This window comes from Phoenix dactylifera, unplaced genomic scaffold, assembly GCF_009389715.1.
Source record: "Phoenix dactylifera cultivar Barhee BC4 unplaced genomic scaffold, palm_55x_up_171113_PBpolish2nd_filt_p 000532F, whole genome shotgun sequence".
In the NCBI taxonomy this organism is placed as follows: Eukaryota; Viridiplantae; Streptophyta; class Magnoliopsida; order Arecales; family Arecaceae; genus Phoenix; species Phoenix dactylifera.
Window position 1 is genome coordinate 8,477 of NW_024067941.1, and position 60,948 is coordinate 69,424.

Sequence of the window (60,948 nt, forward strand, 5' to 3'; positions counted from 1 at the left end):
GGGATCAATTTTTATGAACAAACAGTATCTACATTCATTCTTGTTCACTAACCATTTGTTTTATGCTCCTATTTACTTTCTACTCATTTGAAGGGACTTAGAAGCATTTCTATTGGGGGGAATTAAACTAATAATCTTCAGTTCTCCGTCCTTGTCTGACATTTCATCTCTCTTCTCAGTGAACATCGAACACAATCTAGATCTAGTTAAGAAGTGGAAATACACTCCTATGATAACTTTTTCAAGTAGGTCAGTCACATCGGGTCCTCCTCTATTCCCTTCATGCTTTGATGATCTCATATTCTGATATCTTGCTTTTGATGAATTGCGACCTCTGCTCCCTTCATGCTTTGATGATCTTGTATTGTGATATCTTGCTTTTGATGAATTGCGACTTTATTCTTTTTCTACCATGCATTAATAAATTACTCTCAAAGTGGTAAAAAAAGATTAGAGAAGAAACTTGCATTGTCTATACAAAGTCGATACTGCTCATGATTCTGAAGATTCATGCTGTACAAGCACTTGCTTTGATAGTATGGTCTCAGTCCTACACATCCAAAGCCAACTTGTTTGGTAGAGAAACCTTGAAAATTCCTCTGAGCTATGATAACCCTACATTAGACTGCAGCTAGGGTAGAAGATCACATAACAATGAAAGCAATCAGAATATAATCTAATTGCTGGCAATTTCTTATTGAATGACTTAAACTGAGGAAGCGAGTTTTTAGTTTTCTGTTCCGTGAATCTCATCTCCTAGAAACTTTATGCTATAAATACACAATTTAGTCATAGGCACTGGGTGGATATATCAACTACAAAATAACTAATTACTCAATCACACTGTTTTTTTCTCAAAGATGTTCTGCAATTTTCAGTTTGTATCTTTCTGGGCATGTCTGATGATGAGTAGTTTGAAAGGAGTGGTGCAACAATGGTTCTCTTAAAACATTAGAAACCAAATGCATAGAAAACATTTGTATAATTTATATTTGAGACAATTAATTAATGAAGAGGTATTGGGTGGATATAACTACCACCATGTTATCAATTATAAGGGGTTGTTTTGTTGACAAGTTTTACTAAAGCAAGTTTATAAAAAATTCAAAGTGAATATGTTTCACTGAAAATGTTGTTTGGTTTTTTTTCCATAAAACTTGTTTTGCCAAAACTAGCGAGCTATAAAACCTAAAAATGCGTAAGGAAAAACAGGTCACCTCATGTTTTTCATAAAAGATGTTTTCCAGAGGTCTGTTTTGGAAAAACCCATCCTGTAAAGTGGGTCAAGCTAAATTTAATGAAGTCTCTTTGCAATGCCACTTGAAATTAATTTTGCAATAAACACTATTTTTCTGAAGATGTGCTGTGTTTTTCAGTTTGTCTTTCTTGGAATGTCTTATGATTGGTAGCCTGAAGTGCACATGGTTTCGGGTTCAATAATGGGTAAATGATTCTCTTAAAAAAAATTAGAAATCAAATACATAGAATCATTTGTACATTCATTTTTAATCCAATCTATTAATGAATATCTGCTATCTGGTGGTTCTATTTCAAGCAATACACAAAAAAAGGATTAATATGGGACAAAACAAACTAGATATAGCTTGATAGTGATATGTTAAAGTCATGGAAAAGGAAACTTGATATGAGAAGAATCCCAAAATGTGAACTAGCATTCACAAGAGTGAGATTTTGGAGATGGCTTTTACTCTCCAGGTTGAATAATCTGGCTATTAAGGAGTTAATAATGTAACATACAATGAATAACCTGCAACATGCATGGATTCTTTCATTTTCTTTGTTCTCTTAATATACTTATGACAGGTCTTATTGATCTTGGTTTGCATGTTAAATCATATATAGCTAGTTCTCCAAACCAAACTGCTGTGATAAAATATGTGCATAGGAGTTAAAGTTGGAAGGTTTCAATCTGTACCCGGTGCTATTTTCTGTCCAATATAATGTATTGTTTAAAACATTGCTTTAAGAATATCAATGGAGTACAACTGTGTGATGCAAGCGCAGCGTGATGTTTCATTGTAATTGGTAGTTTAAAGATGTAATGTTACTGAGCTAGTGTTTTGCTTCTTAATGACAAGTTACTCGTTAAGTGCATTCATTTGATTTCTGTATAATTTCAATTGTTTTGTTTGATTAGGTTGTCCCTCTAGATAAGCTGTAAGCTTTTTATGCTGAAGTCTAGGGTTTGCATTCCGATGCTTCATTCTCCTCTGATGGCCCCTTCTGCTCTCTGTCTTGATAGGAAATATCAGGTTGTAAGATGATTTTTTTTTTTTTTTTTTTGCTTTGGTTCCTTTTGGTGTTTACTGCTATCTGGTAATTGTCCGGAAGATACCATGTCATGCCATCTTTCTAATGATTAAGGTATCATTTATCGTATCAAAGCCAATCAAGGCGAGCATGATATGGAATGCTGCTTCATGCTTTGCTGGTACTGTCAATCTTTTTGTCTTTCAGAGACATATGACTCTACTAAAACACATTAAACCATGGTATGATGTTTTTCAATTTTTTTTTTTAAATAGCTATGTTACAATGATTATGGAATCATTTGTTGTATCCAAACCAGTCCACCAGCTTGATATGGCATACACATCATACTTTGCTAGTACTGGTAATCTGTATTGGAGAGAAATGTTACTCTAGTAAAGATGCTAAACCATGTTATGATGTACTTCAGCTTGACCACGTTATGATATATTTTAGCGAAACCACTTTTATGAAGCATTTGAGCTTTTCTAAGCTAGCTGCTTATTGTTAAGGGACCTAAGGGACCATCCTGTTGTTTTTCCAGTGGTTGAAGAGCCATTCCCTGTGCCTGTAGCTGTCAGGAGCTAGCATCATCTGGTTACCCTGTCTCACTGTGCTAGTATTGGTCACAAAAATTGCTAAACTACACTATGATATGTTGATTTTTTTCTTCTGAAGGAATTACGTTTGGTTATTCTATGATGACACACATGTTATGAATGTTCGAACAATATCTTCATTCTTGACAAATCTAGCTTCTTAACTTATTAAGGATGAAATGTGATTGCTGACAAGTAGGTGTTAATTATATATATTACACTAGTTGGAAACGATAATCCACTAGTTGATTCGAATCAGCATCGCTAATGAAGTTTAAAGGAGTGGAGGTTTAAAAGTGAATGGCAAGAGACCATATCCACCTAAATGATTTCTCCAACTTTGAATAGGTTTGGCTGTATTTTTATTTAGTCTGTTCACATACAGAGCCTTGGGGGCCTATATCGGAGTAGTCTATTATCGGATTAGCTACTACGCATTACCTCAAGTTCTTCTCTCTTGCTTTCTTGATCTCGGGGAAGGGGAGAACGAGCATCATGACCCTATGTAGCAGTTGGAGATTGGTGAAATACCAGGGGCAGAACAGATGGAAACTCCCTGCTGCGCCACCATTAAAGGAAAGGAGGTCAGGAAACAGCAAGAGGAGCGCAACAGAGGGCATTAGAAAGGTACCAAGATATCAGGGGAGGAGGAGGGTGGCATCTGGGGAGGAGGTTTGAGTAGGGCAAAGAAGTGCACATCAAGATAGCTGCAACATTGCTGAGTCTCATAATTCGTGAGTCAGTGATCCCTACGTCAAAATAATAGCCGACTTTAGCCTTTGGCTGAAGCTGTAGCATATCGGTTCGGTACCAGTATGTGGTATGAGAAGCGTAGGCATACCGACATAATAACAGAATAGTATCGGTATAGAATTTGGTATCGAGATGGTGTACCTTGGTGCAGCAGAAGGCATATTACTAGTAGCACATCTTGATTCTAGGCATGGTCAATGTGGATAAATCCCCATCAAATCCAACAAGCTAGAACTTGCCTTCACAGGAAGTACCAAAGTATAACCAAAACTTGCAAATTGAATTTGAATAAATGAATAAACATCCTACAACAATGTAATTTGTATACAATGTTCAAGGAAAATTAAAATGCATATGAAATGCCAAAAGTGAAAGGACATAAATCAAATTATAATTCTGGCAATCTAGGGTTTTGGCAGGGCAGACTAGGGATAGAGCTAACCTTGGATATTTTTTTAAAAAATTTTTTATTCATTGTGGCCGATCTAGAACTGGAACGAAGCTATACCATTGCATTTACCAGTCGAGTCTGTGCCCTAGTAGCACATCAAGATGACACAGGGGAAGAAGGAGGCATCTAGGTAGGAGATTTGAGGAGGCTAAAGAAGTGCCTAGTCGCCTAATACATGGCAAAGTAACAACTAAGTAGCTGGCACATCAAAATAATGGCATACTTCAAGGTTTCTGATTTATTACCTGTGCACCGGAACAGGCCAACCTAGATGGTAATAGAAGGAAAAAAAAAATGGACACACACATGAACTTGCCATAACAGCTGATGCCCTTGGGATGCAGGAATGGATGGAAGTGCAACCATATTTTGGTTGGGCACATCATCAAGCTTTGGGGTTCGAGTGAAGCGATAAAGGATAGAAGAAAGTGCACTTCTTAGATGTTCTTTTGCAGGAAAGGCATGATAACTAGAAATTCATTTTAATTTAGACATGGTCAACATCCAGAAGACCCCATCAGAACAAATAGCAAAGAACATGCAATGAAATTGACATGAAAAGTACCAAACTAAAACCAAAAATCAATTCATGAACAAGAAGGGTGTGATAATCAACATGCAAATTTTTATTTGAAGATATACTCAATAAATGAGTGAAATACCCTATGACAATGTAATTAGCATACATTGTTCAAGAAAAATAAAATATTGTATGTAAAGTACCAAGTACCAAGAGCAAAGGCCTATTAACCTATTGTGGTCTCGGCAATCTAAGGTCCTGGTAAGTAGATCAGGGGCATACCTAGTATTTGGCTTCTTCTTTTTTAAGAAAGTGATATCCTGGAACTCGAATCTATGCCATTGCACTTATTGACAAAGTCTCCTTTGTTGAGTAATGAGGGTTTTTCAAAGAGGTTTGGGGAAATGTTGTCCCATTCTTAAACAATAATTATTCTGAGGCAACTATTTAATCAAATGATATTGAGCAACACTTGGCATGTAGACCCAATCTTGAGTAACAAACCACAACTTTGGTCTCAATGATAACAACTAAATATGAGGGTTGTTGATGCAGGCAAGCTGGCATGAGAACGTAGAATCTGCACAAGGAAACCTAAATATGAGACAACTGATGGGCTCATGCCAAACTCCTTAAGGTTCTTCGACCTCGCACCCCTTACCTCTTCGGGGAATGTTCAAAGCTTTCAATCTCACACCGTGTGCTTCTCACAAATCACAATCTCGCACCATGACAAGCAAAAAATCACTGCAAGCAAGATATTGAAAAAAACTTTAAAAACTTTATTGATGAATTAGTTGATATCAAAATGTACAACTACAACGAGAGATTTTTCTAAAGCTAATAGATTTTCCAAGTTCTTCTAGGATACAAATTTTCTAAATTTGTAAGTTAATAAATTTCCTAAGATAATATATTTCTAACTCCTACTAGCTTCTAACTCATCTAACATGAGTTTGTAGAAGAACGAAACATAATTTAGACAAAATAAAAGAAAAACCGTACTGTAAATTATGGACCACAAAATGACATTTTCATAATTTTATTGAAGAACATCAATACTAACATGTCTTTGATAAATCGTTAATAATTTCCGCATCTAACCTTTGTTTTAGGTGATTCAAAATGTTTTAGAAATCTATCTCGATACCAGACATCATGGAGTGCCTATAAATAAAAAATTTAATTGTATTAATATTTATGAAGCTTTCTTTTGGACTCACGTGCATTAAATTGCCTTTTCTAGCCCGAATGTAGGAGAATTTCAAAATACGGACTTTTAAGCTTTAATGATCTTCCATCATGTGGTCGCTATGATATGAGCTCTTAATAGAAATCTAATACCTAATTTGGATAGCTAGCAAATCTGGTGACCCCTAATTGTGTAAGTTGCGCTTGCTGCATTGTTAAACCCAGCACCTTAAGTCATTAAAATTTGTTGTTGGATCCATCAATCAAATGAAAAAATATGTTCATCCCTTGACAACTAACACTTCTTCGAAAATGACCTAGTGGCACAATAAGAAGACCAAGGGGAGGAGTAAGTAGGCATCTAGGTAGGAGGTTTGAGGGCAAAAAGTGCACATCAAAATAGCTGCACTATCGCATGTTCCTAATCATGACTAAGTAATGACTAAGTAGCATGTCAAAATAGTGACTAAATTCAAAATTGTCAATTCATTACTTTTGTTCCAGAATAAGCCAATCTAGCCACCATATTGACAACTAGGTAAAACGCACACAAATTGGTCATAACAACTAATGTTGCACTATGCCTTAGAGATGCAGGAATGGAAGTGCAACTATCTTTTGGGATGCCATATTATCAACATTAGGTGTTCCAAGTGAAGCTTCAGTAAGGATGGAGGGCTCTAGTAAGAGTGGAGAAAATAGTGCACTCCTTGGATGTTCCTTTGCAAGAAGGTTTGATGCTAGAAATACATTTTGATTCTTGACGTGGTCAACATGCAAAAACCCCATCAAAAGCTAACATGATTGAACATGCATAAAACCTACTATAACCAAAAATCAAATCATGAATAAGATAGGGTGCAATAGCTATAATGCAAATTAAATTTGAAGATATTGCCTAACAAAGTTGTGCTAAGCAGTATGAGATCAATGTCGGCTGATAAGGGTAAGGCGGTCCTTAGGGTTCCGTCTGAACCCTTCTTAGAAGGGAAGGTAATGGTGGAGAGGGCCAAAATGGACCTCGATCTAGCTAGTTTTCAAGGGGCTTCTTGCAAAGCCCTTCGGTGACTACGAATTGACAAGAGGGGCAAACCTCTCTCCACCCTGAATTTCTTCTAAGCAGCAAAGTCTGAAGGTGGTAGAACCAACATGCTCTTGGTCCTAGGTGGTTTAGGAGGGCCAGTGGTTTCAGTGACAGACCTCATCCGAACAAAGAGAATATCATCATGCTTGAGGCACATTTCTCCCAGGTGGTGTCCTTTTTTTTTGGTACTACGGTAGCTAACGTTAGCGTAGCGTGAGTTCTTCCCTCAGTGTGATGAGAAATAAGAATACAAAAAAGAAGGAGAGCAAGAACAAACCCTATCCATAAAACCTCTCTCGAGTGGTGAGCAACAAAGAAAGCGACCCAGTCTGCTGCCGTGTTCACCTCTCGAAATATATGGATGACCTGAAACGAGCTACAGCTAGCCACTAGGCTCTAGATATCCCTAAGTAGGGGGTGGCTATCGCCCTGTTGCCCGATATCACGAATCCACTCAGTCACCATAATCGAGTCTCCCTCCAGGATAATGCAGTATGCCCCTAGGATCCTCCTCGCATAGGTGACTCCCTCCCATGCTGCTCTGAGCTCCGCTCCAATGGCGGTCATGTCATAGGTGCTCCTCTTGCCTGCTGCAATCAACCTAGAGTCATGATCCTAGATCACAAACCCCGTCCCTCCTATGTCTCCTCTTGCTAGTGCGCTACCATCAAAGTTCATCTTGAGGTGGCCAGGGCTAGGGATTCCCAAGAAACAAGAGTCACTTGGGGCGCTGCATCAGCGAAATGGGACCCCAGATGTCTCTAGCCCACTTAGGCGACAGTGCCCGGGTGGCGACAATAATCTCCATCGCCTGACGGATGGCTCTATCCATCACAGTCCTCGGAGATACCCTCTCACCATCAAAGAAGAGAGCATTCCTGTCCAGTCAGATGTGATATGCCATATAAACACAGATGATGCCTCCATTCAGAGTCCCCAATCTTCCTGCTAGCATCCTCAGGTGGTCTAGCAGATCCCCGCCCGACTCCGCACCTCGCGGTAAGAAAAAAGTGCCCTCTGCCACACTTGCATGGCCTAGGGATACCCTAGAAGGGCATGGCTGATAGCCTCCTCCGTGTCCGTACAGTCCTCACACATCGGAGAAATCCTGACACATCTGCTTGCCAACACCCTCCAGGTCGGTAGGCAACCCCAAGCCACCTTTCAAATAAACAAAGCCACTCGAGGGTACACCCGCATCCTCCATATCCACCTGCCCTCAATCTGCCGTGGGGCCTCTCTGCCCATCATCAGACTCTGCAAATCCTTGAAACACACCCTTGCATACAAGTTAAATCGAAGCTCCAATTGGTAAAAATTAGACATTATTGGTAAGCTTCTTGGTAAAGAGTATTCTTTAGACTTACATCTAGAGAGATATGAGGGCCAAGTAGAATATGTAAGGAGATTTCCACATTATACCACTCTCTAGTGGCTTGTTGCTCTTCTCTCTTCCCTCAGAGGCAATGAAGACCCGAGTTCTAGCTCATGGACCTTGGTTCTTGCTTGGCTAGTTTCTAGCCATGGAAGGTTGGAGGACAACCTTCAGATTTAGAAGGGAACTGTCGAGATATGCTTCAATTTGGATCATGTTCCCAAACCTACCACTAGAAATGTGGGAGCGGATGATCTTAAAGATCATCTCTATAGCTGGTAAGGCCTTATTTTTAGATGAATGGATAGAGGACAACATGAGGTTGGGATTTACTAGAGCTTAGGTTTAGTTCGATCTCACCAAAACTGTGCCCTGATACTAGGATCCGAGTCAATGATGCAACTATGAAAATCTCCCCAAGATTTGCTATATCTGTGGGAAGATTAGGACAACAACGGAGGACTGTGGCTGCTCTATCAAAGGGGGCAACTCTAGGGACAAACCTGTGTTTGGTCCTTGGATACGAGCGACTTGGGTTTCTGCTACACAAGGGCCTTCAAAGAGGAGGCACTCTCCAATGCTGCCTCCTTTTGCTGCGCAACTTGCATTGGCTGTGGCGACCCTCCAAGAAGTCACCTCCAAAGTTTCTGGTGTCATCGGAGACATCAGCCTCCACCATGTCGGGCTTTAGGTTTGGGCTCTTAGCTACATTTGATGTCCTAGAATAGGTGCCTCCTTAACCAATGGAGATTACTTCGATGCTTCCTGAAGTGGTGCAGAAGGAAAAGAGAAAGCATTCACCAATGAAGGGGCAAGGTGCTGGTTTTGGAGGAGGATAGCAGCACCATATTTGTGCAGCAACTAGGGATATTATCTTCTATGTCCAAGTATGTTCTCAATTCACCTAAGAAGAAGGTTTGGAGGATGGTGTCGACCAACCCTGGTAGCTCCTTGGGTTATTAGAAGGAAGAGTTGATGCCACCAACACTAAAGATCAATGCGGCAGACAATACTCCTCAGCATTCCATAGATATTGCATCTTCTAACCACGTAAATCATGTTCAAAAATTAAAGTAGTAGCTGGCAAATTTTGAAGGTTGTCCTCTGTCATCCATCATTCATCCAATTCAAGGGATCTCTTTGAATGTGGAGGAGGGTCCTTCTTGGGGTGTTTGACATGAGAGTCAAAGGGCTTGGGGGGGGGGGGGGGGGCAAGTCTCCTTTGTTAAATATGCTAGGTTGTTAGTCTCCTTTGTTAAATATGCTAGGTTGTTGATTGTTTAATATTGTTTGGTTGCGTGTGCTTTTCTTGAGACTAGACTCTCAGAGGAGTCTATGCTTCATATTAAAAGGATGATGGGATCAATTTGGGACCTCTATATGGTATCGAGTGTTGAATTATCTGGAGGGATGAATGTTTCTTAGTGTAAAGAGTTAGGGAAGGTCAGTTTTTGTGCATTTAGACCGGCATGTGTGTTTTGGTATTATACCCCTAACCACTAACAAAGGCCTGTCTTAGGTGCTTTGAATAGTTTATATCAGCACTTATGGGGTGCAACAAAGAGTGGTGTGGGATCTGGTATTCCGAATTCTTACCTTTGGATTGCCGCTCCTTTTGATTGGGGATTTTAATGTTATTCTACATGCGAAAGGAAAAGGGGGAGGTAATCCTTTTAGGAGAGATTGGGATATCTTTGAGTTATGTGCCTCTCCGTATGGTAGATCTTATTGGTTTGGACTTTCAGAAGCCAAAATTCTCGAAGATTGGTGTAATAATCAGGTGGGTTTGGCTCTGAAGATTGGTTGGACCTTTATCTCGAATCTTGGGTTAGTTACCTCAGTAGATTTGCATTTGACCATTGCCCACTATTGATCTCCGCCATGCATTAGTGTCCAAGAAGTCATCATCCTTTCTGTTTTGAATGGTTTTGGCTGATGTGTGATGATATTCAGGAGGTGGTCATGGATGCATAGAGATGTGAGGGCCATTATTCCCTAGGGATCTCATTGTCCAAATTGTTATGCAATGTTAAACATAAAGTTGGTCAATGGAACAAGAAGGTTGGGAATATCTTGAAAGAGGAGCAACTCCTAATGCAAATATTCTCAAACTTCAAGAGATGGAGGCACAGCAAGGTTGTTCAATGCATGACCAATACACGCTTTTATTGTCTCACCAATGGGCATATCACAAAAATCTTTGCATGTAGGAATTATTTTGGAGACAAAAATGAAGAGTGCTATGGCTCAAGGCAGGGGATGCTAACATCCAATTTTTTCATAAATCAACAGTGTTGCAGTGGCAGAGAAATCGAATCATGGCCTTGCAGAGGCAAGAGACAGAATTGAGAGTGATGAGGGAATTAAGGCCTTTACCACTTCAATTACTGAGGATGAGATAGAGGTGGTTCTTCGCAGTATGCACCCAAACAAGGCACCAGGCCAACCATTCTTCTTTCATGAGTTTTTGGCATATTAAAAAAAAAGGAGAGGTAGTTGATGCTATAAAATATTTCTTTAAGTATGCTTCTGTGCCCTCATCTAGGAAACAAACCTATGTAGCGTTATTTCCTAAGAAATCTAATCCTTCACATGTCATGGATTTTCGGCCTATTAGCCTATGTAATACTAGGCATAAAATTGTAGCAAAAATCCTTTCAATTGGCTGAAGCTTGTTCTTTCTTCTTTAATTTCTTCAACTTAGAGTGCTTTTGTACAGGGGCGGAATAATATTGATAATATTCTTCTGGCTCAAGAGATAATGCATTCTTTAATGAAGGCACCTTGTGAAGAGGTGGATGGAGGAGAAGAATATTGTAGTATTTTTCACTAAAGAATGAAGAGGACTTTTCTCTATATTAGATTTCTTCAATTCTCTTCATTACAAAATGACTCAAATAACAACCCTTTATAAAGAGGATTTTACAACCCTTCAAGTAACCCTATACAAAATACGAAGAGTCATATTTATGAATGACACTTCGGTTTCATTCATGAAGAGGAATTCTAAGTAACTTTCATAGATAAGATAAAAGGTTTTCTTTGGAAACACAAATGTCTTAAATAATATCTCTTGAATCAATGCACAATTAAGTTTATCTATTTCCAACACCCCCCTTTAAACTTAATTGTCTTCCATCCTTCATACCAAGCAAATCTTTGAATTTGTTGAAGAGATCAACTCCAAGTGGTTTAGTAAAAATGTCCGCAACTTGATCATGAGTCTTCACATAAATAAGCTCCACATCTTTGTTCTTCACATACTCTCGGATTGAGTGAAAACGAACATCTATATGTTTGCTCCTTTGATGATAAACTGGATTCTTTCCTAAAGCAATTGCCGACTTGCTATCAATGTAAATTTGTGTAGCTTCATTTTGATCAATATTAATCTCTTTTAGCAAGCTCCTTAGCCATATTGCATGACTAACACATGAAGATGCCGCAACATATTCTGCTTCACAAGTTGAGAGAGTAACAATTGCTTGCTTCTTAGACATCCATGAGAATGCCATATTACCCATAAAAAATACAAATCCGGAAGTACTTTTTCGGTCATCCAAGTCTCCACCCCAATCACTATCAGAATAGCCTTCAAGTTGAAAATTATTAGAATAAAAATAGAATAAGCCAAGGCTTAGAGTACCTTGAACATAACGTAGGATTCTCTTTGCCGCCTTCCAATGAGATGATTTTGGTTCCTCCATGAACCGACTCACCAAACCAACGCCATATAGTATGTCCGGTCTTGTACATGTCAAGTATCTCAAACACCCTACCAAGCTTTTGTAGAGTGTAGGATCAATCACCTTGCCTTCATCATTCTTGGACAATTTTACACCACAATCCACTGGTGTGTTAATAGGATTGCAATCTTCCATCTTGAACCTTTTAATCACTTCCTTTGCATAGTGCTCTTGGGAAAGAAAAATTCCATCTTCTAATTGATTCACTTCCAAACCAAGAAAATAGGACATAAGTCCCATGTCGGTCATTTCGAACTCCTTTGCCATTGCTTGTTTGAATTCTTTGATCAATTGTATAGAATTGCCGGTGAAGATAAGATCATCAACATATAATGAGACAAGTAATTTGTTCCCATCCTTCTCTTTGATATAGAGAGCTTGTTCATAGGGGCATTGAACAAACCCATTTGCCTTGAAATAAGCATCAATTCTTGAATTCCAAGCTCTAGGTGCTTGCTTCAAACCGTAGAGCGCCCTTTTTAATTTCAACACTTTGTCTTCTTGTCCACTTCTGACATAACCTTTGGGTTGCTCAATGTACACTTCTTCATTCAAATAGCCATTAAGAAAGGCTGATTTGACATCAAGTTGAAAAATCTTCCATTTGTTTTGAGCCGCCAAAGAAATCACCAAGCGAATGGTCTCCATTCGAGCAGCGGGAGCAAAAACCTCCTCATAGTCAATTCCGGCCTTTTGCTTGTAGCCTTTAGCCACAAGTCGTGCTTTGTATTTCTCCACTTCACCTTGTGGATTTCTTTTGACTTTGTAAACCCACTTTACTCCAATTGGTTCAAGCCCACTTGGTAGAGAAGTAAGCTCCCATGTTTCATTTTTTTCTATGGCTTCTATCTCTTCATTCATGGCTTTCCTCCACTTCTTATCTTTGATAGCATCTTCAAAAGAAATTATTTCTTCATTAGCAAAAAGACAAATAAGATTTAAGGGAGTTGTCACCTCATATAAATCTTGAATGCTTCTTGTCTTTAATGGTGTTGAAACATCTTCAACCGATGAAGTAGGAGATGAAGGTGGTGTTGGAACTCTAATTTGCTCCTTGATCTGCTCTTCATCTTGTATCATCACCATGTTAGTGTTCCAATTCCAAACACCGTCTTCTTGAAACTCCACATCTCGGCTTACAATGACTTTCTTCTCCTTTGGTTCATAAAGTTTATAAGCTTTGGATCTTGCATTGTACCCGATGAAGATGCATGGTAAGCTTTTATCATCTAACTTGCTTCTCTTTTGATCCGGAATGTGTGCATAAGCTATGCACCCAAACACCTTCAAATGAGAGATATCAGGCTTGTATCCACTCCATGCTTCTTGTGGTGTTACTTCTTCCAAGTTCTTTGTGGGGCATCTATTAAGCAAATAGACCGCACAATTGACAGCCTCGCCCCAAAACTCCTTCGACAACTCCTTTGTTTTAAGCATGCTTCGGACCATGTCAAGTATAGTCCGATTTTTTCTTTCCGCGACGCCATTTTGTTGAGGTGAGTATGGAGCGGTCAAGGGCCTCCAAATGCCATGAGTTTTGCAAAAAGCTTCAAACTCCTTGGATGTGAATTCTCCTCCACGATCTGACCGCAACGCCTTGATAGTATAGCCACTTTGATTCTCCACCAAAGTTTTAAACTCCTTGAAAGCTTGAAATGCTTCTGACTTCTCCTTCAAGAGATACACCCATGTTTTCCTGCTGAAATCATCAATAAAAGTTAAAAAATAGCGACGACCTCCAAATGAGCTTGGAGTGATTGGCCCGCAAATGTCGGTGTGGATAAGTTGAAGTGGTGTTTTTGCTTTGTTGTGAGACTTCTTTGGAAAGCTCCTCCTTGAGTGTTTGCCAAGAACACACCCCTCACATATATTATTAAGGACATCAATATAAGGCAGCCCCTTCACCATTCTTTTACTTGAGAGAAGCTTTAGAGCACCGAAGTTTACATGTCCGAACCGCAAATGCCAAAGCCAAGATACATCCTTCATACATGCACTTAGACATTTGGCAACAATATGATTTATGTTTAATACAAACATGCGGTTATTTGACTTAGGAACATGAGCAATCAATTTATTTTGTTTCCTTAGATAGAAGCTTCCTTCCTTTAGTTGCATATCAAATCCTCTCTCCAAGAGTTGCCCAATACTAAGAATATTGGTTTTCATATCAGGCACATAATAGACATTGGAAATAAATTGTTGGCTTCCATCTTTGAGTTGAATAAGTATCTTACCAATGCCCTTCACCTTTACCTTGGAAGCATCTCCAAATGAGACATGGCCATTCACCGATTCATCAAGCTCCATGAAAATTTCTTTGTGCCCCGACATGTGGTTACTTGCACCGGAGTCTAAGTACCACATATTTTGATTGATAGCATCTCCTCCTTTTCGTGCTAGTAGAAGCACGTCATCTCCATCATCTTCCTTTTTGACATAATTGGCTTTCTCATGAACTTGACTAAATTTATTAGAGTAGCACTCAAAAGAATAATGCCCAAATTTGTTGCAATTGTAACATTGAACTTGACCCTTGTCATACCTTCGGCCTCTACCTCTTTGTCCTCTTCTTCCACGATTTTGGTTGCCTTCCTCAATATTGTTGTGGTCACCACGGCCTCTACCATGACCATAAGATCCACCTCGACCTCTACCATGAACACGTCCTCGGCCACGACCACGGCCTCTTTGGCTACTTTCGCCTCTTGACTCCTCCTTTTTGTTATTGATGGAGAGCTTGCTTTGTAGAACTTGCTCCAATGGCTCTTGTCTTCTCTTTAGTATTCTTTGCTCATGGGCTTGAAGTGAACCCATAAGCTCATCTACCGTCATAGTGTCCAAGTCTTTGGACTCTTCAATGGCCACCACAACATAATCAAATTTGTGGTCCAAGGATCGTAGGATTTTTTCCACAACCCGATTATCATCAAGTGTCTCACCGTTCCTCCTCAATTGGTTCACAACGGTCAACACCCTTGTGAAATAGTCCGACACAACTTCGGACTCCTTCATTTGCAAAGCTTCAAACTCGCCTCTCAAGCTTTGGAGGCGAACCTTCTTCACCTTTTCTACACCTTTGTAAGAATTTTGTAAAATCTCCCATGCTTGCTTGGAATTGGTAGCACTAGCAACCTTCTCAAAAGCGGCCTCATCTAGGCCTTGGTAGATGAAGTAGAGAGCCTTCTTGTCTTTCTTCAAAGTCTCTCGTTGTTGCGCCGTAAGAATATCTCTATCTTCGGCTTCTACATAGCCTCTTTCGACTATGTCCCAAATATCTTGAGATCCAAGCAACGCCTTCATTTGGATACTCCAATTCTCATAGTTGGTATTGGTAAGACGAGGAATGGAAAGCACTCCGGTAGCCATGATCTAGCTCTGATACCACTTTGAAGAGGTGGATGGAGGAGAAGAATATTGTAGTATTTTTCACTAAAGAATGAAGAGGACTTTTCTCTATATTAGATTTCTTCAATTCTCTTCATTACAAAATGACTCAAATAACAACCCTTTATAAAGAGGATTTTACAACCCTTCAAGTAACCCTATACAAAATACGAAGAGTCATATTTATGAATGACACTTCGGTTTCATTCATGAAGAGGAATTCTAAGTAACTTTCATAGATAAGATAAAAGGTTTTCTTTGGAAACACAAATGTCTTAAATAATATCTCTTGAATCAATGCACAATTAAGTTTATCTATTTCCAACACCTTGTACTTGGAGTTTAATGTCGATCAAGGTTGAAGTATTTGCTTAGAGTCCACTATTTTCACTTCCACCATAGATTTATCACATGGATCATAGCATGCATTTCGCATCCTCAATTTGCTTTTCTAATCAATGGCTCACCTACGGAGTAGTTTTCTTCGCTATGTGGTGTGCGGCAGGGTTGCCCATTGTCCCCTTATCTTTTTATTCTATGCTCAGGGATGTAATCTTCATCCTTGTAGGATGCTATTCAGATGCAGTGGCTTCAATCATATTACTCAGGACCACTAGGTCCAACTATCTCTCAAATTTTTTATGCAAATGACTGCTTATTGGTTACCCGAGCTACAATAAGAGATGCTGTAACCTTAAAATTATTTCTTGATGCTCACTGTTCTTCATCTGGACAGGCTATAAATGTTTCAAAGTCGCATATTATCTTTAGCCCTTCCATCCCATGCTCTATCAAGGGACAAATTCTGCAGCTGTTTCGCATGTCGTTGAAGAGGGGAGTCTGGAAATATTTAGGTGTCCCTTCATGATACCACCTTGTCGCCATATGATTTTAACCATATGATGGATAGAGTGGGGGCAAAAATAGCAGGGTGGAAATGGAAAACCTTTTCCTTTTTTTTTTTTAGGTAAATCGGTGTCTCACTATGCATTGCGAGTATGCTCCGAAGCATCAAAATATAAAATACGGACTAGGCCCTGCGGAATGGGGGTGGTGTCATCCTATAAAGAAGCCCCGGTATGATGTGCTGCAAAGGAGGCGACCTAGTCAGCTGCACTGTTCGCCTCCCGTAATATATATGCGATCCCAAATAAGTCGAGACCTTTTTCTTTGCGGGCCAGGCAACTTTTCTACAAACCGTATTATCTTCTTCTATTCCTTTATATGTCATGTTTTCTATTTATATTCCTCTCTCCATTCTTAGAACATTGGAAAAGGAGTTCTAGGCCTTTTTATGGAGAAAATCCTTCGGAACGGAGGGGAGAGCATCCTCTCTCTTGGTCTACAATTTAAGAGCCAAAAAGCCTTAAAGGCTGTAACAATCCAGGACCTCACCCAAAATTGCTAACCGAAAAATATTATTTGGGTTCCTTGATCCTATATAAGTACCCAAGATCTACCCAGCGAATAATCGATGTGGGATTAAACGCATGCCCGCACGGGTACTCACATACTCCCCCCGTTTAAGCCTTGACATCCTCGTTAGGCTAAGAATTCAAATCTATTCAAATCTAATCACAAACACCATGATCGGCTCATGGTTAGCCCCAATGAATCCGTGCTGCAGTGTTCCCTAGTTCACATAGATTATTAGCCGGGTCTGCTCTGATATCATTTGTAACAACCTAGGACCTTACCCAAAATTAATTACTAGCTGGAAAGTATTCTTTGGGTTTCTTGATCCAATATAAGTACCCAAGATCTACCCAGCGAATAACCGATGTGGGACTAAATACATATCCGCACGGGTCCTCACAGAGGCCGAGGACTTCATCCTCTGCAGTCAAGGCAGCAGGCTTTGCTCCGTAAGGTTGCAGCAAATTTGGTCTTGAAAGTTGCTTCCTAATACTTTATGGGCTCGGTTTAAAAAAATCTAAAGATAAATTCCCAGGTAGCTGGATCGGGTACCAAATCAGACCTTTTCCTTTGCGGGCCAGGCAACTTTTCTACAAACCGTATTATCTTCTTCTATTCCTTTATATGTCATGTCTTCTATTTATATTCCTCTCTCCATTCTTAGAACATTGGAAAAGGAGTTCTAGGCCTTTTTATGGAGAAAATCCTTCGGAACGGAGGGGAGAGCATCCTCTCTCTTGGTCTACAATTTAAGAGCCAAAAAGCCTTAAAGGCTGTAACAATCCAGGACCTCACCCAAAATTGCTAACCGAAAAATATTATTTGGGTTCCTTGATCCTATATAAGTACCCAAGATCTACCCAGTGAATAATCGATGTGGGATTAAACGCATGCCCGCACGGGTACTCACATACTCCCTCCGTTTAAGCCTTGACATCCTCGTCAGGCTAAGGATTCAAATCTATTCAAATCTAAATCACAAACACCATGATCGGCTCATGGTTAGCCCCAATGAATCCGTGCTGCAGTGTTCCCTAGTTCACATAGATTATTGGCCGGGTCTGCTCTGATGTCATTTGTAACAACCTAGGACCTTACCCAAAATTAATTACTAGCTGGAAAGTATTCTTTGGGTTTCTTGATCCAATATAAGTACCCAAGATCTACCCAGCGAATAACCGATGTGGGACTAAATACATATCCGCACGGGTCCTCACAGAGGCCGAGGACTTCATCCTCTGCAGTCAAGGCAGCAGGCTTTGCTCCGTAAGGTTGCAGCAAATTTGGTCTTGAAAGTTGCTTCCTAATACTTTATGGGCTCGGTTTAAAAAAATCTAAAGATAAATTCCCAGGTAGCTGGATCGGGTACCAAATCAGACCTTTTCCTTTGCGGGCCAGGCAACTTTTCTACAAACCGTATTATCTTCTTCTATTCCTTTATATGTCATGTCTTCTATTTATATTCCTCTCTCCATTCTTAGAACATTGGAAAAGGAGTTCTAGGCCTTTTTATGGAGAAAATCCTTCGGAACGGAGGGGAGAGCATCCTCTCTCTTGGTCTACAATTTAAGAGCCAAAAAGCCTTAAAGGCTGTAACAATCCAGGACCTCACCCAAAATTGCTAACCGAAAAATATTATTTGGGTTCCTTGATCCTATATAAGTACCCAAGATCTACCCAGCGAATAATCGATGTGGGATTAAACGCATGCCCGCACGGGTACTCACATACTCCCCCCGTTTAAGCCTTGACATCCTCGTCAGGCTAAGGATTCAAATCTATTCAAATCTAATCACAAACACCATGATCGGCTCATGGTTAGCCCCAATGAATCCGTGCTGCAGTGTTCCCTAGTTCACATAGATTATTGGCCGGGTCTGCTCTGATATCATTTGTAACAACCTAGGACCTTACCCAAAATTAATTACTAGCTGGAAAGTATTCTTTGGGTTTCTTGATCCAATATAAGTACCCAAGATCTACCCAGCGAATAACCGATGTGGGACTAAATACATATCCGCACGGGTCCTCACAGAGGCCGAGGACTTCATCCTCTGCAGTCAAGGCAGCAGGCTTTGCTCCGTAAGGTTGCAGCAAATTTGGTCTTGAAAGTTGCTTCCTAATACTTTATGGGCTCGGTTTAAAAAAATCTAAAGATAAATTCCCAGGTAGCTGGATCGGGTACCAAATCTAATGGACGTTCTGTTATGTGGACAAATGTATGCTACAGCATCAATTTTTCTAGCTGCTAGGAATAGGAGATTCTATTAATGTTTTACAACGAACCCTGGCTCACTAATGTGCCTTTGTGCAACTGGATCACTTATGTCGACATAAAGGTGGATCTTTCTGAATCTCACGTTGCTGATTTTATTACAAGGGACCGTATGTGGGATCTGATCAACTTTTCTGGTTTCATTCTATAACTCCTTCAGTTACTGTTAAAGATTGAGAACACATATGTTCTCAATGCCCCTAATCAGTCTGATGAGTGCTTAGAGTTTAAGTGCTCTTGGTGGAAGCTTAGATAACATTGTGGAGGTACAGTGGAGGACAGCCAACATGTCACTGTAGCATGTCCATTTGCTGTGTGGCGTTGGCACCAACTGGCTGTGATAGCTGAGCTTCAAATACTCCCTACTTCTTTGCCGGTAGTGATATCCTTCTTATCTCCTGCCCAGGTAGAGAGAGGTGGGTGAAAGGAATGATGGTTTACATGGCTTGGTTGATTTGGAGTGCTGAGAATTGCAGAAGATCTTGGATTACTGATCTGTCTTCTTGCAGGGTGGCTCAACTCCCTTTGTTTAAAGAATATCTTGGCTTGGAAACAGTTGTTCCCAACATGACGTGGTTTCCCAAGTGTTTCGTGAAGAAAATAGGGCTGCCGATGGCTATCCAAGATGGCACTCCAGGTGGATGGTTTATTCCGTCATGGTGGTCTTCTTCCTTCAGAGTTTGCCCATATTTTGCTCGACAGTCTGGTCGGACGTCGCCGGCAAGTTTAGTTGTAAACTATAAATTTTGCTCTATATATTATTGTCTCTTAGTATGTTCGGTGTTGGCAGATATCTCTAGTTGCTTAGTTTTTATCTTTCAGACGGCTCTTTACTTGTACCCAAAAAAAAAAAAAAAAACTGCCCATAAGGGAATTCAATACCCTACGGTGCAATTAGTATGCTTTTTTTTTTTTCTTCTAAAAAAATCAAAAACAACACATCACGGAGTACATTAGGCAACTCCCTTTCTTCAACCCATAAAGTACCTTCAAAATGATCAGCCATATACGAGGCTACCCAACCTGCAATCTCGTTAGCTTCTCTGTAAACTTGCCTAACCTGAAACTCAACATCACTTGGCCAAAGATAAAGTGTCAAGAATAAAGGGCCATTAATCTCTCGTGTTTCTAACAATACGCTAGGGGTAGACTTAATTTTTCACATTTTTTATTACATGCAAGAGTGATTGCCCAGCACGCAAGCCCTGCCATTGCACTTACCAATCAAATCTCCTAGTGGTCTAGTAGCATATCAAAATGACAGAGAGAAGGAAGGAGGCATCTAGGTAGAAGGTTTGAGGAGAGCAAAGAAGTGCACATCAAATAGCTGCACCTTTGCCAAGTCTCCTAATTCAGGATTCAGTAATGACCATGTAGTACATCAAAATAGCAAGAAGTTTCTGATTCGTGATTCAGTAGAGATTAAGTAGCATGTCAAGATAATGACCGAGTTTAAGATTTCTTATTTATTACCTGCTTACCAAAAGAAGCCAACCTAGCCATCATAGTATACAAGGTAATAAAAGGAAAGAATTGAAAGATCACACAAATGGAAATAACAACTAATGCCCCAGAGTGCAGAAACGGATAAAATTGCAATCATCTTTTAGTAGGCCATGTCCTGAAACTTTGGCATTCCAAAGTGAAGAGAGTGCACTCTTTCAATGTTTTTTTTTTTTTTGAATGAAGCAGATGAATCATATAATTCTAGTACGAATATATCCAATAAGATCAGAAATAAATCCCAAAAGCACTCTGGACAGCTCCCCCTCTCCAACCTACAAAGTGCCTTCGGAGTGATTGGCCACATACGAACCCATCCAATCCGCGGCCTCATTCGTCTATCTAAAAACATATCTAACTTGAAGGATCACGACTCCACTCGACATAGCACGAATATGCCGAAGCCATGGATGACCCCCACCACCATCGCTAGTATCATCCTGAATCCATCTAATCACAGTAGCGGAGTCTTCTTCAAGTGTTACATGAATCTATTCATTGTTCCTTTTCAAGGGAAGGCATAATATTAGAAACACTTTTTGATTTTAGGCATGGTCAACGTCCAAAAAAAACCCTATCAGAACCAACAGGCTAGAACATTCCTCGAAATTGGCATGAAAATTAGCAAATTGTAACCAAAAATTAATTCATGAACAAGATGGAGTGGAATAGCCATAAATGCAAATTGAATTTGAAGATATAGCCAACGAGTGAATTAAATACACTATAGCAAATATAATTAGTACACAATTTTCAATGAAAATATGGTATTCTTTATAAAGTGCCAAGAGTAAAGGACCATTTTACCACTTACAGTCCTGGCAATCTAAGATCATAGTATGGCAAATAAGAGACACAATCTTTAGCTTTAGTATTTTTTTGGTAAAAAATGATTGTTCCAAAATTCAAACTTGTGTTATTGCACCTGTCGGCCAAGTCTCCTGATGAGCTAGCAGCATGTCAAGATGATAGAGGAGAGGCATCTAGGTTAGAGAATTGGGGCAAAGAAGTGCACATCAAAATAGCTACACCTTTATCGAGCTCCTAATTTGCGAGTCAGTAACGATGAAGCAGCATGTTTAAATGTTGAAGGACTTCAAAATTTCTGATTTTGTGTATTGGAATAAGACAATCTAGCTACCATAAAATTGACTCCTAATAAAAGGAAGAAAAGGAAAACCCAGATAAACTGGCAATAATCATGTTGCATCATGCCCTAGAGGCTAGAGATGTAGGAAGAGACAAAGTGCAGCCATCCTTTGGTATGCCACATTAAGAACCCTTGGCATTGTAGGTGAAGCTTCGGTGAGGATAAAGGAAAGACTGTACTCCTTAGAAGTTCCCTTTCAGGGAATGAATGACACGGGAAACATATTTTGATTCTAGGCACGGTCGGTATCAGAAAATCCCATCAGAACCAAAAGGCTAGAACATGCATCGTATTGACATGAAAAGTACCAAATTGTAACCAAAAACTGTCATGAATAAAACGCTCTGGAACAGCCTTAATGCAAATTGAATTTGAAGACATAGCCAATAAATGAATTAGGTACCCTATAACAGTGTAATTAATACACACTATCCAAGAAAAATAAAATATTTATAAATAATTGCTAGAGGAAAGAGCCATTAACCAGTTATAATCCCAGCAATTCAGATGCTCGTAGGACAGACTAGGGCAGATTAAGTACAGACCTAATGTTTGGCCTTTTCCTTTTTTGTATGAAATGGCTGCCCCAAGCTCGAACCCTTACCATTACCATTACACTTGTCGGTCGAGCTTTATATCATTGCACCAGGGCCCTAAATAGAGTGCCTAGAGTGGCATAAAAAATTTTTGAGACTGCATTCATAATTCATAAACGACCCAAGTTTCTGAAAATCTAATTGCAAAAGAAAGTCAATCTAAGCAACTCAAACATCCATAATCATGACTGCACCAAATACATGATCACAAATTTCAAAATTTGCTACACGATTAACTCCAATAGTTGACATTGACAACAACATTTGTTAAGCTTCCATCAGCCATCAATGAGAAGTTATACATAAAACTTAAAGACTGGTCATAAAGCAGAAGACACCAGTATAGTTTACATCACCCACCATTTAAGTTCAATATACAATGAAACAAGAATTTCTGCTATTACCTGCTACAGCATTCCAGATGTGAAATATGTTGCAAACAAGTCAGACAACCTGAATCTTGTGATACATAAGTAGTCACAGCTCCTAAAAATGAAATTTAAACTAAGGAAGCAATTTCATAAGTTCATTTACCTACTATATGCTCCAACATTAAAACCAAAAAATGCAAACATGGCATCCTTTTTCCAAAAAAAAATGTGGACAGAACAAGAACCCTACCAATTGCAGAATGCAGTACATAACATGAACTAGAGAAATCTTCTAGAAAAATTTGATGTGCAGCAAAACACAACAAAAATGCATGATATTGCAATAAAAGCATAAAATGTCAAGACCTAAAGTTGAGAATTAGTGTTACTAACAAATCACGGCAACTCAAGATTTCAGAAGAAAGAGATTAGACAACCTTGATCCTGGTTTTGTATTGCTTGACTATGCCAGAATCAGCATAAAAATCTCAAGTTGGGGAAACATTCACATCGCATGGACCCTCAGTCCTACAGCTTCGTACAACACGAATCCCTTTGTCGATATCAAGCCTGGAATAACTGAACTCTAATTCCACTTGCATCCCCACTTGATATCAACAAACTGCAATAGAGTTGATGTTCCAATCATTCCAGCTGTCTTCATCAATGCCTAATGACTTTATCCGAAAAGGCATCAACTGTAAATTGCTTATGTGGTTGAAACAAAAATGGGCATATGCAATACCTTATTTTTTCATGTATAAAAAAGCCCATTCAATTCTAAACAAAACCCTATGCCTTGTCTATGACTCCCTGCAAGCATCCATAAAAGCATCTAGCCCACATGATCTAGCCACATCCGACTACACATTTACATGCAGTTTTTCCTTCAATAAGACCAACATGCCCCTCATGTAACAAAAAGACAATATAGTAATGCTATCCTTTTTTAGGCAATGCAATCTTTCAGTATCTAATTAACTTTGAAGGATTTGAGGGTTTTTTTTCTTTTTCTTTTTGGCAGGGTGGGGGTGGGGGTTGTGTGTTAGTCCTTCAACTATACAACACATGAAATCATCATCTTTTTGACTTGGTCATCTAACTAGAAATTAAAGGACTTTTGAAACATGTCACCGTCATCTTATTTATCAGTCAAAACACAAAAATATGCAAGGAATTTAAAGCTTCCAGGTTATCTCTGCACAATAAACAATTGTCAGCATGAATAAGTTAGCATATTTCTGCTTTATAGAAACTAAATAACTTCAGTCAGTTCTTTTTCTACCTTAGTTCCATGAACTAAGGAAAATAAACCAAAGACAAGAAAACATATGCTGCTCTGCTGTTTATCCATCTATAACACAAGAATTTTTCACCACCTTCGCATCATCAACACATCTTAGGTGAGCAACCACTCTCACCCCATACCAGATTCTGGAACCCCATGATTGGCCTGTTCTTGTCTTAAAATGATTAAAAACTATTTCTTTTACTGTCTAGTAGAGATTGGGTTTTCTATTGCTTCAGGCCTTCACAAGATTTAAGGGAAAAGAAAAATTTACATGAATTATTGTGCAAGGAAACCACAAAAAAATAATACAAACAAATACAAATTCCCTTGCAATGTCTGCATAGCTCAAAATTTTAATGTGGGAAAAGCCAAAGATGACAAACATCTTCAACGATCCAATATATTACATTATGCAAGAAAACTGGGTTTCAATCAACAGGAGCTTGAGCAGGCTAGCACTACGTTTGACGCTTGTCTTCAAAAATGATTTATGAGAATTGCAAAGTCTACTTGACTAACATGTCTTTAGAACATTGAAGTTCACTGGCTACTATCCTTCTTCTATGCATACATTATAACTTTGTAGTTAAATACAAAAGCTTTGTGTTTTAACAGAGGAGTTGCATGCGCCACTCAAATGTGAAGCATCAACTAACCGTTACCATATTCAATGGCTCTATGGGACTCATGGAAGTTGCATAGTACCACTCCAAGTACAAGTTGGAACTAAACAGTGCTCAAGCTTATGAATGTGCCAAGTTGGGGTTCCAGGAGACGTGGTTAAAGCTTCCAAGAGATCTGAAACAGACAGCTGCATATGCAATAATCTTCATAATAAAAAAAGACATGGTAACACATGGCCCACTTCTTACACCAAAAAAAATTTACCATGAACCTTAGTATAAATGGCTTAATATTCACATACATATGCACGCCATGAATCAACAAAAACTTTGAAATGCAACAAAGCAGTGGTGCTTGACAAGGATCTGCTCTGCATTTTCATATGCACTCCATCCTTTGGGGGCCATTTGGATGCAATCATCCAGACATGCCCTGCATCGAGAAAAGTGAGAAGCATAGAGGCAGGGAAAGCAATCAGTCTGACCTGGAGGGAAAGGGAATGCCAGATATTACCTTTTTCTGGTAATGCCGGAAATCACCTTTTAAGAGGAACCCAGTATCTCTATGATTTCATGATTGGGTAATACCACCCATCTCCATCGAAAATTATTGCATGCACTGCATGCACGGCCATGCTGGTGCACGCCATCGATCGCCACGTTGTATTGCTGTCAGGCTCCCCGAGATGAGTGCGCGATGAATGCAAACCATGTGTGAGCATGCAGTGATTGGTGATGTGCACCAGCATGGCCGTGCATGCAGTGCATGCAATAATTTCCCCATCCCCATAGCACCATATTATTCACTTCCCCCTTCTCCTCCACAACACTTCATTGTTGTAGGGATCCTGTACGAACAACATATGCGACAAGGAGCTGCTCTATTATTAAAAACGAATCCTAGATTTCTCTAGGCTCTGTTTGGATGCTAGCATCCTGTTTCCATGGGAAGCAAGCAAGGAGAAGCACAGAGGCAGGAGGCAATCAACACAGCCCCAAGGGGCTAGAAGCACCCAAACCTAAAGTTTGGGAGCCAGAAAAACCACCATTAAAGGGAATCCAGCATTCGTATAATTTGATCGTGTGATCCCCACCATGCTTTCACATCCTCCTCACTATCCATTGGTGTAGGGATATTCCACGAACAACATATGCAGGCATCCAAACAAGTCAGTAGCATGTATAATTGCTAAACCCTCAGCTAACAGTGAACACAAATTGGGTGAAACATGCTTGTCAGCATTATATTGAGTAATCAAATAATCTAAAAATTCCTAACACATTAAAAGGTTAAAAATGCAGAAACAGAAACAACTACATGAATTTTCCACTCCAAAAAAAAAATGTTTGACTGGCACATGGAGCAACATGGCCTAAACATGATCACATAATCACAACCAAGTATTTCCTTTGAAATAGCTACAATAAGTTTGTTCAGCCAACACATATAAGGATGCAGCCAAATTGGGTTACAGCCAAACAGGTAATTAGACAGGAAGAAACTTCTCATCATAAAATTCATCACAAATCTAAAACCATAATCAAAGCCAAGAAGCATCCATCTTGCTCTTATCCAGGAATTCATTACTATTGGAATGGGATGTATCTACTACAACTGTTATCTTTCCTCACAACTCCTATCCATGTTAGATTGGGTCTTCGCTCCCCTCATGTCCTCCTTGTAGGGGGCCAGATCTCATCAAATCTTCACTAACACAGTAGCACCATCTTGGTTCTCCAAAACTTCATCCTCAATCAGTGCAGCCAGAAACATATCTGGTCATACCAGAGATCTGCCTCTTATCATCTCAATCATGCTTGCTACATGGGCTAGGACTGCTTTATAATACAGTCTAAACAATAAATAAAAGCAGCCCTGCAATCTTATAAATTTTATGCTAAAAGGCAACCATAAAGCACCTGTTCAACTCCCTCCATCACATTTTTCCGTACCACATAAAGCACCCCCATTCAAATGATAGAATAAGAAAACTAAGTTATTCAACCCCAGTATTTCTCCAATAATATCATGACATTATTCCACTGCATTAACATCAGCTTTCATACAGAACAGTTATACACAAGGATCCAGTCCACTGCCTACAGTGAGCTCAAAAAATGTCAAATTAAAAAAATCCTCTAAAAAATTCCAAAATCATTGAAAATACTCAATTCAAAGGCTGCTCTGGTTCTTGTTCACTGTCAATCACAACAATAAATTGTCCCCTACATAGGATTAAAATCAGCTATATCTACCTCATGAGGTGAAATAAAACATGAGATAGCCAGTTAATTTTGCATTTTTTAACTTGCGATTCAGCCCTTACGTTATAAATCTATATGCAACTTTTTACTCAACATAATAAGAAAAACAAAAATCTTGATTTTCAAACTTTTCTGAATCTATAGTTTGATCAAATACTAACAGAATACTAAATAACAAACAATTTCAAACTCTAGTATCTTCCATTTCCTAGTTCTATGCAAAAATATTCATAATTTTGAAGGCTGCTCCAATTCTTTTTCACTGACAATTGCAATAATTCATTGTCCCGCACATGGACTAAAATCTGCTATATCCACCTCATGAGGTGAAATAAAACATGATATAGCAAGTTTTATTTGCATTTTGTTTTATTTAAGATTCAGCCCTTATATAACCAATCTATATGCAACTTTTTCATCAACATAATAAGAAAAGAAATGTCAAGATTTTCAAACTTTTCTGAGTCTACAATTTCAAACTCTACAGAATAGAAAATGATCAACAATATTGTGATCAAATAATAAAGAATAGAAAATGATTAACAATTTCAAACTCTGATCTCCCATTACCTAGTTCCATATATAAATATGCATGTATGTACAATATATATGATGTATGTATGTGTGTTTATGTGTGCATAGAGGGAGAGAAACATGTGTGTATATATATAGAGAGAGAGAGAGAGAAAAGGAAGGAGTCAGAGAGAGAGAGAGAGAGGCTTAAGGCCTCCCCAAAAGTATCTACCTTTTGAAATTAATGTTTTCAATTAAATGAAAGCAAACAAAGTATTTAGGTGCCTTTAATTCCGCTCCTCCCCAATGAGAACAACTTTGAAATATAAATCAAAATATCAAACCTAGCAATCCAAAACCCCGGCAAATCGTGTCCAACACTTAGGACAGTGGATATCCCATCCCATCTCGATCCATTTCCCCATTTATCTCATATCGACATTCAAGAGTGTGTTGTCCCAACAATCAGGACGGTGGGACACCCCACTATCCCACCAGTATTTAAAACCTTGCTCACGCATGTTGTCCTCGAAAACACTAAGTATTAGCAAGAATTCTATCTAGATCATATAGAATTTAAACACAATGAATTTGAAGTCACGAAAGGATACTATTTAGAGAGACAATGATCCAAAAGCAATAATTAGAGGAAAGTGATCCAAGTCAACAAGGAACACTAATTATAACAGCCTCAAGATGCACAGCAACATCAGATATCAAACAGTTATATGAATGAATGGATGTTTTTGAATAACTATGAACTATCTACATACATATCAATTTGCACAAATATACCATAGATACTATATAACTAAAATTCATGATTGCAGTTAGTGACAGTCTGACATACACAATGAATAGAATAAATACTCTATGTTATATTATTCTATTTTGAGAATGCTATACCATCACAATCAACTAATTACGAACTAAGCACCTTAGAGCCTTAAGAAAATTTTCACTTTTTTTTCAGATGCTAACCACAAAATTTAGTTACACAACCATGTTGACATACAAACATGGGTTCAATATCAAAAGAGGCGAACAAAGTATTGTATACATGACCGGTTTGCATAGAATAAATTTAGGCTCTGTTCGGGGGAAAAGAAAGTAAAAGAAAACAAATTTTGTTAAAGAGAAAACTTTTACACTAGTTGGTATTAAAAGAAAACTTCAAGTACAATAAAAAAGAAAAAAAAAGAGTGAAGGGCCATAATTTTTCTTCTCCAAAATGTAACAATTTTGAGAGAAAACAACAAGAACACAAGTGATTCAGGATAACTTATCCCCATTTTAACCACTTTCTCTGGGACTTTATTATTTTCTTAATTCAGCCAAACATGAGAAAACTGCTAATTTTCCTTCTGCTGATTTACTCTTTGTTTTTATTCATTTTATCAGCAACCAAACAGTGCATTAACAAACCATATCATCTTCATTAAACCATTTTATCCATGAAGCACTCAGACAACCAATTCAGTAAAAACATGCTGCAACCTGCAGCTACCAGTACCTTCTAAATGTGACAATTCCACAAAGTGTCCCCCTTTAAGTTCGTTGATTTCATTATCCACTGTTTTCTCGTGCTATAAATAACAACTTCTAAACTTCACTTTCTGAATTGAATTAACAAAGTCAGTCTACAGAGAAGTTATTCTTTCCTGATAGAAAAATGTAACATAACTTCAAATTGCTGTCTTAATTTAGGATATCCACATCTGATCCAGTAATGTGAACTCCACTTCAATCTCTGACTTTACAATGAGAGAATGAACTTGTAAGTACTTCTGACTTAACTGATTCTTAAGTAGCCTGATCAGGTCTGCTCAGATTCAGCTTCATCTCTAAGCTGACCTCCACATATGCTAAGCTCTCCAACATTTAAAACAACCAATTGCATGACAAAATGAATTATTCAACAAGTTACTAATCATTAGACCAAATCAAAGTATCCACATGGAAGCCATCTGCAAGATGTAGTGTTTACCATTAAGACTCCAGCTCAATTAATTATAAATCTTAGCATCATCTTAGCATAGGTCTTGATAATCTTCAGTTCCTTAATTGCCATAGTTGAAAACTAAATGAAACATAAATGCTTCATGGAGCACAAAGCATCAAGCAAATAACAGCTTTGTTCTAAAGTTTCCTGCTTATGCATGAGCTGTGTACTAATATTGCTTATTACAGCAGATGACGAATGGCAGAAACACATGATAAAGTTCATATAAGCTCCATATATCATTATCGATAGCAGAAAATTTTATACAGCTCTCTGTCTAAAGATTGAACAAAAAAATGTAAATATCTGAGACGTTTCAAAAGTAAATGCATAATATACCAAGCCAACTATCTGCAAATCCTAGTAGTATATTTGAGAATGTTTTGCACTTCCATTCAAACATTGCTCAGTATGCACAACTCCAACAGTTTCACCAGCATCTAAGCATTACAAAATTTTAGTTATCCATGGTAAATGACACTTGAAATTATCGCCAGAAGAAACAAAACTAGACCAACATAGGATGCAATTTGAAAATCACATCTATCAACACCATCATATCCCCAATCATGTCATGGAAAGAGCAATCTGACTCAGATATCTCAACATGCTGAAGCAGATCAACATTTCCTAATGGAGTTCTTGTATAATATCATTTAACAATTCTGAAATAGTGATGATCCTCGTCATCTCTCTTTCAGCATAACGATTCAAAATTGATCAGATTAGTACCATCCTGACTTACAAAGCCCAAAATTACAGTAACGAAACCTTCCAACTTCATGTGATATCATCTGTTCCACGTCAAAGAGGAAACTCGGACAAGAAGCAGCATAATATGACACTCCACAACACTACAATGTAAGGCAATAACAGACAAGTTGGAGCACGAAGAATAAATTCGTCCAGTCACATTCAGCGTCCAGTTAAAAATTAAAATAGTCGTAAGAAAACAAAAGGATGAATTTAGATTCCACCCTGAAAACTACCACATTCATGGTCCCATAAGAAGGATCAACAGCAACAGCAAAGCTTCCGAAGCATATACAAATCAACAATGATGATACAACTCGTAAACACGATGGGCCATATTACATGCTGCAATATCCATATTATTTTTGTACTTCATGCTACAATTCTTTGGAGCACAGAACTGAAGACCAAAAGGAAATGTCAATGGAACTGCAAAGGAGGATTATCATCAAATCCACTAAAAAACTTACAATTGCAACCAGTGACAAACATATTCAGAAATCTTCATAAGAACCTTAATTAGAGCCTTTTTCATCAGAAGGGAAACTTGATAATATAGTTTGGCAAAGAAAAGATTCCTCACAACAACAACATAAGCAGCTTTCTTGAAAAAGCATCGGACACTACTTCAGAGACCCTCCAATTTAATCAAGATCGATTACACTTTTTCTAAGAAAAAAAAAAGTAAATCCCTGATAACAAGAGATTAAATAGTTCTAGAACCACAAGAGCAACTTTAACAACTTGAATTCTATCCCTTGCATACAAAAGCAACATAAACAAGTATTCAATGGAAAGAATACCAAATGTGATCTCTTAAACATCTACTAGAATGCTTGTATCAAATAGGAATCATTGATATAGTAATATTAACCACTCCTCTCTCTCACTCCACTTGGAAACCACAAAAAGAATTGCAGTCATAGTCTTCATGTTTTGTTTCATCAAATATTTTGTACTATAAAATCAAATGCACACTTTTAGTATGCCATTTCATAATCAGGAAGATCTCTGATTGTATAATCCTGTGAATTCCATGGGCTCTAAATACTTTGCCAACTTTAACAGATTAGTCAACCAGCAGATCCAAAATTAATGGTTTTCCCATTTGTTTTGTTCAGCATTCCAACAGATCAAATACATTCATCACCAACAAAGAGCAAATTACTTTAATCCAAACATAGATGTTATCTCCAAGTTGACTTCAAGAGTTCACACTTGATGAGTGAAGTTAATTAAAACATAGATACTCTACTTCCGATTGGTTTCATCATAAAATAGGCTATCCAGCACTATCTCACACACAAATGGCATAAGCCTAAATAGTTTCTCCAAGGAAAATAAACTAGACCAAACTATACTTGGAATCCTAGTTGCCAAGAAAGTTCTAAGAGATCGACCAATTCAATGTACAATAAAAGGGACAACTGAGATCATCATCTTATCAAGAAAGTGCTTCCGCCTGCAGCATCATACCCGCATTTGCAAATTACTGGCAATAAACAAAAATAATTTATAATGAGATACTAAGAAGAAAAGATGATATATGCAACTGGAATTTTCTGATGGAAGTGCCTGACATTACCATCTAATAATAATAGCCGCCCCCTGAACGTTCACCTCCATAAAGAGATGAATATGTGCTACCCCCATACTGCATAATAGATAAAAGGAAGGTAAGATGCAGGAAAGATCTGAGTGAAGTGCACAAAAAGAGTATAATTATATACTTACATCTGAACCATAATAATCATGTGAATACAGACCACTCAATCCCAATGAATCTAGAGAACATAGACAATAAGACGCTCAGGCAAACATTAACAAAATCCTCTAGTAGCATCAAAAATGCACAATTAACTTTGCTCAAAAGAACAGAGAATTCAAACCTCGATAGCGACTCCCACCAGCCAATGGATCAGGATGATCAAAACGAGGACGTATTCTAGGCCCAGGTTCCAAGTAACCAGGATCGTGCTCCTAAAGCAAAGAAATATGTAAGATATATTAATCAATCATTAATAAAACAACAAACAAATGTGGACATCAAATATATCTATATATATAATACCAACCATCATTGAAAATGGACGCTTGATACCATGCCCAACATCTCCATAAAAGTAAGGATCTTCACCAAGGTGTCGAGAACCAAAAGGTCCACCAAACTCCTCCTCTGGTAGATATGGCGGCCTCCTGGATGGGAAGGCTCTTCCACGACCTCTATCAAAAGCACCATGCCTTGCTGATGTCGAAACTCTTCCACCACCTGTTAGTAGCAAATCATGATAATCCCTTAACTCTTGTAACTCTGAGAGAAACAAAGCAAACAAATGCTCTGTAACCACCTCTTTTTCTTTGGAATGGCATTTATTTTCTCTTCTTTGTATAATTGTCAGAGGGACAAAATTCGACTTACCTCGGAATCCAAATGGCCTCCTACCATGGAATTCAGAAGGTGGGATTTCTAGATTGTCCTCAGCTGGAAAAGAAAATCTTCCACCTCTTCCATATCCACGAAAATTAAAACCCCTCCCACCCTGAAAGCCTGCCCTATGAGAAAAATATCTTCCCCTACCAAATCCCCTACCTGGTGACACAAGAAAAACTTCAGTGAGGTAAAAGGTAGCAGAAGATACAAAAGTTCAAACAGTTGGCAACTAGCACTTACCAAACCTAGAATAAACGCCCATGCCAGTGTGTCCAATGCGAAACCCACCACTCATTCCATCCTTTACAGCCTGCGTCTTGGGTAATGGATTGGCAAGTCTAGCTCTTGCTTTCATCTGGAAAACCATAAAAAATGGTTAAGTTCCTAGGCTACATGTAAAACAAAATTTAAGTAATAAAATTACACATCACAATTTGGAGTTTTCTGATATATATTCTAATAATATCAAGTTTGATATCCATATGGAGGGAAAAGCCACATTACGCTAGGCATATAAGTTTGAAACCACAATACCTTACCCACAGCACTCCTAGATGCTGGTTTTAATCATGTCTAATTCATATGCCTTTCAGAAGCAACTAAAAATAAAGGAAAGAGAAACAAATATCAATAGGCTAGTATGAAACCAAAATTGCTCAAGGAATTGCAAAAGGGTGTCTGTTTAGATCACTAATAATAGAGTTGCATTTTATAAGAAAACAATAGTAGGAATATATTTCATAACTTTTTCCTTGAGATTCGTGGGGAAGCAAATGGAGGAAGAGAAAAATGAAGTTGTATATAATCATGTCTCTTAGTGTTGTCTATTTTTTTTAATTTTAACGAAAATGCAACCTGCTACCTGCATTCAGATTTACCCTATCAGGTATTAGATTGGATTACATTCTCAGAGATTTGCTTGTTTGCATCTAAGAGAGTAACACATGTTACATATTTGTGTATGCATACACTAACTGGTCAATTCAGGAATTGAACCACTTTTTAGAAGATCTAAAGCTCTACCACTAACAAGGGTCAAAGAGTGGTATCTTTTAAGGAATTCAATGGCAACATAATGCAGAAAATGACACAGATAAAATGGAGAAGCCAACAAAGCAGTGTTGCATAATCAAAGTTAAGAACTGTAAAACACCCTCAGGGTCCAGGATATTCCCTCTCTTAAGTGTAAGGCCTCCTGTCACAATCCTCTAGATCCCCTACCAAACCAGCAAAACAAAACTCAGATTACCAGATTCTCTGTAGGCAATCTATCAATAATGATAGATATATAGAACTTGGCAGATCTAAAGCCATAAAGAACCGAATACCTTTGGGGTTGGGCGGTTGGACTTTCTAAGAACAGATTTTCGGCAGAAGAGACACTCCCTATCTCCAACTCCATTATACCCAGGCCACCAAATAGACAAGTAAAACATTGAGCTCTAAAAAGAGTGATAACCATCACAATCAAGATATCAACCCAAAACCTAATAAAGGAGGATTTCTTTAAATCACTTCTAAATATAGACTCAAATTAGAAGAGAAAAGATAGATAGTGATGACATCATAATATTTATGCCACCATATAGAATGATAAGATAAAGGCTACAAACAAAATAATGTGAGCATGAAATCAACTCTAAGGCAAGTAGTTACATACCAAACAAAATGTAACCAAATTGAAAGATGCTTATGGATAGAATCTATCTTTCCTCAAGATCCATTCAATTTTGCAAATTATCAAGCACCACCATGCAGCATAAAAACGCTAAAGCTTGATGACTAAAGCCAAGCAAGCAATTTCTTGTAAGGTTGATATGGCTGGTAAAGGAAGCACCCAGATCATGTTCTTTGACTTATTCCCTATATGAGCCAATAAGAACTTGGATCATAACCTTAAATGTTCACATCTCGCATTGAATACATTAGGATAGGATCCACAAGAAATGGAGTTTTTGACCTTCACAATTATTTCATAATGATCTTTGGAGACTATCCATGAAGAAGGTTCTTTAGCAGTTTGACTTGACCACCCTCTCAATGTCTTAAGATTTCTAAAATAATTTTGATGATGACTTCTGATTCTTAAAAAATTTATCAATACACTGGTGCATCCAAACAGTTTATTTTTCCAAAGTACCAAAAGCAGAACTTTGTCGTCAGTAGAAGTTCAATTTCTTAACAGCCAGCATCTGATGATTTTATAGCATAACATGCGAGTCAACTAGAATGATAAGAAAAAGATAAACATGGGCCATAAGTTTCTTGTGTTGTTGTCAATTACAAAAAAAAAAAAAAAAAAAAAAGCTTAAGTGCTAATATAGCTGTATGCCTGTATTAAAAGTACCTTGGACTTGCCATCACCCAATTCACTGTTATTCACACCTTCAACACAAGCAACAGCAGCTTCATGAGTTGTAAAGTTTACAAATCCAAAATCTTTCCTCTTGGCAGTTGACATATTCCGGGCTAGCACAACACGCTCAATCTCTCCAAACCCTTTAAATTGCTCTTTCACACGATCCTCGTCCCAATATGGTGGCAGCCCATCAACAAAAACCGATTTAACCTGCATCAATAATAAAACACAGCTAAATCATGATAGACCAAAACCAGGAAAATGGAGAGCTCTGCACAGTGAAAGGGCAAGAATGGAGCAAAAAAATGGATTTATAAAACAAACACCTGGGCCATAACTTCTGGATCTGGTTCACGTAATGGCTCAGCAAAAGCCACTTTGGCAGTCCTCTCAGGGTGGCCAAAAATAACATCTGGCTTTTGGAGCCTCTTGTAGGCAAGCATTGCCTCTGCATGGCAAGAAAACTCAAGGAAAGCAAATCCCCGGCTCAGACCTTCATTTTGGGTGTCCGCAACAAGAGTGATACTCTCAACTCCATCAACTCCATAATCCTTAAGTTTTCTCCTAATCTAAAAGTCCACAAGAATAAAATAACAAAACATCACCATTTCTCCAACAATATGTGGTTACTAAACATAAATTTGCATAGAAATAAGTGAACCATACAGCTTCCTTTGTCCATGTGTTACAGATGTTGCCTAAAAATAATGTGTCATTGTCCTCACTTGGTGCAATGCCACAGCGCTTGCCACGTATCTGAGATCAAACACAATTAAATCACTAAAGAAACAAATTGTGTAAAAGCAATGCTAAGAAAATTTTGTCAAAATCTCCTAAAACGATCAACCTGGTTACGTGACCCAAAAAAATCACTCAGGTTACGTGGTTCAGGTACTGCTTCATATATAGCAGTAGTTCAACAGAATATGGCCTGACAGTCATCTACAGACCCAAAAATTAAAAGCATTGCCTATTCCACTTACTCAGTCACATTATTATGTTACTTTTTTCCAAAGAGAAAGCAAGAAAACCAATACTAGATAGAGTCAATAGAAAAATAAAAATAAAATCTTACAACAGGATTTTTCAATTCCGAGAGCGCCTTGGCAGCCTGCTCCTTGTTGGCAAACTTCACAAATGCAAAGCCTTTGTTCTTGTTGGTAGCAAAATCTTTGTGGAGCCGGACCTCAACAACCTCCCCAACCTTCTCAAATGCCTTCTTCAGATCATCCTCCACAGCATCACGATCCAGACCCCCAACGAAGATCTCCTGCTCTTTCTTCATCTTCCTCTTCTTAGCCATGTCTGAAATCTCAAACTCCTCCTCTTCCTCCACCGGGGCACCTTCATCTTCTCCCCCCATCACTGCCTCCTCTCCTCCCCCTGCTGCGTCCTCCTCCCCACCCACAAGCTCCTCATCACCAGGCTCTTGGAAAGACTCAGGCTCCCCCTCCTCCATCTGCTGGTCCTCCGCATCCTCTTCTTCTTCTTCTTCATTCTTTGCAGAATCACTCTCCAGCTCATTGTTAATATCCAGAACGGTATCAACTTTCGGCTCCTCCTCCTTACGCGCATCTTCGTCTCCAGCTTTCGGTTGTGGCTCTTCCATCGCTTCCTCCCCCTTTGGTGGTTCTGGCTCTTCCACGGCATCCTCAACTTTTGATGGTGCTTCCTCCACCTTAGCAGCAGCTGCAGCAGCCTTCCCACCCAGCGGCAGCTTGGCCTTCCCACCGGCCTTCTTCTCCGGAGGAGATTTCACGGCCGAAGCCGGCTTCTTCACATCGGCCGGCGTCGCCACTTCCTCAACTGGATCAGTCACACATATTACCAAACACTTGCGCTACAACAACAAAAATCGAAGGTTCCATAAACTAAGTTTTCTACCTTTGGGTCCCGTCTTAGCATCGGACGTGGCTGCTGCAGGGGCAGAGGAAGCGGCGGCGGCGGCGGCAGCGGCAGCGGCAGCGGCGGCGGCGGCGGTGGCCGCCGCAGCTGCAGCCTTGGCTGCGGACTGCTTGCCGGCGCCTTTGGCGGACTTGGCTCCCGATTTGGGCGTGGATTTGGGAGCGGTCTCCGGTGTTTTATCGGCGGAAGCATCCTTCTTGGCCGGAGGCGTCTTCTTGGCCGCCCCAGATCTGGTACTGTCGGTATTTCGCGTCCTCATGATTCCAAATAACAAAAACCTAACGGAGAAAATTAGAGAGAAACTCGGTAAGGGACCCGAGAAATTTGAAAAAAAAAATTGAAAGAGGCGAAAAAGAGAAGAAAAGAGAATTCCGTATTTTTCTGAATAATTCGCAAACGCACCTCGGGAGAGCAGAGGAGAAAGAAGTGGGAGCGCTGATACAGAACGGGGAGCGGATAGAGCAGAGAGAGGCAGGAGCTGGATGGAGCCTTCGAGGAAGCTGGGCGTGTAGGGTTTTTTCGGCTCTCCCCGACCCGACGAGATCTTAATAGTGTGGATCGAATATGGTCGAATATGAGAACCGGTTCGAGGAAACGGTTTAACACATGGAAACGGGCTTAATTGGGTGACCGCCGCCTTGGAGGCCATCGGAAATCGACGCGACGTGCCCTAATCACAGGGCGGAAAAAAATGCAGTGCTTGGGGGCATTGCTGATTGGGTTCCGAACCTGTCTGGTGCAATAGATCATATACCGATCCGACAATCTGATTGTTCTCTCTTACACACTGATCATATGCCTCTCCTTTATGGAGAAATTATACCCCGCACAACATGCACCGTAGGGCGGAGCACCGCACACTTATTTTTATCTTTCATTTATTAAGACAAGTGCATGATGAATGAAGCACGTGAGAATGAGACGAGATGATTGATATGATGTACCGCTATGAGATGCATGTGGTGATGGATATAATTGTCTCTTTTTATGATATGCAAATTAAAAATAAAAAAAACAAGGGCACCTCCTCTATCTACATCGGAGGGAAAGTGTCAAATTTTCTTATGTAGAAATCCAAAATCTACTTTGTTAAGTGAGAGATAAGAATAAGAAGGTGGCATGCTTATCCTAGCTATATATTAGGAGTCCTAATTAGACTCAAACTTGAGAGCATTAAAAGGCACTCACAAATAGGGACCGTCCGTTTCGATAAGGCACATGCCAAGCACCATAGGCAAGGAGTCAACCATAAGGAAGTGCAACCTAGAAGCACCACAACTAGCAGGGCTATTGGAAACCTCCCTTGTCTGGTTGCTCTCAATTGGATCCAAAAAGTGACCATGTCCAATATTACTTGACATAACTTGGGCCCAATTCCTGTATCCAAAGTTTACCATACCGATCGGTACCATACTATACTGGGTGTATTATAATGTACCTGTATCGAACCGATATATAGTACCATTATGTAGTACCATATCGTACTTAAGGCTACACATGGGTTGGGTCACGATCCGACTCGGCCTAACCAGCTTAGATCCGATCCGACTTGATTTAAAAGACCCATGGGGCCAGAACGGGTTCTAAAATTGGACTCATTCTATGTTCCAGGTCGGTTTGGATTTCCAAGTGATTGTGTGCAGAGATTCTTACCTCTACAAGTGATAGACTGAAACACATATAACTAACCCACACCTTGATATAAAAACTTGGGTTTATAGTACCCTACTCAGCATGTCCTTGCTCAGACAATTGCTCTCCTACAAAATCAAATCTAAGTATCAAAAAAAAAATTATAAAGTGAAAGTCGACAGCCCAGAACTCTCTACTGTGGTCCATTAGAGGTACACCACTAATATCCCCCGAGTCCTTTCCACAAAATCCCATGGATCATTTAAAGAGAGAGGGAAAGGAGAAAGGAAGAGGAGGAGAGTGAAAGAGCGTGAGAAGAGAAAGCAAAAATGAGAGAGAACCATGGAAACTCTCTCTCTCTCTCTCTCTCTCTCTCTCTCTCTCTCTCTCTCTCAAAATAGAGAAAAGAAAAGAGAGGGTTGGCTGAGCGGTTGCAATGGTCATAGAGTAGTAGCCCACGACAGTGCTTGGCGGCATCAATAGCTGGCGACAACGGTCGGCCAGCGGAAGAGAAAAGGAAAAGAACAATAAGGGAATTAGTCTAAAAATAGGGAATGAAGGAGGTTCAGCATCAATCATGGCTAGATCACCAGCCGACGGCCAATGTTTCGCCATGCAGTCACAAAACACTCAAGAGAGTAGCTGTGGCCTCGACAACTAGTAGTAACCAACAGTGGCAGGTCGCAAAAATAGAACCAAAGAAGACTCTATTCCAAGATAATCCGGTGACTCATCAAGTCTAATCAAGCCGAGGAATGATGTCTTGAAATGAGGAAGAGTGTGGAGCAGAAAGATTCAAGACTATTACCTCAACTCTGGCGAGGCATCAAGGCCGACTTGACAAAGAGTCTCAATGGGAAACCAAGAAAGTCATGGCGATCATCGACGACGACTAACGGTAAAATCAGTGGAGGAGGGATCTTCCTTTATAAAGGAGCCCTAGCGCTCCGCTCAAGTTCGACAACCCTAAGTCTCCTGCTTCCGACAGGGTCAAGAGAGATAAACCCACATAAGGGGTCTTCATGTGGGGTCTTCCTCCAACACATGCAAAGCATGCGCAAGGAACCAATCCAGGCCACTTTAGGCCAATTCAGAATATCACAATGCTAATGGTATTTATTATGCTGCATGGCCATTCTTTTTTTTTTCCCCTCTTCTTTGGCTAGTATGCAAATCATTTTCTTTTACATGTTGTTGCTATGCTCTATTTATGTGTGCCATTATATAAGACAATTTGAATCCTTGGCTTGTTTGCGCATGCAGCTTTGCCGTTAAAGACTATATAAGTTATATAAAACTATATAATTTTGTTTCATCGGTCAATTTTTTCTAAATTTTTCACATATAGCCTGGGGCTTTTTGTAGCTCAGTGGGAAGCATGTTTCCTCGATCATCAATCCAAATCAAAGCAGAATGAATTCCTCTCATATTTGAAAAACTGCTCAAACCAGCGATATCTAGTTAGGCTGATTCTCTCTACCTTGAAAAACTACCCAAAATAAATATGGAGGTAAAGGCAGGATCCAACTCAAGTCGGCTATATCCACAACCGCAAGATCATCTGAACCGGGACACCAAGAGTCTTTACCAACTCAACCAGGACCTGATCGTGCAAAAGAGCAATATCATGAGATTCATATTGAACTGGATCAGAACAGGCTTGATCGGCACATATTTTCGATGCCTAAGGCCGTTATCTTTGGCGTGGCTAAACTTCTGGCTTAAATACATGGACAATGCACTTGAGGATTACTTTGACAACATAAAATTTACTCTTTTTGAAGCTTCAACAACAATGCCGTAGGCAATGCACAGCTCTGGTTGGATCCAAACTCGCCTGAACTTTGGACAATAATGATGGTCCATGACTACAAATGAAGATCCAGTCTAAATCTGAGAACAATTTATATACCTGTGTTGATCATTGTTATAGACTGTGAAACACAACAGCGACCTTTGCTACCATCGGAATGGGAGTGGCATGAAACATCCAAAATAAGATCCTCACTGGTAAACTCAGACCACCGATGTCTGCAGATCCACGAACCTCATAATAAGAAGCTATTGCTAGAAAGTCTGATGATCTTTTTTTTTCAAGTAACAATTTAGTGAAACTAATCTGATGCTTCTGACATACAGAAAAGATGAATAAACGAAGATCATAATCTGTTACATCAAAACATCAAGATCTTTTGTGCAGCAGCGGGTAAAAAAAGAAGGTCCATCAGACTTAAGGATAACAAAATCAGTGAAATGCCATCACATCGCCTGCCATGACACAGTAACCTAAATTACATTTTATTATTTTCCTCCAAATTTATCAAAAGCACATGATGCTTCATAAATTACCTGAGAAAGGTTTGCATGAAAATGTTCACCACCATGTGAACTTTTCCAAATATGTACCAACTCATGTTTGTAAAAACTTGTGAGGAACAGAATCAAAATCGTCAAAGTCAAACCTTTGTCGTTCCCTACTGATCTGTATGACATTGAAAATCTTGTTAATGACCAATGAGCTCAGAGAAAAGAGATTGAAGATCCATTCTGAAACTCACCTTTGTCAAATAAGCAGGATCACATGAAATATGCTCATCTATTGAACTCAACTTCTTTGACAATCCCATTAACCTAAGCATGGATAAATGAGCAAATGAAGTACCATCGAACAAAGTTTTATAGAGATATGGGTCACAGACAAAGGTGATCGTAATAAACTAACAAAAGGCTGGAAGTTGATCATGTACCGCTGGATTGATGAATCAATATGCTCTATCATCTCACAAGTTTTGTATTGCTCTGGATCCTCATGAAAACTGACCATTCCATCCTTCTGGTTTATTGTCGCAAATATCTCCCCATCTTGAATCTGGAATTACAGAATAAAAAATTACGATTACAGGTCCATCAAAATAAGCTAAAAATATTCATGATGGAATTATGCAACAAGCAAACCAACCATCCGAAGTACATGCATCTCAGCTTCCCTTGGGGTCTTGAGTTGCACAGCACCAGCTATATCTTGGAGTGACAGGGTCAAGTAAGTTTGAGTCAGTCTCTGGATATTACGCTTGTATAGAGAAGATAGAACTTGCTTCACCAACCCAAGGTTGTTGTCCTGCAAGATGATTTAAAATGACCCAGATGTCACAAGAAACCAAATGAACATCCCTAAGAATTTACCTCATAAGACACTATAGTAAAGAAGGTAGCTAGGTGAGTGTATCCTAAAATAATCAGCAGGAAAAAAGGCAAGAAGAACCCGCAGAATCCCAGTACACTGCTGAAAATACTGTACAGGTATCCACTACCTTCAACGCAGGAAAAAAAAAAAGGAAACGAAGAGGATGAAGGAAGAAAAAGAATCAAGATCTCATAGAAGTGGTAGTCAACAGAGTACTCACAGCTTGAAATTTCTCAATATTTGTCTGGATGGAGGTCTCTAATTCAGAAAATTTCCCCGTCACATAGCAATTAGCCAAATCAATGTATGGCTGCCAAAACAGTAGTACAACATATGTAAAACTTTGGTAACAACAGTTGACTCAAGCACAGAATATATCAGAAATGGTTCAACAGCCAGGCATGCATGTACAGCATCTGCAAGAAGAGGTAAAAGCAGAATATGTAATATGAAAAAAATATGTAATAAGCAAAATATGTGACAAACATAGTGGAAATGCACCAAATGTTACCATCTCATGATAAGAAAAACTCGATGCTAAGAGCAAGAATGGATTCTTAATCTAAACAGACATGGGTGGTCTCAGTGGTTGTTTTGCTAGGTCTACCAATTTTGTAAGTTCTATGACTGCTAGTTCATGGACATGCCATTTGCCAAACTCACACCTTGTCCACCTCGATTTACATGCTCCACTGTAACAGTACCTGTGATGATCTATCATGCAACTTTTGGTATTCTCTTATGTTCCTCGCCATCCCTCATCATTTGTATCCATAGCATATCTAACTTACTAGTCTAGGTTTTCAGCCTTCTCAATCCTTTAAAAGTACACAAGAAATTACTTTTCCAACCAATCATCGTATGTGTTTTTTATTTTCTTTAAAGCACGCAAGAAGGGTCATACCCTTCAACCATAAACACTCAAAGAGAACCCGTACAATCTGCTGGAACAATAGACCCAAGCCCAGCAGGGTAGTAACAAGTCCAGATCCATCACTGCGGCAACTTGTAAGCATTCCCGCCAATCTTATCACAAACCTGGCTACCTTCACTACAAACATGGGAAATCCTCGAAGTAGGTACGTTTCAGACAATAATCCTGACATCTTTAAGACAAGCATGTCCAGTTGTTGCATCAGAACATTTAATCCAGCTATCAATAATAGAATCATTTTAAGCCGAAACATTTTCTGCTTGCACTTGCTCAGTGGTAAACCACAAACCCATCCAGGGAGATGTTAGTTCAACAAAAGGCGCCAAACTTGTTAAAGAAGCCCCACCTACCGTAACTGTTCTCCTCATAACATGTCCAACAACACAGCTGGCTCTAGATAAACTGCCCTAGATAGTCTCATCAAAGTTCAATTTGACATAACCGGACATTTAACTGGAAGGATTGAAGAGAATGTTCATCTCTTATATCCATGCCTTCCTACATCTCTGCTACAAAGCATATTCATGGAAAACAATATTTGAAGATTGGAGCTCCAAAGAGTGTGTCATGATTCAGGATTAGATTTCATAAAAAGATAAGGGGGAAAACATGATTGAGACCATAACCTAATACAATCCTCTCAAGCCCATAATCTTTTAACATTGACAGACCATAATACAACAGGCACCATAAAGGCATCAGTACTTAATCTTTACAATTCTTACAACATAATCTGACGTAAGACACCTCAGTAAGTTCCAGATTGTTAAAAAGATGGACATGAAAGAACATTTTATGCTTGCTGGTTGGGAGTCAAATTTCCAAATAAATTTTCATTTTTCTGAAATAATTATGCAATAGAAATTGAGTTATTGTGCATGTTTCATATTTGTTTAGTAAATTAACATCAAGTTAGAGTGATAAGATACTAAGCTGTATAAAAGGAACTGACTCATACTCCTTGTATACATAGGATTAACAGCAACCTCCTTAATGTGCTCTTTCTTCCTCTTGTCAATCATCTAAATCTATTGTTTTAATCTATCAATAATCTGTATTGACTCAACATGAAATTAACAATAGTTGCTAATATCTGGCAGGAATTTCTCAAAATACAAGATCAAATGAGGATTCTGAAGCTCAAATTTAAGATGAGGATTCTTCAGTAGAATATTCTATACAAAGACTTTGTCAATAAAGACATACAAGAGCATGGTTAAGGACAAAGAAATTAGAATAACATAAAAGTCAGCAAAGAAATTAATCATCCACATACCACAATTTGTAATAATAGAGGACAAAATAATCTCAAATTTCCACAATTGACTACCTGAGTGTAGTTTTTAAGATTCCTCTGAGCAGTTGCAGAGGTATACTTTGGGAATGAAGGAACCTGTTACAGAGATTTATTAAAATCAACATATTTAAAATTAAGATTTTAACAGGTTTAATCAATGTCCATTTAAAAATATATTAGCCTATACCATCGCTACAGCTATGAGAAAGCTAGACCAAGAATCACAACTAAAGTGCATAACTGAACAAACTAAACTAGCGCATTTTCTAGAGCTCAAAAAGCAGCACTACAATTTCTTTCGTTGCAGCAACCTGAACAAATAAGAACAATTGCTGAGTGGCATTTCTAAGAATCATTCAGTGGACTGTGCATTTCAGATGATGCAGCTTTCTAGTATATCAATGAAAACACTAGCACTGTTTTTACTAGATGGCGACCACTTCGATCAATCACTAACATATTCATGTACATGTTCCCTCACATCATGATGAAGAAGGATTACACACACCATAGACCTCTTATGCTTAATCTTTGCCAAGCCAATTTGTCAAGGCGCCTCTGAAAAGTCTGCAGAATAGCCAGAAACCACCTAGACCACTTCGTAGTTTGTATAGATCACACATTGTGTACTTTGTTTAGTGAACACAACCATGTTTAATATTACCAATTACATTCTATGTAATTAGGTCTCTACATGTGTGTATGTCGTAAGAGTGAACATACATGTGCACATGTTTGCATGGTTGTCTGTATATCTAGTAAATAAGTCTAATTATTTAGAACATAATTACATAATATATCTGCTCAACTATACAAGAAAAATACCAAGGACAAACTATAAGTATGCAGTGTTTAAGGTGTGGTGCGTCAGGCCGTACATGCATATATGGTCCCCTGACTGCTCCATATACCATATATGTGGCTACCATATGCAATTGGGTCGCATATCGGCCAAGAAGGTTTGCCTAGCACTACAAACACACAGGAGTGTCTAGAATTTTAAAGAAGAATGAAGGTCTTTTAGATAGCAAAGCAGTATCTCCATCTACCATCACTTCTAAACTGACAGCAAAAGGCTGCATACCATACACTCACTAGCTAAAATTACTCTTTATTCTACTTACCTTCCAACAATAAGGTACTTCAGCCTATGTTACGTGGACTCAGGTACATGTGTCCGTTGCAGGTCCATGTCTATGTATCCGATCCTTTCAATATCTAAGAACTTCTTTAGCAAAGCTGTGTTCAAATGTCATACAAATCTCCGTGATTATTGGGTGCAGGTACTTTAAACTAAATTGAAGGGTCCGGGTAACATAGGTTTCAGCTATGCAAATGCCCCAACTCTAAATGACCTCCATTCTTCTCATACTAAAGCCATCCATACTATATGGTTATAAAGAGATTTACCATTTCCACTTCTTTTCATAAACTCCTATTAGTCAACAAGTGATAATCTTCCAAACCTAAAGCTCATCTCTTATAATACGCAGTGTGCAAGCTGTTTAGAAGTCATGACATCACCAAGGATGAGCATCTAACTCCATACTTTCAACTAACATAAACTCCTATAATACAGTGTCCAGGTAATGTAAGCTTCAACTATGCAAATGCCCCAACTTTAAATGACCTCCATTCTTCGCATACTAAAGCCATCCATACTATAAGGTTATAAAGAGATTTACCATTTCTACTCTCTCTTCATAAACTTCTATTATCCAACAAGTGATAATCTTCCAAACCAAAAGCTCATCTCTTATAATATGCAGTATGGAAACTGTTTAGAAGTCATGACATCACCAAAGATGAACATCTAACTCCATACTTACAACTGACTAATTCCATTATTCCATAATTGATAAAACTGTTAGTTTCTTCAACAACCACAAAGGTATACAGTTTAAGAAAGCACATGCATGCACACTTAGACACTTATATCATAGTAAGAATATAATGTAATCAATCATTTTATGATCTATCATTTACTTGGACAATTTTAACCCATTTCTTATTTGGATCATTTCATGTTTAACAAAGGTGTTCATAAAAGGAAATATATAAAAATTGTAGGTACTTATATTTTGAGATGTATGACATAGAGGATGATAAAAAGATAAAATTGTCAAAACGATACAAAACCACATGATAAATGCAATCAGAATGTTTCACCCAAGAAATAAGAAAACACAACTTTCTAAAATTTGGGCAGTTATACTTTATTAATTTAATACGATATAAGCGTGATAAAAATGTCATAAATGATATATATGCTACAAATTTTTCAGGATGTTGCTTTAGGAAATATCAAGGGTTCAGACATTAGTGCCAAGTATCCTCTTATCAGTCAGACAGTACTTGGTTTCATCAATATATGATTGGTAAAATGGATGGTAAACCATGAACCAAGAAAGGCAGAATTGTCCCAAACCGCTTGGTTCGAGGCGTACTGAGCCGTGCCGATAAAGGACCGAGACGGTTCATGTAATAAAATCGAGAAACCGGCAAGCAATGAGAGAGGAAGAAGGAAAGAGAGGAAAAGAGAGAGAGAGAGAGAGAGAGAGAGAGAGAGAGGGCAAGAGAGGAAGGGAGGGAGGGCGAGAGAGGGAGGGAGAGAACGGCAGCAAGCAGTGGCTGCCAGAACAAGGTCGAGGGAAGGGCAGAGAGGGCCTTTGAAATCCTCTCTCCTCTATGTGTCGGAACAAAGGTGGAGCCTTTGTTTTTTTTCAAAACAGAGGATTCGGCCCCCTTTTCGAAACAAAGGCAAACACTAACAACTTCACTTTAAAAAATTAATAATAATAATAAAAGAACAAGGGGGCGAAGCCCCTGTTTCGACGCACAGAGGAGAGAAGGTTTTAAAAGCCCTCTTTACCCCTCCCTCAGCTTGTTCCAGTGGCCGCTGCTCACCGCTGCCCTCTCCCTCCCTTCCTCCCTCTCTCTCTCTTCCTCTTTTTTCTTCTCCCTCCGCCTCTCTGTCTCCGTCGTGCTCTCCCATTCCCTCCCTCCCTTTCTCCCCCTCCCTCCATCCATTTTTCTCTCTCTCTTCTTCCTCTCCCCCTCCCTTGACAGTTTCCCTATCGGTTCACAACGGAACAGCACAGTACAAGGCATACCATACCGTGCCACCAGCTGATCGGCATGGATGTTGATTCCGATACTGCAGACCTTGCCATGAACAATATGCATGTAACCTTGAAGTAAAAATCTCAAGAGATGATTTATCAGAAAAATCTGAAAAGAACTTTAGTTTGGAAAAAAACAACATAGGAATGTGTAAAACCTTATCGAGGTGTTTTTCTCACTGCCTAGTGTAATGGTTCATATACTAGTATATCATGTCATACAAAAGCTGGTGCCATAAGGTTGCATTACCCAATGTTTAAAAAAGTGGAGTTGTAAGGTGAGACTTTTGGGTACTCAATCAGGTGAGATATAAGCATGAATGCAATAATATTAGGCTCACTGATTTTAAAGCAGTTTAATGTAAGAAAAACAATGTGAAAACCAGCAAGGTAGGGTATGTAAGTGTTATGTTCAGACGTAACTACAACTGTTGTTATATGGATGGCATGTCTAACATGCCACATGCAGAAATGACATCTGAATGGCTACTATGCAATAACATAACATAACGCTTTTGTGATCAGGAGTTTAAATCCAAAGAAAGCATCATGCAAAAAATACAAAAAGCAATCCATTTCCTCCCCTCTCTAGTTGCAGAAAAAAATGAACTCTTAACTTTTATCTCTCCTATAAAAGATTAAATCCAACGATACAAGTTATCCATATGCCTGAACCTCTTAAAAATCCTTCACATTATAAAGCATAATCGAGGAGCCTAAAGGTGACAGGCTTGAGCAAGTATTAAAACATTCTCTGATTAACCTTGATTCTATCAAAATCATGGAAAAATCATATACTCACATGTGCAAACTGCCTCCATAGACAGCAAACTTAATGAAGTTCACTGATGAATAAAAATTAATTATAACATTGCCAAGATCCAAGCTATACATGTGAAAAATTTAAACATAGAAATGATTTTGTAATACACTGTCATTTAGTCCAACAGTTGGATTATGATACTATTTTATTTCTGTGAAACTAGTGTCAGATACAACACAGATATCGATACAGAAATTAACAAGGCCAATCATTTTTTTGGAGCTCAGTTTTTATATCAGTTTATTTTGAAGTTTAGAAGGTTCCAACCAAGGTCTGCCGTACCGGTACCGCCCGGAACCGGTACCGGATCAGCGTGGAATCCGGTACCGAAAGCTTAGTGTTGGAGGACCGGTACAGGCCGGTATGTGGAATCCCAAAACCCTGTCATTCAATAGGGCCGATATGGACCAGTATCGCCCGCCACCGGTACGCCGATTGGTACCGGTACAGCGGACTTTAGTTCTAACTATTCAATTCAGTCAGCTAGGTCACTTATTGTTATAATATTATGATTCTAACTGCTCAAATATCAAATCATTCTGCCTTGTGTTGCAATTTAGAGGTATAGATATATCTTTTGCCATCTTAACATAATTTCATTAAGTTCCACCACTGGATTTTGACAATATTTTATTCCTATGAAACCGGTTTACAGCTACTAGTCTACAATGAAGATACTGTTACAAATTTCACAATGCCAATCGATTTGAAGGAACTCAATTACATATATAAGTTTATTTAAAGCTTTATAAGATTCCAACTATTCAATTCAGTCAGTGACACCAATTCACTGTTTAATTTGTCATGAATTAACTTCAACTAGATTGCTCTGTAATAATAAAAACAGTTCAAAGGCATAGGACATGACCTGATAATAAAACAGATCGACACAGACAACCTTCGAGACATGCAAACACTTATATTGTAAAAGTATTCCAGTGAAAGCCCGTGTCATATTAAGTTAAGCAAGAAATTGAGGTCCACCCTGGATTTACTAACATTTTATGTTTAACCCCCCTCTTGACTGAAAATTCTATTCCCATCCCTTGATTTTGATGGCCATTTTCGTAGTCCCTAGCCATGCATAAGTGTGTTAAAATTAGGTGTAACTCTGTACAGAAACAAGAATAACTGTAAAAATAAAGAAATATGTCTCACTGTATACAAGGGGACTAAATATAAAGTGCTAACCTTGTAGGGATTACAAGTAAAATAGCAGTCAAAGAAAGCATAGGGTGTTAAATTCTCCTAAGCTAAAATACTAGTTTTATGTGAAAGTCTTTGTAGTATGGTACGCCATACCGGTCAGTATTAGTGCATACCGAGTGTACCATATCATATCAATGCCGAACCGGTATACGGTACGGGGGCGTACCGAGTGTTGGTATGCCAAACTAACCTTTGTACCGGGCATAACGACATTGTACCAAGATGTCACCAATATGAGGTCAGGTGCCAAGACGACGAACCTTACTTTGCACTAGTACTTAGTGTTTGAAAAAAATATGGAACAAGGAAGAAAGAAAGCACACCTGCCCATTGTGAATAAGTGAAACTAGGATATATTTTTTGAATGCTTCAACAGCAATTGCATTTAAAGCTGTCATTGGGGCGGTAACAACCTGCAATGAAGTCAACTTTATATCATGTTACCAGATAGATGAATGAGATAACCAAACAACATATATGCACTTTACACACATTGTGAAGACACTCCAGGGCTTTATGGAAACGCTTTAGTCCTATATTTATCATTCCCCTGTTACACAAATAGAGTAGTTAGAGTATGACAGGTCTGGCACCTCTGCCAGTACAAGAAGACAAACTGAGCATTTATAATAAATAATGACTTGAAGGAAAACAATAATGTAAACCTTTTCAACAGTTTCAGTATGAAATGCTGACAATCTGTCCTTCTTGGGAAAATGATTAATTATTAGTGCATAAATGTCCATAAGAAGATGAGGCCCTAAAAGACCACTTATTTTTGCAATCTAGCATACATATATAAACACTTATTTTTGTATGTATTTATGTACGTACATGCACATATGTTATGTACGTATGCATGTATTTATGTGTATGTAAATACATATTTGTAACCCAGAAAGTAGCTCTTGATGTTCCCAAATTTCAGTATTGTTAAAGCCTCACCTATAACTATGCACAATATCGTCCATTTCTCAAAACTCACAAATTCCTAGGCTATCTTTGTGATTCATCACACATTACAAACTTATGATAATAAAAGTATACTATGTCAAATCAAATCCTTACTTTGGATTTCTATCCTCCATAACGGTTCATCATGCAGTTTAAAATAATCTTAATCCTTCTCATGCAGTTTATGAGACATATATATATATATATATATATATATATATATATATATATATATATACATATATATATATATATAATGTGTGTGTGTGTGTGTATATATATATATGTATATATATATATATGTGTGTGTGTGTGTGTGTGTGTGTGTGTGTATATATATATGTATATATATATATATATATATATATATATATATATATGTATGTATGTGTACTTGTTACATGAGAATTTTATCCAACAAAAAGCAACGTTACAGCATATATTACAAGGAAAACATAACAATTATAAGGTCCACCAGAAGAGTTCATGGCCGCATGCCGCAAGCACTATGATCACTTACTATATAAATTTATAATTAGCATCACTAAAGCATGTCCAACCATCCAATGCAGATGACTTGTGTAAATAAAAACTCTTCTACCACATGCATGGTTTAAAGGTTCAAGATTCTCCATCTACCTGCATACTCTACTATCACATTCTTTATTTACATAATCCACCGCCACTGGCAGAATATAAAATGAAATCTATGGAATTCCAAGAATTCATTTAGCAGTTCTGCAAGCATTCATGCATAAATCAACTGAAACCTAGTTGGAGGATTTTGACTCCCAACTATAGCAACCTACCGTCCAATTCTCAAGACCACCATGAGGACTTAGTCTGCAAGTTTGTTTCATTTAAGTTTTTTTGTTGTTACTTTTTATAATTCTAGACAAATACATGAGGTCCCAAATGCTAATTGTTACAAAGCCCCTAAACATTATAAATACCTCCGTAGTCTTGAGTTTTTTTATAGAGAGATGAATATTAATCCCTTTGAGAATTCTCTCAAATTCTTGTTAGCCAAGACATTGCAGGATCTCATTGAGCATGATGAGATAAAGGTCAGCATTTCTCTATAGCAGCCCTGTGAAAACCACAAGTGCAAGGCCCAAAGGTCTAATAGGTACAAAGTGCAAGAAATCCTAGTTTTCCCTTCTACACCTATCAATAATATCTTCCAATCCTTTTACCTCTATCTTCATTTGCTTCCACAACTCCTTTATTTTTTTAATTGCTTTTGCTTCTTTTGTTACTTATCCGATACATGACTCAATACATGCTGTGGGCTAAGGGTATTCTTAATCTTAGCATATATCATAGACACAAAGAAAGACCATCTTGCATACCATAAAATAGTCATACTGTTTCATGTGTATCCTTCGCATCCTTCACTCTTTGTTTTTTTCTGTTCCTTGTTCTTAATCCTTGTCAAAGTTAAAAAACAATGAAAGTGCATCTACGATAAATTATCCTTGCTCTCCACTCAAGACATATATTCACTTGATATCTCAACATCAAAGGTTGGAAACAATTGTCTATTCTCTTTATCAAAATCAGTAGTTAGGAAAATTAAAATTATTCTATTTGCCAAACTTGCAAGTTATATGCGATGGATTATTGTCAACTCACTTCTTTATTCCTTAAACTACCAAATCGCCTACAGTTTCTCATGAATGCGTGAATTTCTATCATCCTTGCATCAAATACTCCTAGAATTATTGCGATAGAACATTACCAAGTTCTTAAGACATTTTTCCTATCTTGTACACCTTTTCAAACATATAGGCTAAGGTTAGCCAAATCGAGCCAAACCTGCTGGTTCGGGCCATACCGAACTGGACTGGTCGGTTTCCAGCACAATTCAACCGGTCGGTTTAGGATATAAAGGCTTCACCCCTTCCTCGCTTGAAGCTTCTCCCCTCGCTCGGTTTCAAAGCCCTAATCCCCAAAGCCCTCAGTCTATGTCAAGTTGCCATACGACAACGAGGTCCCCAGCCGAGTGAATCTATCTCCCTCTCTCTCTCTCCCTCTCTCTATCCCTCTCTCTCTCGATCCTTGTCACCAGATCCAAAGTTCTTGAAACTCTCCCACAACGGCTCAAACCTCTCTCTCTCAGCCTCTCTCCCCTCTCTCCCCTCTGCTTCCCTCTCTCTCGGCCCCCTCGCCATATCCAAAGCTCTCGAAGCACCCCCGCAATAGCTCAAACCTCTCTCTCGACCTCTCTCTCTCCCCCCTCCCTCTCCCTCTCTCGACCTCTCTCTCTCTCCCCTCCCTCTCCCTCTCTCTCCCTTCCTTCCTCTTCTCTCTCTTTACTCTCTCTCCTTCTCCCTCTCCCCCTCCCTCTCTGGCTCTCCTTGTTTCAGTACGCCCAGGAATGGCCACAAACCCATACAATATCGAACCGGTTGCCAGCCAATATGAGCACCGGCACCGCTTCAACAGACCTTGATACAAGCCCTTCTATCTAAAGACTAAAAGATACAAGCTACACTCTACCTAAATATCACTAAATCTAGCAATACAAGCATTCTCTTCTCAACCAATACATATTGCCCCAAACTACTGTTCTACCTAAAAGAATGAAAGTCTTTGATACAATATGATTCAGCAAAAAAAATAACCAATCATTTTTTTCCAAAAAAAAATTAGAATTATGGCTAAGAATCTATTGACTAAATAATGCTAAATCTAAATAGGATAATATAAGTTGAGTTTGTAACTTCTAAATGATTCATATGCTAAAGAACTACTTAAAAAGGACTCCAAATTTCTAAAGGATTTCAATACATACTTACAGAGTATAGATGAGAAAAATAGATATTGCATTGTTTGGGAAAATCCTACAAGACCGAATGGACAAGGGCAGAAAAAGAGCAAAGTGACATAGTAAGAGAGAGCAGGAGAGGGAGAACACGTGGATGGAGAAAAAGCCTCTCGAGGTCCTTTCTTCATCCAACAGGGATCGAGCCCCATTATAGCCCCACGCTCTTCTTCCCCCTCTTCCCCACTCTCTTCCTCCTCCAGCCCATCCTGCCAAATCCGGTCAAATTCGGAAGGGATTTTCCAAGTAGGTCCATACTCTTATTATACTTTTGGTTTGCTTGACTATCAAACATGTTATTAAGATAGCATATCAAGAATCCAGGACATCATTAAACACAATTTGGCAAATTATGCTCAAACTCCAAGTTGGTCCACATGCAGACCACAGGTTGTAGGGCTATGTTGGTTCTGCTGCTATAGATAAAGGTTTTGAACCTGATGTCATCAGAGCATCATAGGACATGCAGAACCTTGTCCCTATTTAATATGACAAAAATGTTGAGATTTTACATAAGCTGTCCGGATGTCACAATGGTTAGCAAACCAATAAGTATCTGAGAACATTTTTGATAGATATAGTATTCTGAATTCTGAATTTTGGTGTGTTTCTTTTTCTCAGTCAAAAGGTAGGAAGCTCTTCCTGATAGATTCCTGTTTGCAAATTGTAACTCCAAGTAACTAGGGAACACATTTTAAAGCTCCACTGAACTGTATATTTCTTTATTTAAAGTATAAAATGTAAATAATGTAAATAAAATTTAACTAACCCATAATAGCAATAGAGGAAGAGGTCCCTTGGCTGATCCACCTCAAAGATATCATCATCCAAAATGCTCAGGGCAGCTTTGTAGCACTTTGATAGCAGACAGAGGAGAAGAAAGTCTGGATGTAGGGTAGTCAAATGTTCAGAGGAAGTTTGAAGTTTACGAATAGCTGTCCGCAAGGGAGCCACTCCCTGTATTGCCACTTGAAGCTGCATAACTTGATCCTTGAAACTCTTACAAACAGAAACAACTGCAGAAATAAGACATGTACTGTAACAATAGGCATAAAAATCATTTATAACCAGAGAAAGTGAAAAACACGACCAAAAGGCACATTAGCTGACAGGATTCGAGCATGATCAAGACTGTCATACATTTATCAGGTGTCAAACGTATCTGTTCTGCTGAGCAGGAATTGATAAATTCAACAACAGTCAAAAGATAACCACTAGCTTGCTCCCTCAAAATTGGTCCAGATGAGTAAGCCTCCCTGTCGAACCATATATAGTCAACAAAGCAAATAAGCATTATCTAGCAAGAAGCTTTAGTTTATCAAGTGAAGGGATAGCAAACAATGACTGAGTATATGAAAACTGAAATAGATGAGATGAGAAAATAAGATTAACACAGAGGGGAACAATACAAAAACAAGGTGGTTAAATTGCCAATAATTAAATTGCGACCTAGAAAATTATCCCCTTGGCTTTAGAACTTGCAAGTACAAGCATAATAGCGTGTACATAAATAGCAGTACACCTCCAATTTATATCTTGCAACTCTGAATAATATCATCATATACTAATAATTGCTGAACCAAGGCACTATCTTTTAAAAGATAGAAACATAAAGGCATGATTAACAGAAACATCAGAAAGAGATCCACCAGCAGCTATTCTTCATAAGCCACGAACCTAGCCATTAACAAGATTTCATGAACTGCTTCTTATAGTTTGCTTCCCTCCCTTTTCATGTCTATGTCACAAAAATAGCTTCTTGAAATCCTTCCTCACGGCTCCTAACAGTACCAGTCCAAGCCTTCCCGCTCAAGACGATAGTGTTTAGCTTTTGTTGCAAAAGCTTAAACCATCCTAATCAGCTCTTAATCACAACACAGGTCGCCATGGCAAGATTGTTGAGTGTTAATACCTAGCTGACAGCCCAAATTAATGCAAAATGTTCTAAGCAATAAATACTAATCCTTGGAGGTCCAGAGACACGAGTGTTCGTGGGTGCATATTCATTCCATCTAAAAAAATATAAACTACGATATATAACTAGGTTCTAATAATTTTCTATTAGTAGTTTATCGACACATTAGATGCACATGCATTTAATTTCCACGTTTCTTTGTATGCTTTCAGGCATGGGTATCTAAAAATGTTAAGGGCCTGTTTAGATATTCCTACAGGACTAGGTTGAAAATCTTGTAAGGATTGGACATGTTGGCTCATCCATCTTGCATTTTCTAAGAGCTTATCTAAACCCAACCCAGACGCTATTCTTTAGGCTACAAGAAGAAAAAAAGACTTAGGCCACAGGAAGAAAAAAAAGAACTATAGCGGTTGTTTTTTCTTTCCATAGGATTTGGGCAGGGTCGTATTTGGTTGATACAGGGCTATACTTAAATAAATGGCCTAATCCGCAAATCCTATAAGATTTTCAGCTCAATCCTGTAGAAATATTCAAACAGACCCTAAGATTGCTTGGTAAAACTGGTCAGCACGGGAATGCCTTACGCACCAATACAAGTGTTGATTCTTCTACCAGCTCCTAAGCAGACAACCATGTTAGTATGCCAATGAATCATAACCAAATAAATTAGAATCAGGATGCAGAAAAATATCAATGACACTGGATGCTTGACATGTTGCAGAAGCAAGGGTTGACCAAGCTGAAGGCCCAACAAAGTATCAAATGGCGAATCTAAAGCATATGGTCCACTATTTCAGAAATAGCAGTCTATATGGCCACATATGCAGCCATGTGTGTATGCAGCCTCCTAAGTGGCCTGCATAGAGTCTAGGCAGTTTTTGTACATAGATAGGTCACAATTGCAGCACCCAAGTGAACTGCATGAGCACAAGCCCCGGATGTGTGGCCCTCCACCTCCGCTCTAATTTTTCTCTTTTTTTCTGATTTTTCATTGAGCTATTTCTAAACCATATAAATGGTACATTACCACCAAAATATTGGAGAGAGATGTATGACATAAACTCCATAAAAATAATATTAAAGAGCAAAGCCAGCTCATGCATGCACTTCCCCTTCACCTAATCATGAAGACGCTGAAGAAATGCTATCGAAATAAGATTTATAACAATATTGTTATCAAGCTCCCTTTATGGGCACATAAACAATTTTCTGCATATAACAAGAAAGGATCGATGCAACTTGCAGAATTTGCAATGAAACACGAGAGTTGGTTGCTTATAGAGTTGTCAAATCATTAATTGTAAGCTCAACAAATTTTTGTTTGTATAAGCACTTTTCATTTTCTAATACCTCTCTCTCCACAATAGGTTTTTATTCTTTTATCTGTTACTGTGAATTTTTTTCTCTTAGCTTTTTCTTAAATATGAACCGCATAAGCACTCAGCTAAGCAGCCACATACCACTTAGGCACCATGCAGTAACTTGACTGATGCATACTTTTTTTGAAACCTTGGCAATATCACAGTTAAGATGTCTCTATTGGATCAAGAATGACACAAAACTAGCAATGCATGTAAAGAAACTTAACAAAAGTACAGGACAAGTTGTCATATTGCTTTGAATTTTTTGCTATGCAGCAACCGTAGAAATAATGATTCACCAAGACAAGTTGTCAGTACTTAACATGTCACAAATAGCCAAAAAAAAAATTTAAATAAGAAATCATCTTCTATTTAACAAACTACAAAATTACAGCTTTGCCATTGAAATCTGAGTAGAATAACTCATGTCACATAGATCTCAATTTAAACTTCAAATATCGGTTACCTCATCAAGAAATACAGTAGTATAGGAGCTAAATATAAATTTGGATTTTCAGCCTTAGATTCAACTGCTTTCTATATTCTCTTCTATAATGGAGAATTAGGTTTTATTTTACACTTGAGTTCTACTGTGGTATAACTTATACTATAGTGGTATAACTTATACTATAGAAAAGTAATGAAATACATTGAAACCTTGATCAATATATTGGTTCCAATATTATCTGATTCTCACCTTGATAGTGTTAGAAAATTAAGTAGTTATTCCTAGCTTCCTTTAAGATGAGAGAACCCAAGACCTATGATGATCTATCATTTTATGTTCTATTCTTGTTATTTACATATCCATAATCATTAAGCATCTAGTTTTATCAAAAACAAATGTAAAGATTATCCAATTGAGAGTATGCTTTAGACATCAGCAAGCAATATTCATTGTGGTAAACTTCTAGGACATGCTTTTACCCAGACTTCACATATGCCGAGGGAAAAAATAAACTAATTACTAATTAAAGAACTCTTCATCTACTACTTATTAATTTATTATGACAAGCGAACAATACATATTGGCTATATAAACCTTAGACTATGTTAATATTTTGTGTGTCAGTACTTTTCTGAGCTATAAATTTGTAATAGTAATACTACACAGATGGTCATCTTACAAGATGACATGCTGCCGTTAGTCAAAGGCCCATACAGACTGTATTGTGAAGCAAAGGTACGGTTTAGAGAGGACTGAGAAGAGACAATTTATCACCATGTTAATTGAGTTAGAGCGTCTAGACATAGGTTTAAATAGAATTAGGGTTTAAAGGACTAACTGTTTACAATATGCATTCTAGGGAATATAGTTTTGGAGACTAGGGATCATCAGGCTTTCTAAGAGCAAACTTATGTGGAAGCATTAAGCCAAAAGAAAAACTGCACTGAGATGAACCATGATGGTTTAAAGAGAAAAAAAGCAGTGAGAGAAGCTCTTGACAAGGTGCAGTTGTTTATAAAACTGGGGATAGTAAAGGGCCAAATGCTCTCTTGCTTGCCAAGCTGTTTGCTATCGCTACAGACCAAATTGCAAAACCAGAAAATTTTTGTTTTAAAATTCTCTCTGAGAAATTAGTAACAAGAGACTTCAGAAGGATAAAATCCATGAACATAAAAAGAAAATTACATACTCAATGATAAACCCTAGCAACAAATCAATACCAAACCTAATAAACCGTCCTGCCAACACCAAAAAAATAGATAAATAACGTTTAGGAGGAACAAGAAAAGAAATAAGATGTGAGCTTTGTTTATTGATTTCAAGAATGCCCAACTAAATCAGAACAAAAAAAAAAAAGCAAAGAAGGGCAGTCCGCCCAACTGCCCTAGAAGCACGGCGTACACCATAGTAAGATATCGAAACAGTGCTTGCAACAACACCTACCTGCCCATATTGTTTGGCATGAGATTTGAAGCCATAAAACCCTACATGATATTAATCCTCACACAACATAAAATACTCCAAATTCCTACAAATTAACCTTAATCACATCAAAAGAACGCCACACGGCACGATCAATCGAGAGGAAGAAATCAACCAGATGCGAGTAGAAAAGGATCGTAAGGGGTGCGTGGGGCTTACAGGAGATAAAGATAGCCGAGGGAGTGCTTGGAAGGGTCGAGCTGCTCCAAAAAGGGCAAGAGGCGAGAGGCCTGGGAGCGGAGGGAGTCCTCCGATTGCTTCAGGAGAGAATGGAGGTGGGAGACCTCCTCGGGGTTCCCTGATAGCGCCTGCACGTGGGCGACCAGAGCTTCCACGGAATCCATGGCGGTCTCCGATCGAGCTCGAGGGAAGAGACGGAGAAAGCGCTCTCGATGCTCCGATGGGGCTATTAGATTGGGGGAGAGCCGGGCTTATTTATTTGCAAAAAGTAGAGCCCTTCGCTAGCTTTGGACCGAGAAAGCAATGGACGGTTGTGATCTTGGATAACTGATCGTTTTATATAATAATCACGTATCAATTTAATCGATGAATGGTTAGGATCCAAGAGAGGATTTGATGGATTGCTAGGATCCAAGAAACGTGGACTCGGAGAAGACATACGAATGCGCAAAATAGCAGCCAAAAAAAACTATATAACTAAATTGTGAGAGAGCACGCGAGGAGGGAAAGAAATAGGCTTGCAAAGCTCATCCGGCAACCCGTACACGAGCAATTATTTTGTAGAAAGCATCTTGAGAAACTCCTAATTTTTATCACTCGTCAATGCAATGATTGGTGGGTTGGTGTAAAGGGCCTGCTTATCATCCACGTCACCCTCGTGTATATAGGAGTAGTGCTAGAAAGGAAACTCCTCAAGAAATAGCTAATATATAGAGGTTATTACTAAAGATGGAAAGGTTAACATGGGTTTTGGTTGACTCGAAATTGAACAGGATCCTTTTTATAATAGAATTGAAAAAAAAAAAAGTGAACCTATGGTTAATGCACCAATCAAAATAGGATTTTAGTCGCCGGGTATATCTATAGGCAATGTTAAAAGTAAATGGCAGAAGTCTTTGATTGTCTTCATGCAAGTGATTGAAAAGTTCTTATTGTTGCCGCTAAATTCTGAATCGATGCTGAAACGCTGCTTGGTTGGCTTTAAGGTCGGTAAGAACCGAACTGAGCGAGATCGAATAAGACCAAAGTGAAGAAGAACTAGTCGCCTTTAAGGCCAATCTTGCAAGAAGTCCACTTGCTGGAAAGTTTTCGACGAAGGAGCCTCCGATGCTTAAGTCAGAATAGTAGAGCAACAGTGTAGAAGAAAAAAAATTTGTAGAGAGGAGTTTCTAAATAAGCTTATCTGAGAATCTCCGAGCAACCTTATTATATAGGGTAGAATATAGATATGTTACCTGATTTGGTGCAACGTGCCTTAATTATATAGTGACAGTCGGCATCACGTTAAAATATGGTAACTATCCCATGCAAGCAGCTTGCATGCGATGTCAATCGCGCTGATCATGGATTAAGTGCGGTGTCGCCATAACTACTGGTCTTTATAAGCACAAGCAGAGCAGTACCTTGGTTTCACAAAAGTTGTTCACCTCGGTTAATACCAAGGTTAAGAAGGTCGGTCTACGCTAAGGTCAAGATGTCCAACATTTTCTCCAACACTTGTTCCACGCTTCTGAGGCCGAACTGAATCTTAGTTTGGGTGACTGAAGTTGTATCATCATCTTGATCAATAATAGGGGATTTAGAAAAGGGGATATTAACGCGTCGATTGATCTTCTGGAAGCGCCATCATGTTGGGGTCGTCCCGAGGTGTCATTATTCTGGAGTTTTTCCGAGGTGCTATAAATATGGTGATTCAGATAAATCACTCACGTCGTATCCCAAGATGACATGTAGTCGAATCAACTTAGGGAGTCGAACCATTGCTTTAATCAAAATCGTTCATTCGCTTATATAAGGGTAACCCCTTCCTTCATTTCGCACTTTTTACTTCTTTTGCAAATCTCTCCAACGGCTCGAGCTTTCTCTTTGGCGCTTCTCTAGCAAAGCTCCTCCTCAGATACTGCTTCCGGCATCCTCCCTAGTTTATTTTGACGATCTCTGGTAGGTTTCCACTTTTGGATGCTCGAATTTTTCCTTTCTTTCCTTTTTTCCGTTTTGGTTTTTTTCTATTTTTCTACATCATGAGCAAGGCTAAGATCAAGGTCTCAGTAGGAAGTTGATCGTCCGACCAATCTCCTCGAGCTCGACGATCCTCACCTCCGAGTGATGCTGAGCCCAAAATCCATTTCGGCCTAGAATACGAAGTGTCGGTCCTCACCCAAGAGGAGATGGACTTGCTTTGAGCTCAACACTTTATCCCTCCCGAGTTCACTTTTGAGCACACCAGTCCTAAAGACTAGGTAATGAAACCTCCTCCATCTTGGCTCGACCTATATGAGGAAACTCTCAGGATCGGGCTTAGATTGCCCCTTCACCCTTTCATCGCTTAGTTGATGAAGGTTTATAGCCTTATTTCGACTCAGCTGGTTCCGAACTTCTGGCAACTCATTGTAGATTTTCTTTTTCTCTAATTCCTTCACAACATTCGAGCATTAATTTTTCTTTTCTGGGGATGTTTTACTCTAAAGAGGCATCCTCGAGAAACCAATTAGAAGTATTTTTCTCCTCGAAAAGGCCGCCAATTGATCTAGGGCACTTTCTTTTTCATTTACGGATGGAAAGGAAGATTCTTTTTTCTCTCTTCTGAGCAGTCATGACAGTTTAAAATTCTGTGGAGGACACCTTAAGATTTCTAAACCGACCCCTAAGGTTGTCCAGTGATGATCAAGGATCTTTAGATACTCTTCTTAAATCCAAGATTCCTCCCTTACAAGACTTGTTGTCCGTGGAAACATTGATTAATGTTG

The 60,948-nt window shown here is 38.7% G+C and overlaps 2 protein-coding genes across 5 annotated transcripts; both read right to left on the minus strand.

Moving 5' to 3' along the window:
- Window positions 1–22,519: 22,519 nt before the first annotated feature.
- Window positions 22,520–37,425, minus strand: LOC120103831 (heterogeneous nuclear ribonucleoprotein Q-like). Of its 3 annotated transcripts, XR_005508522.1 has the most exons (14): window positions 37,233–37,425; window positions 36,810–37,108; window positions 36,001–36,731; window positions 35,592–35,681; window positions 35,252–35,494; window positions 34,914–35,135; window positions 32,807–32,921; window positions 32,555–32,725; window positions 32,211–32,446; window positions 32,025–32,115; window positions 31,870–31,919; window positions 31,721–31,789; window positions 24,905–31,627; window positions 24,348–24,777 (listed from the first exon to the last, which is right to left on the minus strand). XR_005508522.1 is itself a non-coding variant. In XM_039119339.1 (13 exons), the coding sequence occupies exons 2-12, from the start codon at window positions 37,087–37,089 to the stop codon at window positions 31,724–31,726; spliced, it is 2,295 nt and encodes a 764-aa protein (XP_038975267.1). In that variant the 5' UTR covers window positions 37,090–37,108; window positions 37,233–37,425; the 3' UTR covers window positions 22,520–24,777; window positions 31,721–31,723. The 3 variants fall into 3 exon arrangements, 2 of the variants coding, with proteins under 2 accessions (XP_038975267.1, XP_038975268.1); XM_039119339.1 differs by lacking the exon at window positions 24,905–31,627 and having other exon boundaries at window positions 22,520–24,777; XM_039119340.1 differs by lacking the exon at window positions 24,348–24,777 and having other exon boundaries at window positions 30,405–31,627; window positions 32,211–32,404.
- A 2,647-nt stretch (window positions 37,426–40,072) lies between these two features.
- Window positions 40,073–58,673, minus strand: LOC120103660 (COP9 signalosome complex subunit 3-like). Of its 2 annotated transcripts, none has more exons than XM_039119342.1 (12): window positions 58,181–58,673; window positions 53,953–54,068; window positions 53,582–53,828; window positions 49,524–49,581; window positions 49,355–49,444; window positions 43,911–43,973; window positions 41,867–41,956; window positions 41,422–41,580; window positions 41,210–41,331; window positions 41,021–41,093; window positions 40,812–40,944; window positions 40,073–40,493 (listed from the first exon to the last, which is right to left on the minus strand). In XM_039119342.1, the coding sequence occupies exons 1-11, from the start codon at window positions 58,363–58,365 to the stop codon at window positions 40,873–40,875; spliced, it is 1,275 nt and encodes a 424-aa protein (XP_038975270.1). In that variant the 5' UTR covers window positions 58,366–58,673; the 3' UTR covers window positions 40,073–40,493; window positions 40,812–40,872. The 2 variants fall into 2 exon arrangements, with proteins under 2 accessions (XP_038975270.1, XP_038975269.1); XM_039119341.1 differs by having other exon boundaries at window positions 40,284–40,730.
- Window positions 58,674–60,948: the final 2,275 nt, after the last annotated feature.

What these genes read in the sequence shown, in the direction of transcription:
- LOC120103660 (XM_039119342.1), bottom strand. Translation starts at nt 58,365, where the DNA reads ATGGATTCCGTGGAAGCTCTGGTCGCCCACGTGCAGGCGCTATCAGGG. An exon ending in CACTTATTCACAATGGGCAG is followed by an intron (nt 43,974 to 49,354) that starts GTGTGCTTTCTT and finishes TCTCTGTAACAG; the next exon opens with GTTCCTTCATTCCCAAAGTA. An exon ending in ATCTTAAAAACTACACTCAG is followed by an intron (nt 41,957 to 43,910) that starts GTAGTCAATTGT and finishes CTGTTTTGGCAG; the next exon opens with CCATACATTGATTTGGCTAA.
- LOC120103831 (XM_039119339.1), bottom strand. Translation starts at nt 37,089, where the DNA reads ATGAGGACGCGAAATACCGACAGTACCAGATCTGGGGCGGCCAAGAAG. An exon ending in TGCTAAGACGGGACCCAAAG is followed by an intron (nt 36,732 to 36,809) that starts GTAGAAAACTTA and finishes TGACTGATCCAG; the next exon opens with TTGAGGAAGTGGCGACGCCG. An exon ending in ATGATTATTATGGTTCAGAT is followed by an intron (nt 31,790 to 31,869) that starts GTAAGTATATAA and finishes TCTATTATGCAG; the next exon opens with TATGGGGGTAGCACATATTC.